This window comes from Lactuca serriola, chromosome 2, assembly GCF_051521515.1.
Source record: "Lactuca serriola cultivar US96UC23 chromosome 2, Lser_US96UC23_V15, whole genome shotgun sequence".
Classification (NCBI taxonomy): Eukaryota; Viridiplantae; Streptophyta; class Magnoliopsida; order Asterales; family Asteraceae; genus Lactuca; species Lactuca serriola.
In genome coordinates, this window is record NC_136409.1 from 15,066,691 (window position 1) to 15,138,779 (window position 72,089).

Sequence of the window (72,089 nt, forward strand, 5' to 3'; positions counted from 1 at the left end):
GGACTTGCAAGTCTACAGGTGCCAAATGTCATTTCTTCCGACGTCTTTCATCGTCATGCTTTAATCGGTTAGTATGGTACCAACATCATCACATTTTACCTAAATTAAACCATTGGTTTTAAGGTAGTTATTACTTCAGTAATTAATACAAATAATACTGCAGTACACATACATTTTTTCCATTATATTAGAATTGTGATCTTCTCACATAAAGGGTAATATAAAACTATATTTTGGTAAAGATAGTCATACTTGGGAAAAGCATCCAGTTTTACAGAGAAACAAACATACAAAACAGTCGAGTCTTGGTAGAAGACTACTTTTTATACTACTAGAAAATATAGGTTTTTCTAGAAGTTTTCAAACATACACAAACATTTACATTAAACATTTACAAACATTATTAGTAAACTTATACAAACATTGACACTAAATACTTATGAACTCACCAGCTTAAATGCTGATTAACTCTTAGAAAATAACTTGTATTCTCAGGTCATCAGTAGACAGGTACAGTCGACCAGGTTTTGAGAAGACGGAGCATGTTCAAGACTCATCTTTTATTTTGATTACTTGTTTTGGTGTCTTATTACTATGAAAGAACACACTTGTATGAAATTATACTATTAATGCAATGAATGATGTTGTTGCTTATTTACTAGTTTGCATTGTTCTGATTTTGGGGTGTGACACTCAATTTCACTGATTTCACTAAAACTATCAGATTTATCATCAATATCATCAAAATTAGATTGAGAGTCAAGTTTCGAATTATCAGTTCTTTTCAAAATTTTGATTTGTTCACTTATAGTCAAGGTATTATTTACAATCTCAACAAGTTCTTCAACCTTCAAATATTCATCTATTTTAATAATACCATAAGAAAATCTATTATCAGACCCATTGTCAAAATCTACTATGGTTTTCTCATAATCATAAGATAAGCTATCAACCTTCTCTCTTTCGAAAGTAAGAAAAGGCAATAACTTCCTATGTTGTTCTTTGCTAATATCAGAAGAATGATGTAAATCAGTTAATTTTGCATACAATATTTTGGCCGAATTCCAGTAAATGTTTCTTTGTGCTAAAAGCATTTTTACATCATTCTCCAAACTTTCCCTATCACTACCACGGTTTTTCAAATGTAATTCCAAATACTCTACCCTGCTCCTTTTTGAATCCAACAAAATTTTCACCTCTAATAACTGCATACTATGTTTCAGAATCATAAGCTTGTAAAGGAATGTTAAAAGATTGAATAATAGAACGTACCTTTGTGGTCATTGGGGATTTGTCTCCAGATTTTGTCATGAAACATTGGCCTGTGACCTTTTCGTCCTCAACCTTTTCGCAATTTTTAAACATAGCACCGTCAGTTGGATTTCGCATGTCTTCATCATCAAATCCAGAAGACCAGATCTGATAGATTCCATCTTCTTCACACTCACCTTTTGCAATCAAAGACATCCCTTTCACTTTTTTTCGAACCTCTTCCAGTTTCTGCACATAGTATGCTTCGTCCTTTATTTTATTCATTTTCTCTTCCTTCTTACGAATCATGCAATCATTAGCCAAAAGATTTGCTCTGTTGCAGTAATGACAGTCAATACCTGAATCTCCTTGAAGTTTCTTTTCAGCTTTAGCTTTAGTTGCCTTCACATCATTCTTCTCAAATTTCTTCTTCTCCTCACCCATAGACTTATTAACGAAAATTCCTTTCACATCACTTTGCTTCATCTTGGGATTGAAAGGTTTCTTGGAATAGTTTTTAACAAGTTGTTCGAGTAAAAAGCAATCACCTCATCATGAGAATTTATTATAAATCCTTCTTCGTCAGAATCACAATTCTTAACTGCTTATTTCTCAGACATTTTCGAAACTAGAGCTAAAGGACCTCCCAAGATAATTTTTGATTCTTCAGCCATCTCATTCATGTCACTTTCGTGAGTCTTCAACTGATTATACAAGTCATTTAGAGACAAAGTATCGAACTTTTGTTGATTCTTCACCATCATGCAAACACCCCTCCATTCCTTACGAAGTCCCATCACAAAAGTGAGATGGAACTCCATAGATGACCTTGTGATTACGTAACGATTGCATCTATAGATCAGTTCGTTAAGACGATCATAGTAAACTTAAATTATTTTATTCTCTTTTTGTCTGAACTCTTTCAGCTCCATAAGACACTACTTAACAGAATTTATCTTCATTTCTTGCTTCCTTGATGTTTTTCCTTAAGAGTGTTCCATATTTCCTTTGCAGTTTTACAACCACAGACGTAGTTGTAAACAACCAGTGGCAATTTGTCACACCCCAAAACCAAGAACGGCGGAAACGTTCTGGGACGGAGGACGTCATGTATAATATCAACAACAATGTAAAGTAGTAAACAAGCAACAACATCATCCATTGCATTAATAAAATAATTATTATACAATTGTATTCTGTCAAATCTTGATATACACTAAAGCATAAATCAAAATGAAAGATAAGTCTTGAATAAGCTCCATCTTCCTTTCTCGTTGCATCGGTACCTGTCTATGATGACCTGAGGATACAAGAAATTTTTAAAGCGAGTATCAGCTATAAAGCTGGTGAGATCATAAGTATTAATGTGTCTTAATTTGTGAAAACTTATAATTTCTAAGACTTGACATTGCTTTGAAAGAAAGCTAGTATAAGTATGAAAATGTTTGTACCTCAACTGTAAATGTTGAAAATCCCTAGAAATCCCTATGATTCCTATTAGTAACAAAAGGAGTCTTCTACCAAGACTTAACTGTTCTGTGTGTGTATGTCTCTTGTAAGAGTAAGTATTTTTCCCAAGTATAACTATCATTATCCAAAAATATAGTTTGTACAACTTTGTTTAAGTGAGATTATCACCTAAAATATGTACTGGAAAAATTAACGTAATACTAAACGTAGTTCTAAAAGGACTACTACCGTACTAACTACCTCAGGCCGGATCTTGGCAAAGGCATTACGTGATAAATTGCGCCATACTATCGACTAATAACAACGACATAATGAATGGTCGTAATAAAGAAATGACGTTTGGCACTCGCAGACCTGCAGGTCCGGCTGTAGCTAGCAGCAAGGTGTAGGATTGTCAATCCAGCATAGATCTATACACAAACTCATACTAAGGACTGGCTTCATCGACATAAGAATGGTCGAAATTAAGGTATGACGTTTGGCACCCGCAGACCTGCAGGTCCCGTTGTAGCTAGCAACAAGGCGTAGGATAGTCAATCCATTATAGAATCTATACGCAAACTCAACGCTCCCCCTTCAAGAGACTCTGGCCGCAACTCAAGTCATGAGGTTTTAAGTCATGCTCCGATTTAAATTACCGTAATCAACGTATTCTCGTATATGTAAGCGTACTCATGTAAGTGTGATCATGTAATTGTACTCATGTAAGTGTGATCATGTAATTGTACTCTAATGTTCTAAGTGTGCTAGCTGTAAAGTGTTCTCTCTCTATCTAGCAAGTATAGTAATGTAAACGTTCTAGTATTCTTGTATACGTTCTCGTCCTAGTATAGATGTATATGTAATGTACAGTAATGTTCTAGAAAGTATTGACTCATGAATGAACTGACTCATTGTATGATATCGCGTTCTAGTAGTGGTTCTAGTATCTTCCTGAACTACCCATATGGTAGCTTACTAGTAAACTAAGTGGTACGTATTGACGTGGATGTATACCCTTGCTACCCAAGGGCATAGGATGAACTGGAAGGACCTTTTATGACTATATATGTACACATGATATATAACAAATCTTTAAACGACTTTCGGACGAATACCCAATGTCCCACCAGACCACATCTCAAGGCGCGAAAAGGAAATAGGGTGGATAGTCTTCCTATGTCTTTTAAACATTTCTTATATAACTATACATATAGAGGCATGCAATTTATAATAAAATAAAAGCATAAGTAAGTTTTGTAAAACAATTGAAACAGAAATATTATTTTTAAGAGAAGATCGACTTGATGTCAATCTATAAAACAATTTGAAGGCATAAGTATAATAAAACAGTTTTGAGTATAAAGGAACATTTGTTTGAAACACAGTTGTAAATAAGTTTGAAGTATGATAAACAGAGTAAGAAGTACAGTGTAAGAAGTAGTTTGAAAACATATAAAATGTTTATAAAAATCATTTGAAGGAAACTGTTTGGTAAAACGGCTAATGAGTAGCCAAATCTTTTGAATGTTGTATATTAATCACATGTGATTGATGTAATAAGTAATAATGTCCTACTTACAAATCACATGTGATTGACATAATAAGTAGCATGATTCTACTTGTATCCCCCCCCCCATAAAACATTTGAAATAGTTTAAAACATTAGTTAAGGGGTATGAACTCACCTGCAGTATGTGACTGGAATTGAACGACTGTTATCGTACGCAAGGATCGGACAAGTGCTTGGTGTCAAGTGGAGACTTAGACACACACAATGATCCTAATTACATATGAAGACATACGTATATAAATAATTAGAGATTAAATCACTAATTATACAAGTATAAACATTTAAGCGCGAGGACAACACTTTTGGTCAAGTGCTAGGAGGCTAATGGGTTGCAACAACGAAGTGCAATGCCCCTAATGGAAGTTTATGGTCAAAAGACCATATTTATTAGAGTTTACGGCCCAGGGGAGTAGGCTCCTGGCCGTAAACTCTCAAACAAGCCATGAAATGGTGCATAGAAGTACTACAACTTTAGAGGGGAAATGCTTCAAGGCTAGACAAGAGTTTAAGGTACCATATTGACTCCTAAGGGGAGTTTACGGCCCAAAGACCCTTTTCCCTTGGAGTTTACGGCCGTAAACTCCCTTGGGAGGGTTCTTATTGTCCTTTCAAGTCTCTAATATTTCTAGGAACAAGTCTAGGATTCAATACTTGGATTAAGGAAGGTTTAAGGCACTAAATGGGACCATTTGATGGAGTTTACGGCCATAGAACTCTTTGGGCCATAAACTCCCTCACACATGAGGTCCTAAGAATTTTAACTAGTCCATATCTCATCTAGGTACAAGCCCTAAAAGTTCCTTGGCCTATGGAAGTGTCTAGGGTGTCCTTTGACCCCATTTAAGGAGTTTACGGCCCAAGAATTACTCTTGGCCGTTAAATCTCCAACACTTATGCTTTTCATGTGTTATCTAGGTCCTAAACACATTAAGGTACATGCCAAAAATGAATACTAAGCCTTAGGAAGAGTTTGAAGGCATTTTGGAGCCTAAAACTTGGAGTTTACGGCCCAAGGAGTTTCTTGGCCGTAAACTCCCTTATAGAAATGATTTCTAATGGTTTTGATGGCATAAATCATGAGTTTAAAGCTTCTAGGTGTTTGTTCTAAGGCTAGGGATCACAAGGCACTCATTTGTGCCCTTTACATTGGAGTTTACGGCCCAAGAGGTTGTTCCTTGGCCGTAAACTCATCAAACTAAGTGATTTTGATTTGTTTCAAGCCTCTAATGATCATACACTAAGTCCTTAGATAGATGCCTAACACGGAAATGGGACTATGTGGCCTTTAGGCTTCATTTTGGAGTTTACTCCCCAAGAACGTTCTTGGGCGGTAAACTCCCGGATCTTGTGTTTTGGACATGTAAACAATGTTATAAAGCATATAACAAGTATTGAAACACATTTAGGGAAGTAGACTCACAATCTGGGACGAAAACCCGAAGATCCGTGAGAGAGAAATTGACTTTTCTCTATTTGGAATTCAACTAATGAACCATTTTGGTTCAGAATTCTATTTATAGTCTTGAGATTTTTGGCAGAAAATATTTCTTTTCTCGGAATGGATTCTAATGACCTAGAGTAATGGAATTACAGTGTTGCACAACATCCTAGTGCAACCACTCTCCTAATAACTCCTTAGGTGTAAAACCCTAAAACTGCCAAACTTATTCCACAAGTTTGAATTTTCACTGTAACTGCTCTACTACTATTGGATTGCAATGGTTTGATTTAGAATAGAAATTTCGGGTTCTCACACAATTCACCTCGCAATTCTCTCAAATAGCGTTTTTCATTGTTCTTCCGCCTGGTGGATTGTTCAGTTACAGTAGGTGTTGATCCAGATGATCAAATAGTCTGAACATTCAATGAAGGTTAAGCTATTCTAGTAATGCAGGTCCAGAGTTCCTCGTCTAATCCATTCAAATAATCATCCATTCTATCACCCCACTGATCATAATATTTTGGAATCAACATAGGAATCTTCATAGAAGATCCTAGCAGATGAGAAAATGAAGTCCCGATGTTCATGTTGAAATTCGCGATTGACGTACAGATGAGATTTTTCAGAAAAACTTGAAGAAATTTGAAATTGGATGAATGAAATGATCAGAAACTCAAAATTGATTACTCGGTTACACAACTCAAACGCAGAATCAAATCAAATCTATAGATCAGTGATGATTTTCAGAATCAAACAGTGTGTAAACTTTTGAGACAAAATATGACACAAAAACTACTGATTCAATTAAAAATCAAATCTTCACAGGATTGATTCCTTGTCTGATACCAATTGTAAATAAGATCTGGATTCAGCTCATATTTCTTTCAAGAACATAGTTACAAAACTGATAGAAATCTTTTCAAGAACCTCTACCAACACTATGTTCAACTCTTATTTATAGGAGACTGAAAGTACCAAAAATACAAAGGCTAAACAATTAATCTTCGAAAATAAAATGCCTTAGTAAATACATAAACATATGAAATAGACACATACACAGACTTCGACATATTACAAGACATTTCTACTCTACAGCCCTGTCGTCTAGCACCAGTTGAGATGCAGGAGCTATCCGATTAACGTAACGAACTGCTCATCAAGGGCTTTATTAGATGAAGCTTCTCACACTGGGGAGCACCGGTCTTGTTTGTGAAGAAGAAAGATGGATCGTTTTGTATGTGCATCGACTACAAAGAACTAAACAAGCTTACCGTCAAGAATCATTACCCTCTACCTCGCATAGACGACTTGTTTGACCAACTGCAAGGGGAAAATTTCTTTTCTAAGATTGATTTGTTCCCAAGACAGCCTTTCGAACTCGTTATGGACACTACGAGTTTGTAGTGATGCCATTCGGATTGACTATTGCGCCCACAGTATTCATGGACTTAATGAATAGGGTGTGCCGTCTTTACTTATATCAGTTCGTCATTGTATTCATCGATGACAAACTTATCTACTCTCGAAGTAAGGAGGAGCATAGTCAACATCTATGTCAAGTCTTAGAAACACTACGATCGAAGAAGCTCTATGCGAAGCTCTCTAAATGCGAATTTTGGATTCAAGGAGTCGAATTCTTGGGTCACGTGGTTAGCGAAGAGGGAATTCAGATGGACCCTTCCAAAATAAAGGCCATTGAGTATTGGTCATCACTGAAGAAGCCTACATAAATTCATCAATTTCTAGGCCTCACTAGCTACTATCGAAGGTTCATTCAGAACATCTCAAGGATCATGAAACCGCTTACTACATTGACCTAGAAAGGCGTGACTTTTGACTGGGTAGAGATACATGAAAAAGCGTTCGAAACGCTAAAGAGAGCCTTATGCAGCGGACAAATACTATCCCTCCCATAAGGGATAGAAGACTTCATGGTTTATTGTGATGCATCCAAGAAAGGGCTTGGCTGTGTTCTTATGTAACGAGGTAAGATCATCGCCTATGCCTTAAGGTCGCTAAAGACACACGAACTCAACTACACCACACACGATCTTGATTTAGGAGCAGTGGTATTTGCTCTAAGGATCTGGAGACACTGCCTGTATGGTACAAAAAGCACTACGTTTACAGACCACAAAATCCTTCAACACATATTCAACCAGAAGGAGCTCAATGTGAGACAACGATAGTGGCTCGAGCTACACAATGACTACGAATGTGGAATTGGTTATCATCCTGGTAAAGCCAACGTAGTAGCTGAAGCCCTAAGTTAGAAAGAATACTATGGCCGTAGAGTAAAATCATTAACTATGACTATCCATTCACATCTATCCACACAAATTAAGGAAGCTCAGCTAGAAGCCTTGAAACCTGAAAATGTGGCGTGTGAATCCCTGATAGGGATGGATAAAAACTTGGAAGTCAAGGGTGGCGTAGGCTTATATTGTGACAACCCGAAATTTCTATCTTGTACATCCATTCGATGCAATCAAAGTTAGACTTCTTTTTGGCTATCTTTTAGCCTTGTTAAAGGTCGGTTTGAGTGTTTTAAGCCTAGTACCTTCACGGATAAAGTGTTAGGAAGCTAATATAGAGTTCGGTATGCAGCTTATGTGACAACCCGAAGTTCGTTTCAACATTTGTAACCCCTTTACGTTAATAAATTCGTCGTTTTCATATTTGTTTCTGTTTACGTTATTAAATTAAGTCATAAATTTTAGATTGCTATTATGACTTAATGGGTGTCCAAACGCATTTAGAACTCATAATAACATTGCATTTTAACGAGAAAAATTTTAGAATCGACCATATCGAGTTACGACAACTTAATTGGGTGCGACCAAAAGCCACGTCTAGCGTCGGTATCAGTTACAATTCCACCGTGTCCCAAACTTAGAACATATTTAAAGCCCAAAAGACTTCATTTTGAAGCTTTTGCACTCTCTCACTACTCTCTCTCTCTAATGTCTCTCCTCAAATCCAAGCTTTAGGTCCAAAATCATCAAATTAAAGCTCCATTTCATCAAGGTAACATTCCTAACTTGTTGGACAACGTTTCTAGCTTCCAAATCCATGTTCAATCTATGATTTAGGTCCATAAACATGTGTTTACAGCCCTGGAATACTCTTGGGCCGTGAACACATATAAGTTGGGTTTTAGAGCCTAAAAGCCCTCACAAATCACCTTTGGAGCTTAGATATGGCCTAAGGACTTAATGGAATGGACTTAGAGCACCTTGAACTTAACTTTTGGGGAGTAAACATAAGTTTACTGCCCAAGAACATGCTTGGGCCATAAACTCATTATCATGGGTAGTAAACTCAATTTGAAGTGTTTAAATGCCACTTAAACACACCAATAGCCTTGGGTTAAAGTCTAGAGCCAACCACAATCGATTTAGGGGCCTTAAACATGATGAAAACCTTCCCTTTGGGAGTTCACGGCCGTAAACCCCCCCAAGAATTGGTTCCTAGGCCGCAAACTCCTAAATCTTAGTCAAATGGTGCCTTAAACTCATTCAATGGCTTGTAGAATTAACTAGAAACTCATGTAAGGACCTAGGACCACCAAAATGTCAAAGGATTGTGTGTGGGAGAGTTTATGGCCGTGAACTCTTAGTTCATTGCCATAAACTCCAATAAATGGTCCATTTGTTGATTTAATCCATTCCTATGGCTTAGATTAAATCATAGCAACTTTCCCCAAGTGTTATTTGACCATTTACCAGCATAAAACCCCTCATCCATGAGTTCACGGCTGTGAACTCATGTGGAGTTGGTCTTAGGGCCGAAAAATCCATAGGGAGTTTACTCTTGAAGAGTAAACACATTATCCAAAGCCCTATACGTCTATAGATGTCACCTGGGTCACTCCAAACACTTGATTTGAAGTGTTTTCTTGTATTGGAGTGTATAATCATGTCTAATTAGTGATTTAAAGTCTAATTAGATACATTTGTATATCATTTCATATTACATAGGAACCTCGCGTGTTATCAAGCCTCGAACCGATACTTAGCATCCAAACTGTCACGTTTTCTCGTCTGGTGAGTTCATACCCCTACCCTTTTTCAAAGTTTTTCACTGTTTTCAGGGGGAATACAAGCAAAGTAGAAGGAATACTTGTGACAACCCAAAAATTTCCATTCGGTATAACCATCCACTACAATTGAAGTCAAATTTGTATCAACTAACTATCAAACTTTTGGGATAAGTTTGAGTGTTTTAAGGGTATTGCTCCAGAGGATATCAGGAGAAAGGATACACTAGGGTTTAATATGTTGCAATAAGTACCCAAGCCTTCAAGAGTTTGGAATATTACAGTCCAAAAATGGTATTCAGACCAAAAACCCTCAAGGCTATATAAAGAAAATTTAGCCATTTTGGATTCATTTGTTACATTTCTAGCTAGAGAAAAGTCGATTTTCTCTCTCAAGGATCTTCACCCGATCACCCCCAACTGTAAGTACTTCAACCTAGAGTGTATATAGGTGTGTTATATTCCTTAATAACACGAAAATCATATCAAAACAACAAGATTTGGGAGTTTACCGCCCAAGAACATCTTGGAGAGTAAACTTCTTTATAAGGGCCAAAGTGTGCCTAATGTCCCTTCAAGCCTTGGGACTAAACCTAGAGACTACCATTACTTGTTTTAGACCCCCAAAACATTAAGAAACAAGGCTAGAAGTGAGTTCACGGCCAAGGAAGTTCTTGGGCCGTGAACTCCATTTTAGGGTGCCAAAATGCCCTAAATACCTCCCATAAGCCAAGAGACAAGCATAGAACTATACCTAGATATGTTTAGGACTCAAAACAATCAAAATATCATCACCCATAGGTGATTACGGCCGCAAGCTCCAGCCAAATTGGTCCAAGGGCCGAAAACTCAAGATAAGAGTGTTTTGATGCCATAAACACTTCCTATGGCTTAGGCATGAATTTAGAATGTCTCCTTGTGACCTTTAGGACCCTCATAAGCATAAATGGCCATGAGTTTATGGTAGTAAACTCATTTGGGCCGTGAACTCCTCAAAAACGCCAAAGAAGGTGGCCTTTCTCATCCTAGGTTAAAGCTAATGTCCCTAAAACATTCCCAAGCTTTCAAACTTGCATTCCCACATGTGTAGCCACGATTTTACGGCCGTAAACTCCCTTGGGCCGTGAAATCATGGTAGTAAACTCATGTGTGTGCCTTAGAACTTCCTATGTTGAATCACATGTGATTCCAACACCTAGCCAAGGTGTTTCCTAGTCCCGGAAGGTGTTATCTTTCATATAGTTGTTTATAAACACTATCTTCATGTCATTATGTGTCCTTTATTATCATTTAGGACTTATTGTGTCTTGGAACTTCATTCGTGGAACTTCTCATCCTTACGCGCATACCCGTTTGAATCACCCACAACAGGTGAGTTCATACCCCGTAATGAATCTTTTAAACTATTTTTAACTGCTTTAAGGGGGAATATAAGTTGAACACAATGAAAATTGTGTAAATGTTGTTACAACCATCTTTCAAAATGTTACTTATGTCATTTATAAGTCGTCTTTACATTTCAAAACTCTTTTAAAGGTTGTGTTACTTTATAGTTGTACAGAACTCCGTTTTTAAAGTATAAGCATAACTTGTTAGACAAATGAGTCTTTTCATCATCAGTACAGTTAGAACATCAGTAAACTATTATAGGTATAGTTTAGGAGAATACTATTTATTACTTCTAGTACAATGAAGCACACAAAGAAACAATACCAGAACAGAACAAACAGTGAAGAGAATCAAACAACACAAGAACAGAACATAACTAACAAGTTAATTTGCTATAGCATGACAACACGCAGAGAAGATCTAACTTTAATGTGAATTACACGGCTTGCATGGATTTGCTCGGGTCGCGTTTGGTTCCATCAATCTCCATACATGAGAGCGGTTAGTAGGGGTTCTAGCTTTCACATTATGACTGTAATAAAACAAATATGTTTTTAGGTTGATAGTACCTCCGTATGTCATTATAAACGACATCAGGGTACTCATTTCTCCCATTACTTTCATATAGTGTCGGTAACACTTGAAGGTTAATCTATTCTCTATTCGAGATGAGTTATAAACTAGGGAGAATGTACTTTACAGTTGACGAAGGAACAGTAGAGTCTTGGTAGAAGACTGCTTTCATAATAGTAGAGTCTTCGTAGAAGACTACTTTCATAACAGTAGTGTCTTGGTAGAAGACTGCTTTCAAAACAGTAGGGTCTTGGTAGAAGGTTGCTTTCAAACAGTCGAGTCTTGGTAAAAGGGTACTGTTAAAAGTTAGGACCATGATACTAACTTTATGATTCCGTAATGTATACACTATAGGATACATCTATGCTACGTAGATTCCGACAGCTAATAGGATGTATGTTCTTCGTTGTACGTCCTGTTCCCGTTGGATGTGGGTTTACACCGAGGTCACCCAATCTATTATCTACCCGAATCTATATATATTTATGCTTAGCATACATTAAGTCATCACAAGGGTACCAGGTATGGATCAGGTCATAGGACACAGGGTCAATGCACAGTTTTTCTAGTACAAAACTTTCGTTTCAAAGTCAGTACTTTTGATATACAAAACTAGCGATTTCCCAGTTAAGGGCTTAATCCATTTTATTAAGCCAGTACAGTCTTAAAGACTTTAAGTGGGTTAACTCTATAATACCTTAGTTTATACACCATGTTTATATATAAGACTAATATCCAATAGATAGTTAAATGTGTGCCTTCCCCCGACGTCCTGTTCCCGTTGGATGTGGGCTTAGGGCAGATTCCCCCAATTAACTATCTACCCAATATAAGATTATATATAGCACTATAAACAAAGCTATTATAAAAGTAATCACCATAGTCAATGTTTGACTATAAGAAATATAGGTTTTCTTAAAAGAACTCTCCATTAGATATAAAAGAATCATTACAAATAACTCCATGAGTAACAAGTGAATACACCAAGGTTATATATGACAACGATCTAACAACCAATGGAATGTGTGCGATCCACCTTACTTACTGTACCCGTTGGGTTGTGAGATGAGGGTGGATGCGCACAATCGATTTTCTATTTACTCCAAGTATATATAACTTGTACCCACTTAGTACGCATAGAAAGGCTTGTAGTGACATTTTACTTAACTTCCATTAAAGTAGGAAATACATGATTTTCTAGAAGAACAGGCGAACTTTTCACAACAAAACTAACAACTTACATCACTTTTACATATACATTTTTCTACATTTTACAGCTTACATCACTTTTACATATACATTTTTCTACATTTTACAGCTTACTCATATCACTAAAATCTTATTAACTCACCAGCTTAATTGCTGATCAACTCTTTCAAATAACTTGTATTCTCAGGAGACTATTAGACAGGTGCTCGTGCTGGGGATTTAGAAGATAGAGCATTATAGCTTCAAGTCTTGTTTTGTTATTTGTTTATGACTTCTATGTTTTGTGAACACACACATTGTAAATGAAATGGTTGTTCATTACTTGCTTACCATATACATATTTCGTGATACTTGACATGACGTCCTCCGCCCCCGAACGTTTCCGCCGTTCCGGTTTTGGGGTGTGACAGATTGGTATGAGAGCATTGTTTATAGTGAACTAAGTATATCAACCAATAAAATATATACGTCTATAAATACAATGGGGCGTAAGTGCTCTGATAATGATATATTTTAGAGTATAACTGCAAGTTATAAAAATATACCTACTTGCTCATACATGTACATAATAGAACTAGGGTCACGAGGAGAACATAACTAAAAGTATTTAAAGGTTGGACACTGTTGTCAACCTGAATAGTTATGTAATCATAGCTAGGATCAATATAGCCTGATCGACTATATTCATTCGAGATGTGACCGATATGTGTTTGCGAATGATGTGGTGTTCCAAGAGAGTTAAAACTTACCAAAACACCAGCCAAGAGAACGCCAGAACAAGTACAGTTAGAGTTAGAGTACTATGGGAGTATTCTATGATATGATAGTGTGATGACAAGTTTAGAACATACCAAGTACATTACATTAGAATACTATAGGAGTATTTTAGTCTAGATAAATAACTTATGTGATAACTTAAAAGACCCTTGCAGATAGACCTATAATCTTACAGGGTATATTCATAAAGTTTTATATATACTCAAGATCTTATAAACATAGAAATTGTGACCGACGCTCCGCTATCCATTCCTTTAAGGAAGTAGTGTTGAGGTGGGATCAATTGTTCAAAGGTCTATTTGATCTTCAATTATATACAATACCAACTGGTATACCTAGTATAATTATAGGAAGATTCCGCAAGGATCACCCCATAAAGTTACCTTAAAAGCTCATCGGTTCTTTAGTCACTTTCATTCTCGCACGACAAGCCCAGATAAACGTAACCACTTCCTCATAGTAGACAACAGAAGAGTTAAGGAGGAACAAGGACAAATTCATGAGAAGTTTTCAAGGAAAGAACAACCGAAGTAACCAAAACGTCTTGCGCGTCACACTAATAAATATTAATTAGGATAATTTTTCGAGCGAGTGGAAACACTGCTCACATTACATGTGTTAGAATTATTTTCTTACATGCAGCTAGTAACAATTATTCAGGAAACAGATATTCATTCGAGGATAGTTATTTCAAATTCATAGAGTTTATTTGGTATAGAATCATTTATGAATTGTTCCTAGAACCCTATGGAAGTCAGGACCCGATACATCTAGAACTAGGATAACATTGTCTTTTCAGCTTTCGGCTTGTGTCCGTTACTATAGACTTATTACGTCTTATCTTTGTTTTCTTTTAGAAAAGATGCCTCCTCGCAGATCACCCAGACACGCTACTCTGATAACTCCCATACCTTCTCCACAAATCCATGCAGCAACTCTAAACGTTGCAGAGGTCGCGGCTGTGGCAACAGCCATGGCACAATATCACCCCATCAGTACAGGTGGAGGTGAAACGCCTACCGATTCTACTCAAGGTGAGGTCCCTGTGCGCCAGGGATAGTTCTCCTACAAGGACTTCACCAGATGACAACCATTGTCCTTTAAAGGGACTGAAGGAGTCATTGCTCTCATGTAATGGTTTGAGAAAACAGAGTCAGTTTCGAAATCTGTTTATGCCCAGAAGGAAGCAAAGTGAAGTTTGCTGCCTGCACCTTCGATGGCAAGGCCCTAACATGGTGGAATAGCCATGTTAAGTCACTGACCCTATCAGTGACAAACTCGATAAGTTGGGAAAACCTAAAAGAGTTAATGCGGGAAGAATATTGTAACAGCCCAAAATCTCAAGTATTGTTAAATTGCATTTTGGGGTGTTTTAAAGGGGAGACTCGGCGAGTTGGAGCCAGACTCGCCGAGTAGGGTCGCAGATTTGGTCGCGGGTTCGCGACTGGACTCGACGAGTCCAGGTATGGACTCGGCGAGTCGACGCTGTTCAGCGGAAACCCTAGCCGTTTCGTATGGGGTCGTATAAAAGGGTTGTTATGTCGTCATTTCACGTCTTTTGGCCGATTGAGGAGGACCCTAAACGGTTGTGGGCATCCAGAACAAGGATTGAAGATCATTGGTGAATTGAGGAAGTTATTGTTCAAGAAGGAGAAGGTTTTGGCTAATGGGACAGCAAGGGAATCACGTTTTGAGTCTTGGGGACACTGATAGTGCATGATTCAGGTAACCTTTCGGATTATTTACTACAATGTGAAAGTGTGCACGGATTTAGGGTTTGTGAAACCCATTTAGAGATTAGATGGATTGCTGTGTTGTTATTCAACGTTTATAACCTTGTATTAGGACCCTTAGAGGTCCAGAAGGATCCATGTGTGTATATTCGGGAAAATATGTATCTCAGGAAGCAGTTCGATCGACTGCATGGCGTGGACTCGCCGAGTCAGATGATCAGACTCGGCGAGTAGCTTGAAGATTCACTGGGACTCGCCGAGTTTGTTCTTCAGACTCGGCGAGTGGAGTCGGGGTGGCCCCGCGATTCTTCCAGGAGTGACTCGTCGAGTCAAAGAGGATACTCGACGAGTAGAAGGGGAATCTGAGAGGATTGAAGGACGACCAGACTCGCCGAGTCGCCAGGGAACTCGCCGAGTCCAGTCGAGTTGACAGCGGACTGTTGACTAGAGTTGACTGGTGTGATTTCTTAGGGTCAACTAATGAGGAAGATAGAAGTATTAACAAGAGATATATGATGTTACAGGGAGCTTGTAGCTCGGAGGATCAAGTGTAAGGGATTTCAGGAGTTGCTATCTTCCAGTGACCGCGAGGTGAGTCTTCTCACTATACTTCACCCGGAAGGGTTTGATTGTGTGACCGGAAGGTCAAGTATGTTATGTGTTATGTTTATATGCTATAAATGGAAAGTTAGCTGCTACGCGTGATATACATGCTTATATATGGGCCGGAAGGCAAAGTATTATGTGACAGAAAGGTCAGGTATGATATATGATATATGTGCTTTATGTGTTAGAGTATATATGGGCCGGAAGGCAAAGTATTATGTGACAGAAAGGTCAGGTATGATATATGATATATGTGCTTTATGTGTTAGAGTATATATGGGCCGGAAGGCAAAGTATTATGTGACAGAAAGGTCAGGTATGATATATGATATATGTGCTTTATGTGTTAGAGTATGTTACGGGCCGGAAGGCAGGTTGATATATGATCTATGTGCTTTATGTGTTAGAGTATGTTACGGGCCGGAAGGCAGGTTGATATATGATCTATGTGCTTTATGTGTTAGAGTATTTGTATTATGTGTTATATATGTGTATGGGCCGGAAGGCAATTATATCATGGGCCGGAAGGCAATTATATTATGGGCCGGAAGGCAATTATATTATGGGCCGGAAGGCAATTATCTTATGGGCCGGAAGGCAAATATCTTATGGGCCGGAAGGCGATTATCTCATGGGCCGGAAGGCATTGTACAGTTGACCGGAAGGTCAGGGCCGGAAGGCGTATGTGCGTAAGGTATATTGGGGAACTCACTAAGCTTCGTGCTTACGTTGTTTATGTTATGTTGTTTCAGGATCTTACAGTAACGCGGGATGACAACGGTTCGATTGTACACACCGAAGAAAGAGTTGTGTTTTGGAGGATCCTGGTCTTCTATTATAATAAAAATGAAACTATGTTTTGTAATTCGAATGTGAATAAGATTTTAATCAAGTGTTTTTAATATTAAATTGATTATTTAAATGAAAATTTTGTTTTTGGAAATCACGGTGTTACAATTGGTATCAGAGCCTTGGTTTGAGGGATTCGGACGCGCCTACGGGTAAATCTGGACTCAAACTGAGGAAGTAAGAAAAAGTTTTCCAAATAAATGGTTTTCTAAAAGTGAATAAGAGTTCAAAGAGAAAGCAAGAAGGAGCAGTGTGTACAATCAGCCAGAGCCAAACGGTGATTTCCCAAAATACCCTTACTTTTGTGTTATGAAATATTATTATGCACTTTATGAGATATTATTGCATGCAAGAGACAGGCTAGGTATTTCATATCTTAGGGCTAGAGTGGCCTGATTTGTGATGCCTTAGTCTAGGGTTTGCTGTTATATGTGCGTTATGCTTTTGTGTGTATGTGATGAGTGAGAGTATCTAGTTAGAACGCACGAGGGGTAGAGCTACAGAGTACAGTGGTACTTCCGAGGATGAGCCGAGAAGGTGGAGCTATCACAGCTAGGGAGTCCTATGTATGCTTCGATGCTCGAATGCTGCTTGCTTCGTGCTTTGTGGAGTTCTCGATGATGGGAGACAGCTACTAAGTGAGTATGACGATACTCAGGAGGTAGATGTTTGGCATCATTAGGAGCTCTTCAGCAGCTGATAGCAAAGAAGTGGGAGGACGGCGGAATGGGCTAGAGATTAAACCTAGCCAAGATGGGTGCGCGGGTAGAGTAGAGGATTTCGCTGGGGAGCGAGCATGCAAGATGGGATTGGTGAAAAAGAGCAGGTTTATCAGCTACTTAGGAACTCTGGGATGGTCCGTGTGGAAGTATGGGTAGATGTGGCAGGTAGTATGGGCCCGTACTACTGAAAGCAGAGGACCCATACTTGATACAGGGGGCATCCTAAAGGTCCTAAGGAACAGATTGAGGGGTGATGTTATGGTTCGGATACCATACATCGGAGCGGATACAGAGTGATGTTATGGTCCGGGCATCATACATCGGAACAGATTGAGATAGATGTTGTGGTCCGAGTGCTATACGTTGGAGCAGATTGGGAGTGGCGCTAGGGTTCAGGTACCCTACACCGAAGCATGTCAAGGAGGGATGTCATGGGATGAGTACCATGGTTCGTAGTGGATGATGCTTGTGGCTATCTTGTTATCCGGCGTTGGATACAGGTTGATGAGCTGAGATGAGAGAAACGATGATGCTGCGGCGCAGTCTGCGAGCCAGATATGTTATCGAGCAGTGCAGGTGCCTAGTATTAGATCAGTATGGGAGTTGGAACGATTAGAGGCATGCCGTGATGAGAAGTTCTTGGAGAATTAGCTAGAGGTTCAGAGTATAGGGGATTGTTTGACTCCATAAGGGGAGGGACTATCGGGTGTTGCACAGCACTTTTCTGGAGCAGATACGACTTCGCTGGTGAAAGATAGTCGTGGGTTGATTGTATATTAATTGGTGTTGGTTTGAACCCTAGTGGGGGAGAACCGGGTGCAGTATGTAGGAAAGCAAGAATTGTCAGGAGTAGTAATAAGTGGGGTATAGGGATGCAGTAGGAAAGCATGAGACCATAGGTGTCGATGATCGAGTATAAAGGGGTTACATCGGAGCTTGCGGGTCCGGTGGTGCATGCCGCAAGTGCGGAAAGGAGGGGCACTGTGCACGGGATTGTTGGCAGTCAGTGCCAATTCGGGATTTGAGGAGGACAGGATGAAGCGGAGCCCCAGAGGGCTCAGGGTCGTGTTTATCTGCGCGCGGCAGAGGGAGACGGAGCAGTGCCGGAGGCAGCGGCAGGTATGATGCTTTCGGGATGTCTTAATTGTCTTACATTGATGTGGCGTATTGTTTGTGCTGGTATCTTGTATGGATTTCGATGCGGTATTCGTTGTTTCGCGGGTCTGGCATGGTGATGGATTGGTGTTTCAGGTTTTCGCTTTGGCATTCGTTGTTCCCTGATGGTTGAGTATGGTTATAATTGGTGTTTTAGTGTCAGTAGTCTTGTGCGGTTTTCGATGTGGTGTTCATCCTTTGGGCAGATTGTGAGTTTGGTTATGGGTTATTGTCGCGGATTCCTTTGGTTATCGTCTGTGGGGGTTGTTAGGGAAGATGCGGCACTGGGTTGATTGTCGGGTAGCGTCTACAGTCGTGGAGTGGATGATTGAAGGATTAGATTCTTGTGAGTGGGTTGATCAGGGAGGAGGTGTGTTTGCTGAGGGTTGCTTGTGCTTGTGGGAAGCAGTCAGTGTGTAGATGTTCTCTTTGTGCAGGATTGTTCTGTAAGGTCGTTAACGACGATCGGTGGCAGTTGGTCAGTGTTTTAGTGGGGGAGAATTAGAAAATTCTCCGGGAGATCGATGAGTATATGAGGGTGTGTAGCTGCCGGGATTCAGCAGTGTTTGTCAGCGCAGAGTATAGGCCGACGAGAGCGAGTGTCGGGTATGCGGGGCGGGATTCAGACCTAGGGCATTCGATTGTGGAGGCCTGAGAGAAGGTCGGGATCAAGCTTGAGTAAGTGACCGGGGATATGTGATCAGAGTATTGGTATGTTTGAGATACGTGATGGGTTGTACTGCATTAATCCCCCGGGATTATGTTGTGCATGTTTCTAGAGCTGGAACTGGAAGGTTCCAGAGTTAGAACCTGAGGGTTCGCAGAGTTGGGTGTACGGACCCACAGAGATATAGCCTCGAGTGGCTAGTATGTGTTATGAGAGTCGGTCCAGTCATGCTGGAGACTCTGTTGGTATTGCTGGATCAGTGTGAGATTACGAATGGTGTATGTGCAGTGTGATTACATTGGAAGGTCGGGCCCCGGGATTGGCGATCTTGTTTAGCTGAGGCAGTGATTTTGATGAGTGGAGGGAGTGCATGAGATTCAGAGCCCTGCAATGAGAACCAGAGCATGTGGATAGCGGTTACGCAAAAAGGGTGGTGTCGCTCGGGGCGAGCACCGTGGCACCGGTTGGAGTGGCATTATGGCCGAAAAGGGCTCCTTGGAAAAAGGGAAAGAGGAAGGTGTGTAACTCCGAAGGGGTGCAAGTTCACGAAGGTGAAAGCTGCAGAGCAGAGTTATGGGTAGAGTATTTCAAGTATGGTTTCGAGCATCGTGTATGCAGCAGTGAAGTAGGAACCATCCGGGTTGGGATGACTGACGAGACTCAGGAAGATGCAAGAGAATAGAGAATCTTGAATTCTCAGCGTGATTCTGATCAGAGTATAGTACGGATATTAGTGGTTCTCCTTGGGAGATGTTCGAGGATATCATCAGTGTATCGGGTTTTTCAACCTGCGGGTGTTGGGACTAGTTCAGTATGTGTATGTGATGGCAAGAGGGAACTTGTGAGAGTTGATCTGAGAGGGAGAATGGATCTCTCAGTCGAACCGGAATGAGCAAAATGGGCTTTGGATAGGGGATCCGGTGGTTCAGGATTTCCTAATCCTTATGGGTTGAGTGATCGTTGAGATTTGGAGCAGAGTGCATCTTGGGTAATTTCCGATTACAGAGAGTGATGAGCAGTTCAGAGTTCGTACGTTAGTTGACAAGCAGACTCAACAGATTAAAGAGAGTTAGTGATCGTCTAGAGTTAACAGGAAGGTTATGCAGTCAGACGCCGTTACGAGCATGTGATTCCGGTCGGCGACCTCGCATTTCGGTCGGGGTGTTTCAATTTAGGAAGAGGGGTAAATGGGGGGCCCCGGTATGTTGGATCTTTTCGTGAAGGTACGAAGGTAGGAAGGGTGACCTATCGTTGGAGCTGTCAACGGAATTGGGACGGATCCATGACACTTGTATGTGTCGCAATTGAAGAGGTGTAAAGCGGATGAGTCAGCAGTGGTTCTTCTAGAGAACGATTAGGTGGATGCGAGTCTGTGTTACGCCGAGAGGCCAGTGGCCATCAGGGATCGGAAGATCAAGTTTTGAGGAACCAGGGAGGTACCTCTGGTATTGGTTCAGTAGCGGCCTCGGGAGAGATCGGTTGTGTCTAGGGAAGCCGAATCGTGAGATACGGGAGCAGCAGCCAGAACTATTTTTAGAGTGAGACTTCGAGGGCGAAGTCTAATTCTAGTGGGGGAGAATTGTAACAGCCCAAAATCTCAAGTATTGTTAAATTGCATTTTGGGGTGTTTTAAAGGGGAGACTCGGCGAGTTGGAGCCAGACTCGCCGAGTAGGGTCGCAGATTTGGTCGCGGGTTCGCGACTGGACTCGACGAGTCCAGGTATGGACTCGGCGAGTCGACGCTGTTCAGCGGAAACCCTAGCCGTTTCGTATGGGGTCGTATAAAAGGGTTGTTATGTCGTCATTTCACGTCTTTTGGCCGATTGAGGAGGACCCTAAACGGTTGTGGGCATCCAGAACAAGGATTGAAGATCATTGGTGAATTGAGGAAGTTATTGTTCAAGAAGGAGAAGGTTTTGGCTAATGGGACAGCAAGGGAATCACGTTTTGAGTCTTGGGGACACTGATAGTGCATGATTCAGGTAACCTTTCGGATTATTTACTACAATGTGAAAGTGTGCACGGATTTAGGGTTTGTGAAACCCATTTAGAGATTAGATGGATTGCTGTGTTGTTATTCAACGTTTATAACCTTGTATTAGGACCCTTAGAGGTCCAGAAGGATCCATGTGTGTATATTTGGGAAAATATGTATCTCAGGAAGCAGTTCGATCGACTGCATGGCGTGGACTCGCCGAGTCAGATGATCAGACTCGGCGAGTAGCTTGAAGATTCACTGGGACTCGCCGAGTTTGTTCTTCAGACTCGGCGAGTGGAGTCGGGGTGGCCCCGCGATTCTTCCAGGAGTGACTCGTCGAGTCAAAGAGGATACTCGACGAGTAGAAGGGGAATCTGAGAGGATTGAAGGACGACCAGACTCGCCGAGTCGCCAGGGAACTCGCCGAGTCCAGTCGAGTTGACAGCGGACTGTTGACTAGAGTTGACTGGTGTGATTTCTTAGGGTCAACTAATGAGGAAGATAGAAGTATTAACAAGAGATATATGATGTTACAGGGAGCTTGTAGCTCGGAGGATCAAGTGTAAGGGATTTCAGGAGTTGCTATCTTCCAGTGACCGCGAGGTGAGTCTTCTCACTATACTTCACCCGGAAGGGTTTGATTGTGTGACCGGAAGGTCAAGTATGTTATGTGTTATGTTTATATGCTATAAATGGAAAGTTAGCTGCTACGCGTGATATACATGCTTATATATGGGCCGGAAGGCAAAGTATTATGTGACAGAAAGGTCAGGTATGATATATGATATATGTGCTTTATGTGTTAGAGTATATATGGGCCGGAAGGCAAAGTATTATGTGACAGAAAGGTCAGGTATGATATATGATATATGTGCTTTATGTGTTAGAGTATATATGGGCCGGAAGGCAAAGTATTATGTGACAGAAAGGTCAGGTATGATATATGATATATGTGCTTTATGTGTTAGAGTATGTTACGGGCCGGAAGGCAGGTTGATATATGATCTATGTGCTTTATGTGTTAGAGTATGTTACGGGCCGGAAGGCAGGTTGATATATGATCTATGTGCTTTATGTGTTAGAGTATTTGTATTATGTGTTATATATGTGTATGGGCCGGAAGGCAATTATATCATGGGCCGGAAGGCAATTATATTATGGGCCGGAAGGCAATTATATTATGGGCCGGAAGGCAATTATCTTATGGGCCGGAAGGCAAATATCTTATGGGCCGGAAGGCGATTATCTCATGGGCCGGAAGGCATTGTACAGTTGACCGGAAGGTCAGGGCCGGAAGGCGTATGTGCGTAAGGTATATTGGGGAACTCACTAAGCTTCGTGCTTACGTTGTTTATGTTATGTTGTTTCAGGATCTTACAGTAACGCGGGATGGCAACGGTTCGATTGTACACACCGAAGAAAGAGTTGTGTTTTGGAGGATCCTGGTCTTCTATTATAATAAAAATGAAACTATGTTTTGTAATTCGAATGTGAATAAGATTTTAATCAAGTGTTTTTAATATTAAATTGATTATTTAAATGAAAATTTTGTTTTTGGAAATCACGGTGTTACAAATATTGCCCGTTAGGCGAGATTCAAAAGCTAGAATAAAATCTGTGGGATCTCACTATGGTCGGCTCAGACATAGTGACCTACACGGACCGGTTCATCGAACTAGCAGCTCTATGTCCCGAGATGATTACCTCGGATAGCAAGAAGATAGAAAGGTACATTTGGAGTCTGACTGCTCCGACCAAAGGAAATGTGTTGTCTTCTAACCCAACCACGTTCGCTAGTGCTGAACGCTGGGCTCAGCGACTCATCGATCATGGAGTCCGCCACAGCGTGAAAGTCCCTATTCCCAAGTCACCAAGGGAAGAGGACTATAATTAGGAGTCGAAGAACAAGAGAAAGAAAAAGCGAACAACACCAGACACCCCACAAGAGCAACAAGAGAGTACTATGTACGCCACAACGATTCCTACTGCTTCAGCACCTGCCAGTCGTTATGCTGGAAACCTTCTGAAGTGTGGAAAATGTAACTTTCACCACACTGGAGTATGCCGAGAAATGCAGTGTCTGAACTGCCACATAAAAGAACACACTGTCCATTACTGCAGGGCACCGACTCAACTGATCTCCCAAGCCACCAGAGCTGAAGAGAACCAAGCCTGCTATGGCTGTGGTGAGACTGGACACAGTTAGAGGGACTGCCCAATAATGAAGAACTCAGGAGAGGATGGACGTATTCTGATGATCACCACAGGAGAACCTACCCCAGAGTCGTCGACAAGTAGTGGTACGTTTTCAAAATAGTATTTACTTTTAAAAATTAATTTATAATCATATAATATTAAAATTTTGGGATGACACTTAAAAGTAACAATAACAACTCACATGTTGAAATAGGTCGTAATATTTAGGAGAACTAAAGGATCCCTTAGACAAGCTATTATGGCTCACCATATACATCAGGGTTGTACGCAACTAAGAGGTTGCAAAATTAGAGTGAGTGACTCCGCTTAGGTCTCCTTCCTTAATTGGTTGAGGATTTGAGGCAGAGATGCTCAGTCGACTGCCTAGCTCATCTTAAGTATTCGAAACTTGTATATGACGGGCGATGGTAGTGGTACCATGGGGGATCATTCCGGGGTGGAGGACGTCATCTACAGTATCACAACAGTGTAAAGTAGTAAATAAGCAACAACATCATCCATTGCATTATAAGTAATGTTTTAATACATGTGTGTTCTTTCATTGTAATAAGACACCAAAAATATACAATCAAAATAAAAGACGAGATTTGTCTATGCTCCATCTTCTCAAACCTAGCCATCGTACCTGTCTACTGGTGACCTGAGAATACAAGTTATTTTGAAAGAGAGTATCAGCTTAATGCCGGTGAATTCATAAGTATTTAAGTGTCCTTGTCTTGTTTTTGAAAAAACTGTTATGAATGTCATGTAAATCTTTAAGTAAGACAGTTGATATAAGTATGAAAAACCCTAGGAAATCCCTTATTTCCTATTAGTATGAGATGTAGTCTTCTACCAAGACCCGAATGTTTTGTTATGACAATGTAGTCTTCTACCAAGACCCGAATGTTTTGATATGACAGTGTAGTCTTCTACCAAGACTCGAATGTTTTGTAAGTAAAATGATAGTTTTTCCTTCTTTTTTTTTTTACTATTACCAACAGTAATTAGTCTAACTCATCGTTTATATGAATATATCTCAAAATAAAGTAAATAGGAAAAATATAACCATGTAAGTGTTATCCATGGATACCAGGACTAACACGCCATCGCCGTAAGCGAAATGTATAACCTAATGAACATCTGAAGATTCTCCAATTGTCCTCTGCAGCAGCAGCAGGTTGGAGGAAGGGTTAGTCCCGTAGCCGACTCCTAATATAAGTAGTAACCTTAAACATCCGTAGATTTTCATCACCCACTGGTGCTAACAGCTGGGTTCCGGAATGGTTAGTCCCGTCTAGACATCCCATCGAACATGGATAGGCAGGAAAATTTACATAGAAGGTACGAATAAATCTTCCTCGTAACTCTAGGTACAAGTATCCAGGTAAGTGAATACGGGATAATGTATCTATGTAACATTACTCATGTATGGTATTCATGTAAGCGTATTCAGATAAATGTATCTATGTAAGCGTACTCATGTATCATGTAATCCTAGGTAAATGTACTCATGTATTATGTAAACATATGTAAGTGTACTCACGTATCATGTAATGTACTGGTATAGACTCATGAATGAACTGAAAGGTAATTGGTTGTTTAAGAAGGTAAAGGTAATGGTTTTTGCATGATATCTAAGAGTTTTGAATAATAATTAAGAGTGACTTGATGTCATTTTAATAAACATTTCAAAATTAATACTTTTGTTATCAAGGTATTTTAAGATAGAAAACCATTTCGTGTAACACATTTTGAAGTATGTGAAATCGACTGGATGAAAACACAGTTATAAAATACATAAGAGTGATTTAATAACATACTGTTTTCTACTTGGATCCCCTCCCCATTAAAGCATTTGAAATCATTTAAAACATTGATTAAGGGGTATGAACTCACCTGTAGATGGTGGTTTTGATTAACTGAATGATGTAGGATAGCTAGGTGACAAGTGATGACTTGTTCACACTCAATGATCCTAATTAACATATAATCACACATATATGTATCCAATTAGACTTTAAACCACCAAGAGACAAATTTAAGACATCCTAAGGCATGTAAAATACCTTATATAAGTGCTACAAGCCATAAGGATTGCATCTAAGTGCTAAAGGACCTTGCTATTGTGTTTGGGGTTCAAGGGTAAACTCCCTTCGAGTTTACAGTTTTGGTGGTCAAGACTTAGGGAGTTTATGGCAGTAAACTCTAGAGTTTACGGTCGTGAACTTTAGTCTTAAGGTCCAAGTGTTGTTTTGTGTTTTCGCAAGCCTTTTGAAGCAATTCTACTAAGTGGTTTGGCCTTTGGAAGGGACTAGGGTGTAACAGCCCGAAATCTCAGGTATTGTTTAAATTATGTTTTTGGGTGATTTAAGAGGGGACTCGGCGAGTTGGGGCCTAGACTCGCCGAGTAGGATCGCAGACTTGGTCGCGGGATCGCGACTGGACTCGACGAGTCCAGGTATGGACTCGGCGAGTCGACGCTGTTTAGCGGAAACCCTAACCGTTCAGGTTTGGGACGTATAAAAGGGACTCATTGGCCGTCATTGTTCGTTTTAGCCTTCTGAGAAGAACCCTAGATCGATTGGGTGCAGCTGGAGCAAGGATCTTAGGCCATTGTTGGTTATAGAAGAGTGGTTGTGCAAGGAAGAGAAAGGATTGGCTAAAGGAGCAGCAAGGGGTCACATTCTGAGGATTGGGAATACAGAGAATACATCATCCAGGTAAGAATTCGTGTGTGCTCTGCTATATTGATGTATTTATGAAATTAGGGTTTATAGAACCCATTTAGTGATTAGATGAAGTAGTGCCCTGTTACCCACGACTATAATCTTGTAGTAGGACCTTTAGAGGTCCAGCAGGTCCCATGCATGTGAAATTCGGGACGAGACCTATCTCAGGAAGCAGTTACTCGTCTGCATGGCATGGACTCGCCGAGTTGTTCTTCAGACTCGGCGAGTAGCTTGAAGATTTACTGGGACTCGCCGAGTTGTTCTTCAGACTCGGCGAGTGGAGTCGGGGTGGCCCCGCGATTCTTCCAGGAGTAACTCGTCGGGTCGAGGAGGGTACTCGACGAGTAGATAAGGAATCTCAGAAAGTTGGAAGACGTCCAGACTCGCCGAGTCGTCATGGTACTCGTCGAGTCCGGTCGAGTTGACAGTTGACCGTTGACCAGAGTTGACCTAAGTCTGACTTCTTAAGGATAGTCACACTTAGAAGATATAAGTATTAATGAGATATGAAATGCTATAGGGAGGTTGTAGCTCGTCGGTTGTGCACGAGTCATTTCGGGAATTGCTAGCGTTCAGCTTCTACGAGGTGAGTCTTCTCACTATACTGTACCCGGAAGGGTTTGACTGTGTGACCGGAAGGTCGGATATGATATGTGATATGTATGCTATATGTGGTAAGTTATTTGTTATGTGTGCTATGTATGTTATGGGCCGGAAGGCAATTATATTATGGGCCGGAAGGCGATATGAAGTGTGATGGACCGGAAGGTCGGCGTGGGTAAGGCCGGAAGGTTTACCCAGCAGGGACGGAAGTCCCCTGAGACACATGGACCGAAAGGTCGGGCCTGGAAAGGCGTATGTGCGTAAGTTGTATATTGGGGAACTCACTAAGCATTTATGCTTACAGTTGTTGTGCATGTATTTCAGGTACTAGCGAGGACCGTGGGAAGGCGCCGGCATGATCGATACACACTGAAGATTGTCTTTATGATCTTGGGATTTTGAATAATTGTATTTGACAGAATAATTAAACTATTTATGCCTTGTTTAAAATAGAAACATTTATGTTTTTAAAAATGAAAAATTTGTTGAAAAATTTGAGTTGTTACAATTGGTATCAGAGCCTTGGTTTGAGGGATTCGGGTGCACCTTAGGGGGGGGTATCTGAACTCAAACCGAGGATTTGAGGAAGCTTTTCAAATTGTAACAGCCCAAAATCTCAAGTATTATTTAATTGCATTTTGGGGTGTTTTAAAGGGGAGACTCGGCGAGTTGGAGCCAGACTCGCCGAGTGGGGTCGCAGCTTGGGTCGCGGGTTCGCGACTGGACTCGACGAGTCCAGGTATGGACTCGGCGAGTCGACGCTGTTCAGCGGAAACCCTAGCCGTTCAGTATTGGGTCATATATAAGGGTTATTATGCCGTCATTTCACGACTTTGGATCGATTGGGAAGAACCCTAGGCGACTGGGGCGGCTAGAGCAAGGATTGAAGATCATTGGTGATTTGAGGAAGTTATTGTCCAAGAAGGAGAAGGTTTTGGCTAATGGGACAGCAAGGGAATCACGTTTTGAGGCTTGGGGACACTGAGAGTGCATGATTCAGGTAACCTTTCGGATTATTTTCTGTTATGGGAATGTGTGCATGGATTTAGGGTTTGTGAAACCCATTTGGAGATTAGATGGATTGTTGTGTTGTTATCCAACGTTTATAACCTTGTATTAGGACCCTTAGAGGTCCAGAAGGTCCCATGTTTGTTTATTCGAGAATATATGTATCCCAGGAAGCAGTTCGATCGACTGCATGGCGTGGACTCGCCGAGTCGGATGATCAGACTCGGCGAGTAGCTTGAAGATTTACTGGGACTCGCCGAGTTGTTCTTCAGACTCGGCGAGTGGAGTCGGGGTGGCCCCGCGATTCTTCCAGGAGTGACTCGTCGAGTCAAAGAGGATACTCGACGAGTAGAAGGGGAATCTTAGAGGATTGAAGGACGACCAGACTCGCCGAGTCGCCAGGGAACTCGCCGAGTCCAGTCGAGCTGACAATGGTCTGTTGACCAGAGTTGACCGATGTGATTTCTTAGGGTCAGTTAACGTGGAAGATAGAAGTATTAAAAAGGGATATATGATGTTACAGGGAGCTTGTAGCTCGGAGGATCAAGTGCAAGGGATTTTAGGAGTTGCTATCTTCCAGTGTCCGCGAGGTGAGTCTTCTCACTATACTTCACCCGGAAGGGTTTGATTGTGTGACCGGAAGGTCAAGTATATTATGTGTTATGTTTATATGCTATAAATGGAAAGTTAGCTGCTACGCGTGATATACATGCTTATATATGGGCCGGAAGGCAAAGTATTATGTGACAGAAAGGTCAGGTATGATATATGGTGAATGTGCTTTATGTGTTAGAATATGTTACGGGCCGGAAGGCAGGTTGATATATGATATATGTGCTTTATGTGTTAGAGTATTTGTATTATGTGTTATATATGTGTATGGGCCGGAAGGCAATTAATTTATGGGCCGGAAGGCAATTATCTTATGGGCCGGAAGGCAATTATCTTATGGGCCGGAAGGCAATTATCTTATGGGCCGGAAGGCAAATATCTTATGGGCCGGAAGGCGAGTATCTCATGGGCCGGAAGGCATTGTACAGTTGACCGGAAGGTCAGGGCCTGGAAAGGCGTATGTGCGTAAGGTATATTGGGGAACTCACTAAGCTTCGTGCTTACGTTGTTTATGTTATGTTGTTTCAGGTTCTTACAGTAACGCGGGATGGCAACGGTTCGATTGTACACACCGAAGAAAGAGTTGTGTTTTGGAGGATCCTGGTCTCCTATTATAACGAAAATGTAACTATGTTTTGTAATTCGAATATGAATAAGATTTTAAAACAAGTGTTTTAATATTAAATTGATTATTTAAATAAAAATTTTTGTCTTGAAAATCACGGTGTTACAAATTGGTATCAGAGCCTTGGTTTGAGGGATTCGGACGCGCCTACGGGTGAGTCTGGACTCAAACTGAGGAATAAGAAAAGGTTTTCAAATAAATACTTTTCTAAAAGTGAATAAGAGTTCAAAGAGAAAGCAAGAAAGAGCAGTGTGTACAATCAGCCAGAGCCAAACGGTGATTTCCCAAAATACCCTTACTTTTGTATTATGAAGTATCTATTATGCACTTTATGAGATATTATTGCATGCTAGAGACAGGCTAGGTATTTCATATCTTAGGACTAGAGTGGCCTGATTTGTGATGCCTTAGCCTAGGGTTTGCTGTTATATGTGCGTTATGCTTTTGTGTGTATGTGATGAGTGAGAGTATCTAGTTAGAACGCACAAGGGGTAAAGCTACGGGGTACAGAGGTACTTCCGAGGATGAGCCGAGAAGGTGGAGCTACCACAGATGGGGAGTCCTATGTATGCTTCAATGCTCGAATGCTGCTTGCTTTGTGCTTTGTGGAGTTATCGATGATGGGAGTCAGCTACTAAGTGAGTATGACGATACTCAGGAGGTAGAGGGCTGGCATCATTAGGAACTCTTCAGCAGCTGATAGCAAAGAAGTGGGAGGACAGCGGAAGGGACTAGGGAGTAAACCTAGCCAGATGAGTGCGCTGGTAGGGTAGAGGATTTCGTTGGAAAGCGAGCACGCGCAATGAGATGGGTGAAAGAGCAGGTTTATCAGCTACTTAGGAACTCTGGGATGGTCCGTGTGGAAAGTATGGGTAGATCTGGCAGGTAGTATGGGCTCGTACTACTGAAAGCAGAGGACCCATACTTAATACAGGGGGCATTCTGAAGGTCCTAAGGAACAGATTGAGGGGTGATGTTATGGTTCGGATACCATACATCGGAGCAGATACAGAGTGATGTTATGGTCCGAGCACCATACATCGGAACAGATTGAGATAGATGATGTGGTCCGAGTGCTATACATTGGAGCAGATTGAGGAGTGGTGCTATGGTTCAGGTACCATACACTGAAGCATGTTGAGGAGGAATGTCATGGGATGAGTACCGTGGTTCGTAGTGGAGGATGCTTCTGGCTATCTTGTTATCCGGTTATGACCGATGAGGTAGAGTTTGGACGCTATGGGTTTCAGGCCTGTAGACCATGATTGAGTACGGAGAGGCGTTCCTCGAGGGGAAAGGCGAGTGCCTATCAGAGTATTTTGGTAAGAGTCAAAGACAGGGGAGAATTTCAGTTGAGTCGAGCAATCAGACGACAGGGGAGAGGTCACCTTTTGGGTGGGTAGTGTCATTTATGCTCGTGTGCAAGACGCGAGGGGTCTGGTGTTTCAGTTCTGGATTTGGGAGTACACCCTGCAGGTAGTTATCGATAATGACTTCCCTTAGAGCATCAGGTAGCGGGTGTACCGCGAGACAGAGATTTACCGTGAACAGACAGTCAGTTGGGGCTGAGGTAGTCGAGAACCACACCACACCTAATTGAGAATAGCAGGTTGGGTTATAGTGGTAGCAGTGAAGAGCTCAGACGAGTTTTGCAGTGCGGAGAGTTATCGTCTATGTTGAGAGTAAGTCCCTGTTCTTGGGACAAATCCGGCGTTGGATACGGACTGATGAGTTGAGATGAGAGGAACGATGATGCTGCGGTGCAGTCTACGAGCCAGATATGTTATCGAGCAGTGCAGGTGCTTAGTATTAGATCAGTATGGGATTTGGAACGATTAGAGGCAGCCGTGATGAGAAGTTCTTGGAGAGTTAGCTAGAGGTTCAGAGTATAGGGGATTGATTGACTCCATAAGGGGAGGGACTATCGGGTGTTGCACAGCACTTTTCTGGAGCAGATACGACTTCGCTGGTGAAAGATAGTCGTGGGTTGATTGTATACTAATTGGTGTTGGGTTGAACCTTAGTGGGGGAGAATCGGGTGCAGTATGTAAGAAAGCAAGAATTGTCAAGAGTAGTAATAAGTGGACTATAGAGATGCAGTAGGAAATCACGAGACCATAGGTGTCGATGATCGAGTAAAAAGGGTTTACATCGGAGCTTGCGGGACCGGTGGTGCATGCCGCAAGTGCGGAAAGGAGGGGCATTGTGCACGGGACTGTTGGCAGTCAGTGCCAATTCGGGATTTGAGGAGGACAGGATGAAGCGGAGCCCCAGAGGGCTCAGGGTCGTGTTTATCTGCATGCGACAGAGGGAGACGGAGCAGTGCCGGAGACAGCTGCGGGTATGATGCTTTCATGATGTCTTAATTGTCTTGCATTGTTTTGGCGTATTGTTTGTGCTGGTATCTTGTATGGATTTCGATGCGGTATTCGTTGTTTCGCGGGTCTGGCATGGTTATGGATTGGTGCTTCAGGTTTTCGCTTTGGCATTCGTTATTCCCTGATGGTTGGGTATGGTTATAATTGGTGTTTTAGTGTCAGTAGTCTTGTACGGTTTTCGTTGTGATGTTCATCCTTTGGGCAGATTGTGAGTTTGGTTATGGGTTATTGTCGAGGATTCCTTTGGTTAGCGTTCGTGGGGGTTGTTAGGGGAGATGCGGCACTGGGTTGATTGTCGGGTAGCATCTACAGTCGTGGAGTGGATGATGGAAGGACTATAATCTTGTGAGTGGGTTGATCAGGGAGGAGGTGTATTTTGCTGGGGGTTGCTTGTGCTTGTGGGAAGCAGTCAGTGTGTGATTGTTCTCTTTGTACAGGATTGTTCTGTAAGGTCGTTAAGGACGATCGGTGGCAGTTAGTCAGTGCTTTAGTGGGGGAGAATTAGGAAATTCTCCGGGAGATCGATGAGTATGTGAGGGTGCTTAGCTGCCGGGATTCAGCAGTGTTTGTCAGCGCAAAGTATAGGCCGACGAGAGCGAGTGTTGGGCATGCGGGGCGAGATACAGACCTAGGGCATTTGATTGTGGAGGCCTGAGAGGAGGCCGGAATCAAGCTTGAGTAAGTAATCAGAATTTTGCGATCAGAGTATTGGTACGTTTGAGGTACGTGATGGGTTGTACTGCATTAATCCCACGGGATTATGTTGTGCATGTTTCTAGAGCTGGAACCGGAAGGTTCCCAGAGTTAGAACCTGAGGGTTCACAGAGTGGGTGTACGGACCCACAGAGATATAGCCTCGAGTGGCTAGTATGTGTTATGAGGGTCGGTCCAGTCATACTGGAGACTCTGTTGGTACTGCTGGATTAGTCGAGATTTGCGGATCGCGTATGTTGCAGTGTGATTGCATTGGAAGGTCTGGCCCCGGGTCATTGATCTTGTTTAGCGGAGGCAGTGATTTTGATGAGTGGAGGGAGTACATGAGATTGAGAGCCCCTGCAATGAGAATCAGAGTATGTGGATAGCGGTTATGCAAAAAGGGTGGTGTCGCTTGGGGCGAGCACCGTGGCACCGGTTGGAGTGGCATTATGGCCAAGAGGGTTCCTTGGAAAAAGGAAAAGAGGAAGGTGTGTAACTCTGAAGGGGTGCAAGTTCACGAAAGTGAGAGCTACAGAGCAGAATTATGGTTAGAGTATTTCAAGTATGGTTTCGAGCATCGTGTTTGCGGCAGAGAAGTAGGAACCCATCCGGTTGGGATGTCTGTTGAGGCTCAGAAGGGATGCATGGAGAGAGAAAATTTTAAATTCTCAGTGTGAATCTGATCAGAGTGTAGGGTGGATGTAGTGGTTCATCTTGGGAAATGTTCGAGGATATCATCAGGGTATCGGGTCTTTCCACCTGCGGGTGTTGGTACTAGTTCAGTATGTGTATGTAGTGGCAAGGGGAGAACTTGTGAGAGTTGCTCTGAGAGTGAGAATGGATCTCTCAGTCGGTCCGGAATGGACAAAGTGGGCTTTGGATCGGGGATCCGGTGGTTCATGGTTTCCTAACCCTTATTGGTCGAGCGATTGTTGGGATTCAGAGCAGATTCAGCAGATGAGACAGAGGTTGTTGACCGCCCAGAGCCAACAGGAAAGCTATGCGGACAGACGCCGGTCCGAGCTTGAGTTTCAGGTCGATGACTTAGTACTCCTGAAGGCCTCTCTTTGGAGAGGAGTGATTCGATTCAAGAAGAGGGGCAGGTTGGGGCCCCGGCACATTGGGCCTTTTCATGTGATTGCGGGGGTAGGCCGGGTGGCCTAACGGTTGGAGTTGCCCATGGATTTGGGACAAATCCATGATATTTCTTTTCATGTGTCGCAATTGAGGAAGTATGTAGCCGATGAGTCGGCAGTGTTTCCATTAGAAGACATTCAGGTGGATGCAAGCCTGAATTATGCTGAGAAGCCAGTAGTCATCAGAGAAAGGAAGATCGAGGTTCTAAGGAGCAAGGGGATACCTCTGGTGTTAGTTCAGTGGCAGCGCCGGAGGGGATCGGAAATGAACTGTGGTCTGGAACGTGATAGGTGGGGGCAGCATCCGGAGCTAATTTCAGAGTGAGACTTCGAGGGCGAAGTCTAATTCTAGTGGGGGAGAATTGTAACAGCCCAAAATCTCAAGTATTATTTAATTGCATTTTGGGGTGTTTTAAAGGGGAGACTCGGCGAGTTGGAGCCAGACTCGCCGAGTGGGGTCGCAGCTTGGGTCGCGGGTTCGCGACTGGACTCGACAAGTCCAGGTATGGACTCGGCGAGTCGACGCTGTTCAGCGGAAACCCTAGCCGTTCAGTATTGGGTCATATATAAGGGTTATTATGCCGTCATTTCACGACTTTGGATCGATTGGGAAGAACCCTAGGCGACTGGGGCGGCTAGAGCAAGGATTGAAGATCATTGGTGATTTGAGGAAGTTATTGTCCAAGAAGGAGAAGGTTTTGGCTAATGGGACAGCAAGGGAATCACGTTTTGAGGCTTGGGGACACTGAGAGTGCATGATTCAGGTAACCTTTCGGATTATTTTCTGTTATGGGAATGTGTGCATGGATTTAGGGTTTGTGAAACCCATTTGGAGATTAGATGGATTGTTGTGTTGTTATCCAACGTTTATAACCTTGTATTAGGACCCTTAGAGGTCCAGAAGGTCCCATGTTTGTTTATTCGAGAATATATGTATCCCAGGAAGCAGTTCGATCGACTGCATGGCGTGGACTCGCCGAGTCGGATGATCAGACTCGGCGAGTAGCTTGAAGATTTACTGGGACTCGCCGAGTTGTTCTTCAGACTCGGCGAGTGGAGTCGGGGTGGCCCCGCGATTCTTCCAGGAGTGACTCGTCGAGTCAAAGAGGATACTCGACGAGTAGAAGGGGAATCTTAGAGGATTGAAGGACGACCAGACTCGCCGAGTCGCCAGGGAACTCGCCGAGTCCAGTCGAGCTGACAATGGTCTGTTGACCAGAGTTGACCGATGTGATTTCTTAGGGTCAGTTAACGTGGAAGATAGAAGTATTAAAAAGGGATATATGATGTTACAGGGAGCTTGTAGCTCGGAGGATCAAGTGCAAGGGATTTTAGGAGTTGCTATCTTCCAGTGTCCGCGAGGTGAGTCTTCTCACTATACTTCACCCGGAAGGGTTTGATTGTGTGACCGGAAGGTCAAGTATATTATGTGTTATGTTTATATGCTATAAATGGAAAGTTAGCTGCTACGCGTGATATACATGCTTATATATGGGCCGGAAGGCAAAGTATTATGTGACAGAAAGGTCAGGTATGATATATGGTGAATGTGCTTTATGTGTTAGAATATGTTACGGGCCGGAAGGCAGGTTGATATATGATATATGTGCTTTATGTGTTAGAGTATTTGTATTATGTGTTATATATGTGTATGGGCCGGAAGGCAATTAATTTATGGGCCGGAAGGCAATTATCTTATGGGCCGGAAGGCAATTATCTTATGGGCCGGAAGGCAATTATCTTATGGGCCGGAAGGCAAATATCTTATGGGCCGGAAGGCGAGTATCTCATGGGCCGGAAGGCATTGTAGAGTTGACCGGAAGGTCAGGGCCTGGAAAGGCGTATGTGCGTAAGGTATATTGGGGAACTCACTAAGCTTCGTGCTTACGTTGTTTATGTTATGTTGTTTCAGGTTCTTACAGTAACGCGGGATGGCAACGGTTCGATTGTACACACCGAAGAAAGAGTTGTGTTTTGGAGGATCCTGGTCTCCTATTATAACGAAAATGTAACTATGTTTTGTAATTCGAATATGAATAAGATTTTAAAACAAGTGTTTTAATATTAAATTGATTATTTAAATAAAAATTTTTGTCTTGAAAATCACGGTGTTACACAAATAAAGGCATAAACTTTTGTAAATGGTTTTGTGGTAAGCAAGAAAGAAGCAGTGTGTACGATCAGTCAGCGCCCGAACGGTAAAGCTCCCCAAAATACCTTACAATATTATATGATATGAATTGTTATGCATGCTAGAAGACTAGGTATTCATGATAGGACTAGAGTGGCCTGATTTGTGATGCCTTAGTCTAGGGAAGTTGCCTATATGAGATGCTTTGCTAGTATGCGGGTAGATAGAGCGTATCAGAAGTAGAGTACTCACTATCCGGAGTTTGGGGAGGAGGACTTGGGATGAACATTGATGCGGTGTGGTCGGTAGTATTGGGCCCGTACTACCGAGGACACCGGGTCAGTGGGAGGCCCAAGTAAGAATCCCTGGATATCTGGGACTGAGTAGGGTTGCGTGTCGAGTACGATTATACTCGGTAGAATCTCTGATAGTTTTATGTTGTATTTCAGAGATATCATGGTTAGACCGCGTCACGGGGCAAGTACGAGCGGTGTGAGTGACGAGGATATTCGTCAGATGATCCACGAGGAGGTGGCGGCGGCGATCCGGGCTGAGATCCCGGAGATGTTTGGGTCTATCAAGACCACCCTGATGGAGACGTTCGACGAGCGGTACGCCGCATTGACTGAGGCTGCAACCGCTGCAGCTACCGCAGCTGTGGCCGCTGCTAGGCCGCAGGGGGGTGATTCATTGCTGTTCCGAGAGTTCAGCAACACGAAGCCACCAGAGTTCGATGGGACGCAGGATCCGATTGCTGCGATGAGGTGGATCGCAGATATAGAGGGGTGCTTCTACACTTGTTCATGCCCGGAGCACCTGAGGGTACGGTTCGCTTTGAACCAGCTCCGTCTGGGAGCAAAGGACTGGTGGAAGTTCGTGACGGCGAACTTCACTTTGGCAGAGACTGCGGCAGTGACATGGGAGGGGTTCACTACCATGTTCAGGGATGAGTACGTTCCCCCGGTGGAGCGGGAACGATTGGTTCAGGAGTTCTTAACCCTCAAGCAGGGTACTGATTCGGTGGCGGCGATCACGCGGAAGTTCCATGAGAGGGCGATGTTTTGCCCCGAGCTGGTGGCCACAGAGCAGGCTCGGATGAGCCGGTACTTGGGTGTTCTGAGGAGGGAGATCCGGGAGTTTGTGTCAAACTCCACTTACCATACTTTTGCTGAGCTTCAGGCGAATGCCAGGAAGCGTGAGATCGAGTTGGAGACCCAGGCTCGGGAGGAGGCTGAGATTCAGCGGGTGGACCGGCGACCGGCTCAGTCCCAGCCGGCAGCCAAGCGGACCAAGTCCGCTGATTCGAGGACGGGAGGTTCGAAGAGTCGCACTTGCGGGAAGTGCGGCAAGAGTCATGATGGAGTATGTCGATCAGGTGCTTGCTACAAGTGTGGCAAGGAGGGGCACATTGCTAGGGAGTGTCCCAAGGGATTTACGGTTTGCTTTCATTGCAACCAGACTGGCCATAGGAAGGCCGAGTGCCCTCAGCTTCTTCAGGGATCTGCACCTGCTGCCGGAGTTACTGCGACTCGACCGGTGAAGGCCGAGGCCCCGAGGGCTCGGGGAAGAGCCTTTCAGCTGACTGCGGAAGAGGTCCGCGCTGCGCCCGATGTTGTGGCAGGTATGTTGTAATTCATGTAATTATTTTAATATCGATATGTTATGCTTATGTTATTATGCGCGTAGGTACTTTCCTTGTGAACTCTGTGCCTGCCTTAGTGATATTTGACTCGGGCGCGAGTAGGTCCTTTGTGTCCTTAGCCTTTAGTCAGCATATCGGCGTTAGTCGTGAGTCGTTGAGTCGACCTTTGAGAGTTTCTATAGCTGACAAGAAGGTGATTTGTGCTACGGAGGTCCTTCGGGGATGTGTACTAGAGATTTTCGGGGTTGGATTCCCAATTGATCTGATTCCTATCGTGATGGGGGATGTCTATGTCATCGTGGGCATGGACTGGTTGAGCCGATTCGGCGCGGTCATCGACTGTGAGCGTCAGTTGATGACTATACGAGACCCTAGGGGGGGAGTCCTTTCGGTGTACGGCGAGGGTACCCGTTCGGGATCAGCTTTTTGTTCGGCCGCTAGGGCGAGGCAGTGTCTACAGCAGGGCTGTAAGGGTTTTGTGGCGTATGTGTTGGATACGCGGAAGATCGCCGAGAGACCGAAAACAGTTGAGGAAGTTCCTGTGGTGTGCGAGTTTTCAGATGTTTTTCCCGAGGAGTTGCCGGGAGTACCTCCTGTGAGGCAAGTAGAGTTTAGTATCGATCTGGTTCCGGGGGCCGCGCCTATCGCTAAAGTGCCCTATCGTCTTGCACCTCCAGAGATGCAAGAGTTGTCCTCGCAACTCCAGGAGTTGCTGGGGAAGGGATTCATTCGGCCGAGCAGCTCGCCATGGGGAGCACCTATTCTGTTCGTCAAAAAGAAGGATGGTTCACACCGGATGTGCATTGATTACCGGGAGTTGAACAAGTTAACGGTCAAGAACCGTTACCCGTTGCCGAGGATCGAGGATTTATTCGATCAGTTGCAGGGAGCATCTTGGTTTTCCAAGATCGATCTGAGGTCAGGATACCATCAGGTGAGAGTACGGGATGAAGACGTCCAGAAGACAGCGTTTAGGACGCGATATGGGCATTATGAGTTTGTGGTGATGCCTTTTGGACTCACCAATGCCCCGGCTGTGTTCATGGATCTCATGAACAGGGTTTGCAGGCCGATGTTGGATCGGTCAGTGATCGTATTTATCGACGACATTCTGGTGTATTCGAGAACTAGAGAGCAGCATGAGGAGCATTTGAGGGAGGTCCTGAAGGTATTGAGGACGGAGAAGCTTTATGCAAAGTTCTCCAAATGTGACTTCTGGTTGCGGGAGGTCCAATTTCTAGGACATGTGGTTAATCAGAAAGGGATATTGGTCGATCCAACCAAGGTTGAGGCGGTGATGAGTTGGGAGGTGCCGAAGTCACCCTCTGAGATCAGAAGTTTCCTTGGGTTGGCAGGGTATTATCGGAGATTTATCAAGGATTTCTCCAAGATCGCAGTGCCACTCACCAGATTGACCCGGAAGGGTGTGGCATTCTCGTGGGGGCCCGAGCAGCAGACCTCCTTTGAGACACTTCGCCAGAGATTGTGCGAAGCCCCGGTATTAGATCTCCCAGAAGGGATGGAAGATTTCGTGGTATATTGCGACGCATCGATTTCGGGATTGGGTGCAGTGTTGATGCAGAGGGGTCATGTGATAGCTTATGCGTCGAGGCAGCTGAAGCCTCATGAGGCGAGATATCCCACGCATGATTTAGAGTTGGGGGCAGTAGTGTTCGCTCTCAAGATTTGGCGTCACTACTTGTATGGAGTTCGATGTACGATTTACACGGACCATAAGAGTTTGAAGTATTTGATGGATCAGCCCAACCTAAATATGCGTCAGAGGAGGTGGTTGGATGTGGTCAAGGATTATGATTGTGAGATCCTGTACCACTCAGGCAAGGCTAATGTGGTAGCCGATGCATTGAGCCGCAGGGCGGAGAGCACTCCATTGCGAGATGTATGCTTGAGACTGACTGTGATGACTCCAGTGTTGGACGCTATTCGTGGAGCCCAGGCAGAGGCTGTGCGACCAGAAATGCGGAAGAAAGAGCGGGTTGTGGGGTTAATCTCAGAGTTTGTCAAGGATAGTCGAGGCCTTATGACGTTTCAGGGTCGGATTTGGGTGCCGTTCGTGGGCGGTACGCGTATTACGTTGATGGAAGAGGCTCATAAATCGAAATTCTCGATCCATCCCGGTGCTACAAAGATGTATTTGGATTTAAGGAAGGAATATTGGTGGCCCTGTATGAAGAGGGACGTAGCATGGTTCGTTGAGAGGTGCTTGACCTGCCGTAGGGTTAAGGCCGAACACCAGAGACCGCATGGCAAGTTGCAGCCATTGGAGATCCCCGAGTGGAAGTGGGAACAGATCACTATGGATTTTATCACCAAATTGCCAAGGACTGCTAGGGGAGTTGACGCAATTTGGGTGATTGTGGATAGGTTAACGAAGAGTGCACACTTCCTTGCCATCAGTGAGAGTTCTTCAGCGGAAAAGTTAGCGGAGATATACGTGAGAGAGGTGGTATCTCGGCACGGGGTGCCGATTTCGATTGTGTCAGACCGCGATGTGCGCTTCACTTCCAGGTTCTGGAAGAAATTCCATGAGGAGCTGGGTACTAAATTGCATTTTAGTACCGCATACCATCCCCAGACAGACGGTCAGAGCGAGCGGACAATTCAGACGCTGGAGGACATGCTCCGGGCGTGTGTGTTAGACTTCGGGGGTAGTTGGGATGCGTATTTGCCATTGGCAGAGTTTTCCTACAACAACAGCCACCATTCGACCATTGGTATGCCACCTTTCGAGCTGTTGTATGGTAGGAGGTGTCGGACTCCCATTTGTTGGGGAGAGGTGGGACAAAGAGTGATGGGCAGCACGGAGATCGTGCTACAGACGACAGAGCAGATCCAGCAAGTGAGACAAAGGTTATTGACCGCCCAGAGCCGGCAAAAGAGTTATGCAGACAGGCGCCGATCCGAGCTTGAGTTTCAGGTCGGCGACTTCGTTCTCCTGAAGGTCTCTCCTTGGAAAGGAGTGATTCGGTTCAGGAAGAGAGGCAAGTTGGGGCCCCGGTATATTCGGCCATTTCGTGTGATTGCAAGGATAGGCCGGGTAGCCTATCGGTTGGAATTGCCAGCAGAGTTGGGTCAGATCCATGACACTTTTCATGTGTCGCAGCTGAGGAAGTGCATAGCCGATGAGTCGGCAGTGGTTCCATGGGAGGATATTCAGGTGGATGCGAGCCTGAATTACGCGGAGAGACCAGTGGCGATCAGAGATCGGAAGATCAAGGTTCTGAGGAACAAGGAGGTACCCTTGGTGTTGGTTCAATGGCAACACCGTAAGGGATCGGAAATGACTTGGGAACCGGAACGCGAGATGCGGGAGCAGCATCCGGAACTATTTGCGGAGTGAGACTTCGAGGGCGAAGTCTAATCCAAGTGGGGGAGAGTTGTAACAGCCCGAAATCTCAGGTATTGTTTAAATTATGTTTTTGGGTGATTTAAGAGGGGACTCGGCGAGTTGGGGCCTAGACTCGCCGAGTAGGATCGCAGACTTGGTCGCGGGATCGCGACTGGACTCGACGAGTCCAGGTATGGACTCGGCGATTCGACGCTGTTTAGCGGAAACCCTAACCGTTCAGGTTTGGGACGTATAAAAGGGACTCATTGGCCGTCATTGTTCGTTTTAGCCTTCTGAGAAGAACCCTAGATCGATTGGGTGCAGCTGGAGCAAGGATCTTAGGCCATTGTTGGTTATAGAAGAGTGGTTGTGCAAGGAAGAGAAAGGATTGGCTAAAGGAGCAGCAAGGGGTCACATTCTGAGGATTGGGAATACAGAGAATACATCATCCAGGTAAGAATTCGTGTGTGCTCTGCTATATTGATGTATTTATGAAATTAGGGTTTATAGAACCCATTTAGTGATTAGATGAAGTAGTGCCCTGTTACCCACGACTATAATCTTGTAGTAGGACCTTTAGAGGTCCAGCAGGTCCCATGCATGTGAAATTCGGGACGAGACCTATCTCAGGAAGCAGTTACTCGTCTGCATGGCATGGACTCGCCGAGTTGTTCTTCAGACTCGGCGAGTAGCTTGAAGATTTACTGGGACTCGCCGAGTTGTTCTTCAGACTCGGCGAGTGGAGTCGGGGTGGCCCCGCGATTCTTCCAGGAGTAACTCGTCGGGTCGAGGAGGGTACTCGACGAGTAGATAAGGAATCTCAGAAAGTTGGAAGACGTCCAGACTCGCCGAGTCGTCATGGTACTCGTCGAGTCCGGTCGAGTTGACAGTTGACCGTTGACCAGAGTTGACCTAAGTCTGACTTCTTAGGGATAGTCACACTTAGAAGATATAAGTATTAATGAGATATGAAATGCTATAGGGAGGTTGTAGCTCGTCGGTTGTGCACGAGTCATTTCGGGAATTGCTAGCGTTCAGCTTCTACGAGGTGAGTCTTCTCACTATACTGTACCCGGAAGGGTTTGACTGTGTGACCGGAAGGTCGGATATGATATGTGATATGTATGCTATATGTGGTAAGTTATTTGTTATGTGTGCTATGTATGTTATGGGCCGGAAGGCGATTATATTATGGGCCGGAAGGCGATATGAAGTGTGATGGACCGGAAGGTCGGCGTGGGTAAGGCCGGAAGGTTTACCCAGCAGGGACGGAAGTCCCCTGAGACACATGGACCGAAAGGTCGGGCCTGGAAAGGCGTATGTGCGTAAGTTGTATATTGGGGAACTCACTAAGCATTTATGCTTACAATTGTTGTGCATGTATTTCAGGTACTATCGATACACACTGAAGATTGTCTTTATGATCTTGGGATTTTGAATAATTGTATTTGACAGAATAATTAAACTATTTATGCCTTGTTTAAAATAGAAACATTTATGTTTTTAAAAAATGAAAAATTTGTTGAAAAATTTGAGTTGTTACATAGGGTAACAAAACACCTCCTTTGAGGAGTTTACGGCCTAATGACATTTTCCTTTGGGTTTACTACCGTAAACCCTTATGGAGAAGTGTATCGCCATGTTTTCAAGTCCTTAACATAAGTAGGTAAATGTATGTGCTAGTTTCTAAGCCTAAGGAAGAAAAATGACCAACTTAAACCCACTTTAGGGTGTTTATTGTTTTGGGAGATCCCCAAACTGTAAACACCTATATTTGATGGTCTTTGATGTTTTTGTAGGATTAAACACAATAAGGAAGGGCTTAAACATGTCAAGGAAGGTTTAAACATCAAGTAGGGCTTAGTTTTGAGGCTTAGACACACTTTGGTGTCATTTATGGTGTTTACGGCCCAAGAACCTTCTTGGACCGTGAACACCTTGTTCCATGGGTTCTTGGCATATTTTCTTGATGTTAACTTGTAATACTATCACAATAAGACTCAAGGAGTGATGTACTTACAATAAGGAAGCTTGAAGTATACTAAAAGTCCAAGAAAACTTTGTGTGTGTTCTTGGTGTTTATGGAAATCTAATCAAAAACACAAATGTAATGGATGAATAGATGCACAAACACTAGATTAAGTGTTTAATCAACTTGAAATGGATAGAACACTTACAACTTGGAAGATCTTGAATTGTTTCTAGTTTGCTACTTGAGAGTGTTTCTTGAGTTTACTCTTTTGGGAGTTTACTCTTTTGGGTAAATGGGGAGTAAACTCATATGGACTACACTTAAGGAATAAACTCATTGATAGCATGAGTTTATGGATTTTGGTATGATTTTTCGACCCAAACGAAATAGTTTGGATGAGAACTTCTATGACGCGGGATGTTTGCGGTTTTTAATTTTCAAAACCCGAGACGACACTTTCTTACACCCGTTTGTTTAAAGAATAATATTAAAATAATCAAACGAACTCCAAATTTGTTAAAATAAGAAATGATGACATTAACTGATAATAAGAAGTGATTTACTTCTAGGGTTTGACCGAATGAAAATTTCGGGTTGTCACATCATCCCCCCGTTAAAGGGAATTTCATTCCGAAATTAAAGTCTAAACAAATAAAGTGTTTACAGGTAACTAAGGAAAAAGATGAGGATATTTATGTTTCATCTGATCCTCTCGCTCCCAAGTGAATTCAGGTCCCCGTTTTGCGTTCCAGCGAACCTTCACTATCGGGATACGGCTTTGTTTCGTTTGCTTGACTTCTCGGTCCATGATCTCCACTGGTTCCTCCATGAAGTTCAGGCTCTCGTTGATCTCAATCTCATCGAGTGGAATACCAAGAGTCTCTTCGGACAGACACTTTTTCAAGTTCGACACGTGGAAGGTAGAATGTACGTTACTGAGTTCATGCGGTAGATTGAGTTTGTAAGCTACAGGGCCGATTCTCGAGGGAACCTCGAAAGGCCCTATGTATCTTGGATTTAGCTTTCCACGCTTTCCGAAGTGTATCAAGACCTTCCAGGGTGAGACCTTCAGTAGAACTCGGTCGCCCACCTGGAATTCCAACGGCTTCCTTCGCTTGTCAGCGTAGCTTTTCTGTCGGTCTCTAGAGGCTTTCAATCATTCACGAATTTGAATGATCTTCTCTGTCGTTTCCCGAATGATCTCCGGACCCATGAGAGTGCTTTCAGGAACTCGTCCCTTAGCTAACTGGGTGTCACCCACCTCAGCCCAACACAAAGGGGATCTGCACTTTCGGCCATAGAGGGCCTCGAATGGAGCTACCTTTATGCTCGCGTGATAACTGTCGTTGTAGGAAAATTCGACGAGGGGTAAATGGGTATCCCAAGCGTTTCCAAAGTCAATCACACAAGCTCGCAACATATCTTCTAAGGTTTGGATATTTCTCTCACTTTGTCTGTCGGTCTGTGGATGGTAGGCCGTACTCATGTCCAGCCTAGTTCCTAGGGAACTTTATAACGACTGCCAGAACCTCGAAGTGAATCTACTATCTCTATCTGATAATGGATGTAGGAACACCATGCAGTCTTACAATCTCCCTACTGTATGTTGGTGTAAGTTTCTCCATCTTGTCTGTCTCTTTGATTGGCAAGAAGTGTGCAGACAAGGTCAGTCTATCGACGATGACCCGTATGGAATCAAGTCCACCCGTTGTCTTGGGCAACTTGGTTATGAAGTTCATAGTAATCCACTCCCACTTCCATTATGGTATCTCCGGCTGTTGTAAAAGACCGAAGGGTTTCTGGTATTCGACCTTGACCTTTGCGCAAGTAAGGCATTTACTCATGAAGGTAGCAATATCTGCTTTCATGTTAGGCACCAGTACAACTTTTGAAGATCCAGATACATCTTATATGAACCCAGGTGGACGGAATAATGAGTGTTGTGAGCTTCCGTAATGACCAAGTCTCTGAAGCCACCGTGTTTCGGTGTCCATATCCGATCCATGAGGTATAAGGTTCCGCCACCCTTGACTTCTAAGTTCTTATCCATCCCTCTAAGGGATTCACCAGCCACGTTTTCAGGTTTCAAAGCGTCGAGCTGAGCCTCCTTAATTTGCGTGGACAAATGTGAATGGATAGTTAGAGTCAAAGATTTGTCTCTACGACCAGTATATTCTTTCCGACTCAGGGCATCGGCTACTACATTGGCTTTACCCGGATGATAATGAATTTCGCACTCGTAATCACTGAGTAGCTCTACCCACCGTCTTTGTCTCATGGTGAGCTCTTTCTGGTCGAAGATGTGTTGTAGACTCTTGTGGTCTGTAAAGATCGTGCTTTTTGTACCATACAGGTAGTTTCTCCAGATCTTCAGAGCAAATACGACTGCTCCTAGTTCAAGATCATGGGTGGTGTAGTTAATCTCATGTGTCTTCAGTTGTCTCGAGGCATAGGCTATGACTTTACCTTGCTGCATCAGAACGCATCCGAGTCCTTGATTGGATGCATCGCAATAGACAATGAAGTCTTCTATTTGGGGAGGGATAGTATCGGTGCGGTGCACAAGGCTCGTTTGAGCGTTTGGAACGCTCCTTCCTGTTTCTCTTCACAGTCAAAGGCCACGCCTTTCTGGGTCAGGGTTGTAAGAGGTTTCGCTATGCTGGAGAAGCTCTGAATGAACCTGCGATGGTAGCCAGTGAGACCTAGAAATTGACGAATTTTTGTAGGCGTCTTCGGTGCTGACCAGCTCTCAATGGCCTTGATTTTGGAGGGGTCCGCGTGTATTCCCTCTTCGCTAACAACATGGCCCAAAAATTCGACTTGTCGAATCCAAAATTCGCACTTGGAGAACTTCGCATAGAGCTTCTCCGCTCGCAATGTTTCTAAGACTCTACGAAGATGTTGACTATGTTCCTCCTTACTTCGAGAATAGATAAGTATGTCATCTATGAAGACAATGACGAACTGATCCAAGTAAGGACGACACACCCTATTCATCAAATCCATGAATACTGCGGGTGCGTTGGTTAATCTAAATGGCATCACCACAAAATCATAGTGCCCATAACAAGTTCGGAAGGCTGTCTTGGGAACATCCTCCTCTAACACTCCTAGTTGGTGATATCCGGATCGTAGATCTATCTTCGAGAAGTAGAGTGCTCCTTGAAGTTGATCAAATAAAACGTCAATGCGGGGCAAAGGATAAAGATTTTTAACGGTAAGTTTGGTGAGTTCTCTATAGTCGATGCACATGTGAAATGATCCATCCTTCTTCTTGACGAACAAGACCGGTGCTCCCCATGGTGAGAAACTTGGTCTAATGAATCCCTTATTGAGAAGTTCGTTAAGTTGACTGGAAAGTTCCTGCATCTCGGCCAGTGCCAGCCGATAAGGTGATTTGGCTACGGGGGTAGCCCCTGGCACTAAGTCGATTCTAAACTCGACTTAGCGTTGCGGTGGTAAACTGGGTAGTTCTTCTGGGAAGATGTCGGGAAAGTCGCGTACTTCCGGGATGTTCTGGATATCTATCATTTCTTGACTTGTATCGACGACGTGTCCGAGGAATGCATGATATTCCTTTCGCAAGCACTTTTGGGCTTGAATGCACGAAATGATGCGAAGGCTCGTACTAGGTTTGTCGCCATAGATAACTAAGGTTTCGTTGTTAGGAAGGTTAAGACGAACTGCTTTTTCAAAGCACATGATGTCGTCGTGCAGAAGACTCAACCAATGCATGCCGATGATAATGTCAAAACATTTAATTGGGACTGGCGTGAGATCTATCTTGAAAGTATGGCCATCTAAAGTTAAAGTACAACCTACGTATATGAAGTTAGTACTCTCCGTTTTCTTGACTTGTATCGACAACGTGTGCGAGGAATGCATGATATTCCTTTCGCAAGCACTTTTGGGCTTGAATGCACGAAATGATGCGAAGGCTCGTACTAGGTTTGTCGCCATAGATAACTAAGTTTTTCTTGTTAGGAAGGTTAAGACGAACTGCTTTTTCAAAGCACATGATGTCGTCGTGAAGAAGACTCAACCAATGCATGCCGATGATAATGTCAAAACATTTAATTGGGACTGGCGTGAGATCTATCTTGAAAGTATGGCCATCTAAAGTTAAAGTACAACCTACGTATATGAAGTTAGTACTCTCCGTTTTCCGTTAGCCATTTCTACCGTGAATGAACTATCTAATGCACATGGTTTTTGTTTAAGCAGGTGTGCAAATTTGTGACATACGAAACTTTTCTCAGCTCCATTGTCGAAAAGTATGCAAGCATATGAGTTATCGAGGAGAAACGTACCAGTAACTATCGTAGGATCAGCTACTGCTTCCTCGTGGCCTAGGGCCATCACTCTTCCTACTCCTCCATCCATCCCCGCTTTAGGGCAATTCCTCTTGTAGTGGCCCACTTCGCCACAACTGTAGCAAGTTTGGCCCATACCGGCGTTAGGAAACTGGGCGGCCTGAGCTATTGGAGTCTTGCAGAAACGGACTGTGTGCCCCTTCCTGTTGCAGTTAGAGCACTGCATCTCCTTGTAAGGTCCGTGGTGGTGGAAATTATACTTGGTGCACTTCGGGAGAGTTCCAGATGTTTTTGCTGGTAAGGGGTTCGCAGGGACAACGGGAGTTACCATGGCAGCATTAATTGCGACAAGTTGTTGACTTTTGGAGGATTCTTACGAAGCCCCTCTTTTCCTCTTGTTCCACCCTTCCTGTTGTTGTCGGGGTTGGAATTTTTTGGCATGGGTGTAAGGATTGTTGGTTTCTGAGGTTTCCTGCGATCTATGAGAGATTGTGCCAGTTCCTTGGGACTATCAAAAGTGATAGGCCTGGAGGCTAACACACTTGACTGGATCTGGGGCGATACTCCCCAGATATATCTCTCTATCTTCTTGCTCTCGAGAGCAACCGTATCATGGCATAGGTTTGCCAGATCAAAGAACCTATTTGTGTAGGTTGTGATGTCGGATCCAACCATTTGTTGACCCCAAAATTCCTGCTCGAGTTTTTGTACTGCACCTCGAGGACGATACTCTTTCATCAGCATGTCCTTTAATTTTTCCCAGCTGATGGAATACGCCACCACCAAAGTCAGATACTTAACATGGCCGTTCCACCATGTTAGTCCTCTGTCAGAGAAGGTACAACCTGCAAACTTGACCTTGTTGCCTTCCTGGCAAACAGAGATTTCAAAGACGAATTCCATCTTTTCTATCCATTGTCTCAACACCATAACACCCCCAGTTCCATTGAAGTTGCGGGGTTTGGCCTTCGTGAAGTCCTTGTAGGTGCATTCCTGAGGGTGTCCATGGCTTTCACCATGGTTCGAGGGAGGTGCACCTCTTCCCGATCCACTAGGGACAGGAGCGTTGATGGATGACACAGCAGCTGCAACTGCTGTTGTGAAAGCTGCCTAGAACATAGTGGCATCGAAGGGAGGAGGTGGTTGAAGAGGTTGAGGTGGTGGTATCGGTGCTTCGTTGTTTGGGTTACGCCTGCGATTTCTGCGAGGCGGCATCTTTAACTATACATTTAAAAGATGACGACATGGATAAGAATAAATGAATAATGAATGTGTCTCATGGACTAACTCCCCATAGCCCAACAACAAAATGAATAGAATGACTAAATGCAGATGATAACATTTAGATAATAATTTCCATATGATTAGATATCTGTCAATAATATTGGGATTACAGATGTAACAAGTTCAGGAAAAATGGCCTAGAAGTAGGCCTTACATCCACCAAGATAGGAAAAAAAAATTATAGAACTAAGACTAGATGAAGACCTAACGGTGTAAGATTTACAAATGTAGGAAATTAGACCAAAGTTTTTACATAAACTAGGTTATATCCAAAAGATGAGTCGACGAGATTCTATCGGCGACGAGAACTGCTAGAGTGAGTCCTTGATCCCGATAGTAGACGTTCCATGTCCCTCATATGCCTGTCAACTCTCACTTGCTGAGCTCGAAGTTCCCTAACTTCAGCTTGAGTTTCAGCAAGTTCTCTTTGCAGAGCTGCATTGCGGACCAGAGTCCTTTCATGAGCAAACTCTAGTTGGCAAATGCGGACTGTGTTGACGCCAGAGTTAGCATCAATCTCCAATACTCGATTAATAGTTGATTTACCCAGTATTATGTTCCGAGAAATCCTACGAACCATGATGGGTAGGACTCTGTCAGCAGAACCTCCTTCAGTGAGGTTGTAGAAACTTCGGTCTCCGTTGTAAGGAGTGGGTTGACCATGTTCATGACTCCATGTATAGAAGTTAGTGGCCCACAGAGGTGTGGGTCCTTGAAATGCGAGACGGGGGTTCAGGTTTGGGTGTTGGGCTGCTTAGGGTAGGTTGTTGACTTCAGGCTCCGAGTCAGAACTATCGGAAAAACCCTCAGCATGGTGATCATCCAAAGGGATTGGGTGATCATCTTCTGGTTCTTCCTTTAGCCATCCAGCGTTGCCTTGGTTTGGGAAGTACGGATCGCCATGGTGAAATCCAGCCATTTTAATCTACGCGAGAAAATGGATATAAGAAATAGCTAAATAGTCAAACTAATCTAAGATAATTACAGTAAGACCAAATACCCCTATGGTATTTGTTTATGGTTGTGTTGGTAAGTTTTTAGACTTGTTGTCACATCACAACCATTCTTGGGCGTATGCTAATCACTCCTTGGACCAGCATAGTTGATCAGGTTATGCCATTCCTAAGACTGACCATATATCCCCAGGCTTACTTGTGATATTCAACAATCGTAATACTTTTGTTCTTGTCATTGTGACACTAGTTTTAATATGAATGCAGGCATGTATACTTACTTAAATATTTTATTATTTAAAAGTATAACTCTTAGAAAGAGAGCTTTAATCCCTATATATTTATAGTTAGTATATCTTTTATGGGTTGATATACTATATTCACTATAAACAATGCTTTGATACCAATCTGTCACACCCCAAAACCAAGAACCGCGGAAACGTTCCGGGGTAGAGGACGTCATGTACAGTATCACAACAGTGTAAAGTAGTAAATAAGCAACAACATCATCCATTGCATTATAAGTAAAGTTTTAATACATGCGTGTTCTTTCATTGTAATAAGACACCAAAAATATACAATAAAAATAAAAGACGAGACTTGTCTGTGCTCCGTCTTCTCAAAACCTGGCCATCATACCTGTCTACTGGTGACCTGAGAATACAAGTTATTTTGAAAGAGAGTATCAGCTTAAAGCTGGTGAATTCATAAGTATTTAAGTGTCCTTGTCTTGTTTTTGAAAAAACTGTTATGAATGCCATGTAAATCTTTAAGTAAGATAGTTGATATAAGTATGAAAAACCCTAGGAAATCCCTTATTTCCTATTAGTATGAGATGTAGTCTTCTACGAAGACCTGAATGTTTTGTTATGACAATGTAGTCTTCTACCAAGACCCGAATGTTTTGTTATGACAATGTAGTCTTCTACCAAGACCCGAATGTTTTGTAAGTAAAATGATAGTTTTTCCTTCTTTTTTTTACTATTACAAACAGTAATTAGTCTAACTCATCGCTTATGTGTATATATCACAAAATAAAGTAAATAGGAAAAATATAACCATGTAAGTGTTATCCCTGGATACCAGGACTAACACGCCATCACGGTAAGAGAAATGTATAACCTAATGAACATCCAAAGATTGTCCAATTGTCCTCTATAGCAGCAGCAGGTTGGAGGAAGGGTTAGTCCCGTAGCCGACTCCTAATATAAGTAGTAACCTTAGACATCCGTAGATGTTCATCACCCACTGGTGCTAACAGCTGGTTCCAGAATGGTTAGTCCCGTCTAGACATCCCATCGAACAGGGATAGGCAGGAGAATTTACACAGAAGGTACGAATAAATCTTCCTCGTAACTCTAGGTACAAGTATTCAGGTAAGTGAATACAGGATAATGTATCTATGTAATAGTACTCATGTATGGTATTCACGTAAGCGTATTCAGATAAATGTATCTATGTAAACATACTCATGTATCATGTAATCCTAGGTAAATGTACTCATGTATTATCTAAGCATATGTAAGTGTACTCATGTATCATGTAATGTACTGGTATAGACTCATGAATGAACTGACTCTTGTGTTATTCCTTGTAATAGGAATAATGTTTCGTATCTTCTAACTATCCCTATGATAATTAACTGAAAGGTAATTGGTTGTTCAAGAAGGTAAAGGTAATGGTTTTTGCAAGATATCTAAGAGTTTTGAATAATAATTAAGAGTGACTTGATGTCATTTTAATAAATATTTCAAAACTAATACTTTTGTTAACAAGGTATTTTAAGATAGAAAACCATTTCATATATCACATTTTGAATTATGTGAAATCTACTGGATGAAAACACAGTTTTAAAATACAAAAGAGTGATTTAGTAACATACTGTTTTCTACTTTTATTCCCCCCCCCCATTAAAGCATTTCAAATCATTTAAAACATTGATTAAAGGGTATGAACTCACCTGTAGATGGTGGTTTGGATGAACTGAATGATGTAGGATGGCTAGGTGACAAGTGAAGACTTGTTCACACTCAATGATCCTAGTTAACATATAATCACACTTATATGTATCCAATTAGACTTTAAACCACTAATTGACAATGTTAAGAGATCCTAAGGCATGTAAAACACCTTATACAAGTGCCACAAGCCATAAGGATTGCATCTAAGTGCTAAAGGACCTTGCTATTGTGTTTGGGGTTCAAGGGTAAACTCCCTTGGAGTTTACGGTTTTGGTGGTCAAGACCTAGGGAGTTTACGGTAGTAAACTCTAGATTTATGGTCGTGAACTTTAGTCTTAAGGTCCAAGTGTTGTTTTGTGGTTTAGCAAGCCTTTTGATGCAATTCTACTAAGTGGTTAGGCCTTTGGAAGGGACTAGGGTAACAAAACACCTCCTTTGAGGAGTTTACGGCCTAATGGCATTTTTCTTTGGGTTTACTACCGTAAACCCTTATGGAGAAGTGTATTGTCATGTTTTCAAGTCCCTAACACAAGTAGGTAAATGTATGTGCTAGTTTCTAAGCCTAAGGAAGAAAAATGACCAACTTAAACCCACTTTAGGGTGTTTACGGTTTTGGGAGATCCCCAAACCGTAAACACCTATATTTGATGGTCTTTGATGTTTTTCTAGGCTTAAACACAATAAGGAAGGGTTTAAACATGTCAAGGAAGGTTTAAACATCAACTAGGGCTTAGTTTTGAGGCTTAGACACATTTGGTGTCATTTATGGTGTTTACGGCCCAAGAACCTTCTTGGACCGTGAACACCCTGTTCCATGAGTTCTTGGCATATTTTCTTGATGTTAACTTGTAATACTATCTCAATAAGACTGAAGGAGTGATGTACTTACAATAAGGAAGCTTGAAGTATGTTAAAAGTCCAAGAACACTTAGTGTGTGTTCTTGGTGTTCTTAGTGTTTTTGGAAATCTAATCAAAAACACAAATGTAAATGGATGAATAGATGCACAAACACTAGATTAAGTGTTTAATCAACTTGAAATGGATAGAACACTTACAACTTGGAAGATCTTGAATTGTTTCTAGTTTGCTACTTGAGAGTGTTTCTTGAGTTTACTCTTTTGGGAGTTTACTCTTTTGGGTAAATGGGGAGTAAACTCATATTGACTAGACTTAAGGAGTAAAATCATGGATAAGCATGAGTTTACTGATTTTCGTATGATTTTTCGACTCAAATGAAATAGTTTGGCCGGGAACTTCTAAGACGCGGGATGTTTGCGGTTTCTAAATTTCAAAACCCGAGACGACACTTTCTTACACCCGTTCGTTTAAAGAATAATATTAAAATAATAAAACGAACTCCAAATTTGTTAAAATAAGAAATGATGACATTAACTTATAATAAGAAGTGATCTACTTCTAGGGTTTGACCGTATGAAAATTTCGGTTTGTCATACATAGCGGTACGATACATAGGAGTGCTAATTTCAAAATACAAAATAGTAAACTCGAGAACAGTTACAAGGAGTACATTGTTGAACATACTAGGAGTACAGTACCAGTCATACCAGGGATACATCGTCCTTTATCAGACGTTTCTTTCATTTCACCAAAACTTTGTTCAGTATAGAGTCCGTGTCACACCCCAAAACCTGAACGGCAGAAATGTTCGGGGGTGGATGACTTCATGTGGTAACGTAACAAATGAATACATAGTAAAGAAAGCAATACAACCATCATATATATAATTGAAAGTTTACATTTGTCAAAAGTTACATGTTCAAAACCAATTACAATATGATGTCAAAATATGAGATTAAACTGGCGCCGCAACATCCCTTCATCAAAAGCATAATGATACTTGTAGGTACTGAATCCCTGGGACATACAAGTAATTTTGAAAGAGTAGATCAGCATTTAAGCTGGTGAGTTTCATAAGTATTTAAATGACAATGTTTGTATGAAATCAAATGTTTTGTCTTTGTTTGTTTGTGTTTAGAAAATCCTATATTTTCTACTAGTATAAAAGTAGTCTTCCTTCAAGACCAAAGTTTGTTTCCAGAAATGTATGTAAGAGTAAAATAACCAATATGTTTGAAAACCTCGAAAATCAATGTATTTTTAATACCTCATGTGAGTTTTATAACCATACTATTGACTCGGAATGCCAATACACAACGTTCTTCAGGCGTTGGAATGTTATGACGTTTGTCTCCCCAAATGGTGGACTGTAGCTAACAGTCAAGGCGCGGGTTGTCAAGCCCGTATAGATCTATACACAAACACCATGCTCCCCCTCCAAGGGATTCTGGTATATAATACAGGACTTGAAATGTGTACTCGAACGTACGTGAAGTTAATGTCTCACAAAACCATAGTATAAAAACAAATTTACGTGATAAAATGTTCGTTTGCTCTTGTATAAGAAAGTGATTTCTTAAAAATTGTTTTTCTAGTATGTAAAAATTTGCAATATCCTCATAAAACTATACCTCTTATAGTTTTCTAAAAGTGTGCTTCGTTTGTTTTAGAATACCTAGAAAAGGAATCACTTGTTATGGAAGCATAGATTTTTGTAGAGTCTAAGATAGACAAATATACATATAATCTAAGAAAATGTTTAGTTTATACATGCATTACAACAATTTATATTTTTAAAGATAGAATGCTATTGTAATATATATTTTGTATACGGGAGTTCCCTATAAAGTTTATAAATCACATATGATTCTACTTAATAAAAGTGTATAATAATCTTTATATATAACGCCCGATAGTAGTCGTCTGTTTTACTTGTATTTCCCCCCCTTAGAAAGCATATAAAAGCATTTAGAATATTTAAAAAGGGTTAATTAAGGGGTATGAGCTCACTTGAATGTTTGAAGATAGCGAGATGGAAAACCGGGCAGAGTTTCGTCTCGGGAAACGGATTTTTCTCGGGATCCTTGGGAATCTCGGGAGTAAAATCGACCTTCGGGACTTGAGCAAAATGACCAGGGCTTCTGGGTAGTGCGGGCACGGAAAACGAGGCAATATCGTGAGAGAAATGAGAGAAATGCGGCGAATTTCCCGAAACCCTCGCATCTCTATTTATAGGGGTCTGAGAAGCCTCTGTATGCGGGCCGTGCGCTCATACACGGGGCGTACTCGTGCGTCACCCGTGACCGAGTACTCGACTGCCTCGCTTCGGATGGGACGGATCGGGTAGGCTCGCATAGGGGCAACGTGGACGGACCGAGACCAAGGCCTTCGCGTACGCGGGGCGTACGGGGTTACGCGGTGCGTAACTCGGATGAGGACGCTGACTCCTCCTTCGGATATTACCGGATTTTTGATTTAAATTTATATAGAATTTATTTAATAAACTTCAAAAAATCATATCTTCTTCATACGAACTCCGTTTTCGATGGTCATTATATCCACGCGTAGGTGAGACTACGCTCTACAACTTTCGTTTAGACTCCGTTGGCAAATTCCGAAATTATTTTTATTATTTATTTATTAAAATGACGTGATTAAGGAATTTATTTAAAAATTCATAACTTCTTTATCCGACGTCGGTTTTTGCCAGACTTTTTACCGCTGAAATATCATTGTCGAGACCTTCGATTCTCGTTTAGGTCATTCCGGCCAAAAGTCGTTCGATCTTCGATTCGAGTTTTTAGTTGTCTATTGCTAAGCTGATCCCGGAAAAATCTTAACTTCAGTATACGAAGCCGGATTTGGGCATTCTTTTTACGTACGATCTCGGTTTAATGATATTAAACATAGTAGGTAGTTAAATAGAAACTTTTTGGACATTTTTTTATCAAAGTTAGTTTCTTTAACTCAAAAGTGGTTACAATACTTGACCTATTAGGCCATTACAAAGAGTTGAAATATCGGGTTGTCACATCATCCCCCCGTTAGAGGGAATTTCTTCCCGAAATTTAAAGTAGTAAAGATACTAGTGAACAAGAAAGAGATGAGGGTACTTTTGTTTCATCTGATCTTCGCGTTCCCATGTGAATTCAGGTCCCCGCTTGGCGTTCCAGCGAACCTTCACGATGGGTATGCGACTTTGTTTTGTTTGTTTGACCTCTCGGTCCATGATTTCTACTAGTTCTTCCACAAAGTTGAGGCTCTCGTTGATCTTGATCTCGTCGAATGGAATAACAAGAGTCTCATCGGACAGACACTTTTTCAAGTTTGAGACGTGGAAGGTTGGATGTATGTTACTAAGCTCACGCGGTAGGTTATGCTTGTAAGCCACAGGGCCGATTCTGGCAAGAATCTCGAAAGGCCCTATGTATCTTGGATTTAGTTTCCTACGCTTTCCAAAGCGTATTAAACCCTTCCACAGTGAGACCTTTAATAAAATGTGGTCTCCTACCTGGAATTCCAAAGGTTTCCTCCTTTGGTCAGCGTAGCTTTTCTGTCGGTCTCTAGAGGCTTTCAATCGTTCACGAATCTGAACGATCTTCTCTGTCGTTTCTCGTATGATTTCCAGACCGGTGAGAGTGCTTTCAAGAACTCTTCCTTTAGCTAACTGGGTATCGCCAACTTCTGTCCAGCACAGAGGGGATCTGCACTTTCGACCATAGAGGGCTTCAAACGGAGCAGCCTTTATGCTTGTATGATAACTATTGTTGTATGAAAATTCGATAAGGGGTAAATGGATATCCCATGCCTTTCCAAAGTCAATCACACAGGCTCTCAACATATCTTCTAAAGTTTGTATCGTTCTCTCACTTTGCCCGTCTGTTTGTGGGTGGTAGGTTGTACTCATGTCTAGCCTAGTCCCCAGGGAACTTTGTAGTGACTGCCAGAATCTTGAAGTGAATCTACTATCTCGATTGGAGATAATGGATATCGGAACACCATGCAGTCGCACTACTTCCCTTAAGTAAGTTCTTGTAAGCTTTTCCATTTTGTCAGTCTCCTTGATGGGTAGGAAATGCGCGGATTTGGTCAATCTGTCGACGATGACCCATATGGTATCGAGTCCACCCGTCGTCTTGGGTAACTTGGTTATGAAGTCCATAGTAATCCGTTCCCATTTCCATTCCGGTATCTCTGGTACTTGTAGTAATCCTGACGGTTTTTGATACTCGACCTTAACCTTAGCGCAAGTAAGGCATTTACTTACGAAGGTAGCAATTTCTACTTTCATGTTAGGCCACCAGTACAATTTCTTAAGATCCAGATACATCTTATCTGAACCCGGGTGAACGGAATACCTCGTGTTGTGTGCTTCAGTCATGACTACGTCTCTGAACCCGCCATGTTTCAGCGTCGAGATTCGGTCCATGAGATAATATGGTCCGCCACCCTTGACTCCAAGATTCTTTTCCATTCCTCGCAGGGATTAACCCGCCACATTTTCAGGTCGCAAAGCTTCCATTTGTGCCTCTTTAATTTGTGTGGATAAGTGGGAATGGATAGTCATAGTCAGATATCTAACCCTCCGACCAGTGTATTCCTTTCGACTGAGGGCGTCAGCTACCACGTTGGCCTTGCCAGGATGATAACGAATTTCGCATTCGTAGTCATTTAATAACTCAACCCATCGTCGCTGTCGCATGTTGAGCTCCTTCTGATCGAAAATGTGTTGTAGGCTCTTGTGATCGGTGAAAATAGTACTCTTTGTTTTATATAAGTAGTGTCTCCAGACCATCAGAGCAAATACCACTGCTCCTAACTCAAGATCATGTGTCGTGTAGTTCACTTCATGTGTCTTAAGCTGTCGGGAGGCATAAGCAACAACCTTCCCTCTCTACATAAGAACGCAACCAAGTCCTTGATTTGACACATCACAATACACTACGAAGTCTTCTATCCTTTCGGGGAGGGATAGTATCGGTGCGGTGCACAAGGCCTGTTTTAGGGTTTGGGACGCCTTCTCTTGTTTCACTTCCCATTCAAAGGCCACGCCTTTATGGGTTAATGTAGTAAGAGGTTCCGCAATGCTAGAGAAGTTCTTGATGAATCTGCGATAGTAGCCAGCGAGACCTAGAAATTGACGAATTTCTGTAGGTGTCTTTGGTGTCGACCAGTTCTCGATGGCCTTCATTTTGGAGGGGTCCACGTGTATCCCTTTCTCGCTAACAACGTGGCCCAAAAATTCGACTCTTCGAATCCAAAATTCGCATTTAGACAACTTCACATAGAGTTTCTCCGATCGCAGTGTTTCTAATACTTTTCGTAGGTGCTGACTATGTTCATCCTTACTTCGGGAGTAGATAAGTATATCATCGATAAAGACGATGACGAACTGATCCAAGTAGGGACGACATACCCTATTCATTAGGTCCATAAATATTGCTGGTGCGTTGGTTAATCCAAATGGCATTACTACAAATTCGTAGTGTCCATAACGAGTTCGGAAAGCTGACTTGGGAATATCCCCCTCAAGTACCCGTAATTGGTGATATCCGGATCGTAGATCTATCCTTGAGAAGTAGTTTGCTCCTTGTAGTTGATCGAATAGGTCGTCAATACGGGGTAGAGGATAACGGTTCTTGACAGTAAGTTTGTTCAGCTCTCTATAGTCGATGCACATACGGAACGATCCGTCTTTCTTCTTTACGAACAAGACCGGTGCTCCCCAAGGTGAGAAACTTGGTCTTATGAATCCTTTTTGAAGGAGTTCATTAAGTTGACTAGAAAGTTCTTGCATCTCTGCTGGTGCTAGATGATAAGGCGACTTCGCTACTGGGGTAGCCCCTGGAACAAAGTCGATTCTGAATTTGACTTGGCGTTGTGGTGGTAATCCTGGTAGTTCTTCTGGAAAGATATTGGGAAAGTCGCGTACTTCTGGAATGTTCTTGATGTCCTTCAGTTCTTGACTTGTATCGACGATGTGCGCTAGGAATGCTCGACAATCCTTCCATAAACACTTTCGAGCTTTGATGCACGAAATGATACGAAGGTTTGTACTTGATTTGTCACCGTAAATCACTAATGTTTCGTTGTTAGGGAGATTAAGACGAACTGCTTTTTCAAAGCACATGATATCGGCGCGAAGAAGACTTAACCAATCCATGCCGACTATGACGTCGAAAATTTTTATAGGGACCGACATGAGATTGATTGGGATAGAATGACCGTCTAAAGTTAACGTACAGTCCTTGTATATGTAGTTAGTGTTTTCGGTTTTTCCGTTGGCCATCTCTACAGTGAATGATTTTTCTAGCTTGCTATGTTTAGGTTTAAGTAAGTGAATAAAGTTTTGACTCACGAAGCTTCTCTCCGCTCCACTATCGAATAATATGCATGCATATGAATTATCGAGAAGGAACGTACCAGCAACTACAATTGGGTCAGCTACAGCTTCGTCGTGGCCTATAGCCAAAACTCATCCCACACCGCCAGTGCCTGCTGCCTTAGGGCAGTTCCTCTTGTAGTGGCCCACCTCGCCATAACCGTAGCAAGTCTGGCCTACACCCGCACTGGGAACTTGAGTGATCGGCTTTGCGGGATCCATACAGAAATGGGTTGTAGGCCCTTTCTGTTGCAGTTGGCGCACTGCATTTCCCGAAAAGGTTCATGGTGGTGGTAAGTGCATTTGGTGCACTTTGGAAGGTTACCTACATAAGGATTTGCTGGGTAGGTATTTGTAGGAGCTGTAGTAGGTACAGTGGCAACATTCACTGAAACCAGTTGTTTCTTTGCGGATTCTTAGGAAGACCCACCCTTCCCTTTATTCCATACTCTCTTCCTGTTGTTGTTGTTGTTGTTGTTGTTTCCTCTCTGTGGTTCTGGTGTAGAAACGGTTGAGTTCTGATGACCTCCATAGTCAATCAGAGATTGTGCCAGTTCCTTAGCACTTGCAAAGGTGTCAAGTTTGGAGGCTAACATGCTTGACCGTATTTGAGGCGTCAGTCCCCATATGTACCTCTCTATTTTCTTGCTCTCAGGAGCAATCATATATGGGTAAAGGATTGCCAGATCGTAGAGTCTGTTGGTATAAGTTGCGATGTTGGTACCAACCATTCCGAGAGTCCAGAGTTCGTGTTCGAGCTTTTGAATCTCTCCTGCGTGGGCAGTATTCTCTCATCATCATGGCTTTGAGGCCCTCCCAGCTTATGGAGTTTGTCACTATTAGGGTAAGTACTTTAACGTGGCCGTTCCACCAAGCTAAAGCTCTATCAATGAGTGTGAAGGTTGCAAACTTGACTTTGCTGTGCTCGGGGCAGGAGCAGATTTCAAAGACTAATTATGTCCTTTCAATCCACTGCCTCAGAGCCATCACGCCACCAGTTCCATAAAACATCCGGGGTTTGGCATTAGTAAAGTCCTTATAGGTGCATTTTCTGGGTTGCCCATGACTCTCGCCATGGTTGGATAGGTGTGTGCCAGTTCCCGAGCCATTAGTACTCGAGTTATTGAGTTGTGACATGGCAGCTGCTACTGCTACGGTGACTGCTGCTTGGAACATGACAACATCAAATTGAGGAGGTGGAGGTGGTGGTGGTATAGGTGCTTCCCCACCGTTGTTTTGTCTCGGATTCCTACGCGGAGGCATCCTTCAACTATAGGTTGAAAAGGTAAAGATAAGAATTCCATAGAATAGAAAATGTATGTGTCTCATGAACTAAATTGCTATAGTTCAAGAACAGAAGATAGTATGAGTCTTAAAATAGAAGAATGAAAGTTATTTGTAAGACTGAAAGTATGAAGCAAGTATTAGGTTTCTCGATGACTTTTCAAGGTTTGAACGAAATACTCAATGTAGTAATAATAGTGTCACTTATATTAATATAAAAGTTGATACAACGATCATGAAAATTTGACCCCTATAAGCGTCTCCGATTACAAAGTTCGGGAAATTTAAAGACTTTTAGCCGAGGTCCTAAGTTATAACAAAATTTGAGTCTTTGACAAGCACTACTTGCGACATAGGTTGCGCTTGGAGCTTGACTCCGCATCTGATTGCTTTGACTCCATTACACGCCTATCAAAAGCGGCTTATTGTTCCCTCAATTCAGCAAGGGCTGCAATCATTTGCGCTTGGAATGCCTCAGTTAGGAGTTATGCATTGTCTTTTATTTTGTCCAACCTACGGATGTTGGAAGTGTGAACCTGTACTTCCACGTTGACATCTTGGAGCCGGCTAGCTTGAACTCCGGATTGGTAAGACTGATTAGCTAGCTTACCCACCATTACTGGGAGTGCCCGATCAGCCGAACCTCCACCGCGGACATCATAGAAGTCCCAGCACATGCCGTAGGGAGGGCGTAGGTTTTGTTGTTGGCTCCAATGGTGGAGGTGACTTCCCCAGACGAGAGTCGGTCCTTGAAAGTTCCTTACGAAGACGGGAGGTTGTACGGGGGGTTGATTGATCACTTCCGGCTTTGAGTTGGTACCGGAGTCATCATCCACTTCTATGGGTTCCTCGTCCTCTTCGGGATCATCTTCAACCCATCCTCCATTGCCTTGGTTGGGAAAGTAGGGGTCGCCGGGGTGGTGAAATCCAGCCATTCGACTGTATGAGAAATGGAGTTATAAGAATTGAATAAGGTTGACACATGTAAGTATTAAATATGTAAGTTAAGCTAGTTTATGTAGCAAACACTCCTATAGTATTTAAATTCTTGTGTTTGATTCTCGCGATGCTTTTGGTGAGTTTGACTTGTTGCTTACTACGAGCATTCCTCGATATACATTGGTCCGATTTCGGGCAAATATAGTTGATCACGCTATATTTGTCCCAAATCCGATTACATATATCGAGTCTTAATCGTAGTGTCAATTTGCCTAAATACTTGTTGTATAGTTAGATATCATGAAAATAATTTGTTGTATGCATGTATTTGTACTTAAATGAACTATGATTTAAGTTAAATGTAACGCTGCTCAAGCGTAAAAAGAAAATTCTTTTGTCAGAGAGTATTAGTCCCTTCAGCATTTATAGTTTGTATATCTTATGTGGTTCTATATACCTAGTTCACTATAAACATTGCTCTGATACCAATCTGTCACACCCCCAAACCTGAACGGCGGAAACGTTCGGGGGCGGATGACCGCATATGGTAACGTAACAAATGAATACATAGTAAAGAAAGCAATACAACCATCATATATATAATTGAAAGTTTACATTTGTCAAAAGTTACATGTTCAAAACCAATTACAATATGATCTCAAAATATGAGATTAAACTGGCGCCGCAGCATCCCTTCATCAAAAGCATAATGATACTTGTAGCTACTGAATCCCTGGGACATACAAGTAATTTTGAAAGAGTATATCAGCATGTAAGCTGGTGAGTTTCATAAGTATTTAAATGACAATGTTTGTATGAAATGAAATGTTTTGTCTTTGTTTGTTTGTGTTTAGAAAATCCTATATTTTCTACTAGTATAAAAGTAGTCTTCCTTCAAGACCAAAGTTTGTTTCCAAAAATGTATGTAAGAGTAAAATAACCAATATGTTTGAAAACCTCGAAAATCAATGTATTTTTAATACCTCATGTGAGTTTTATAACCATACTATTGACTCGGAATGCCTATACACAACGTTCTTCAGGCGTTGGAATGTTATAACGTTTGTCACCCCAAATGGTGGACTATAGCTAACAGTCAAAGCGCGGGTTGTCAAGCCCGTATAGATCTATACACAAACACCATGCTCCCCCTCCAAGGGATTCTGGTATATAATACAGGACTTGAAATGTGTACTGGAACCTACGTGAAGTTAATGTCTCACGAAACCGTAGTATAAAAACAAATTTACGTGATAAAATGTTCGTTTGCTCTTGTATAAGAAAGTGATTTCTTAAAAATCGTTTTTCTAGTATGTAAAAGTTTGCAATATCCTCGTAAAACTATACCTATTATAGTTTTCTAAAAGTGTGCATCGTTTGTTTTAGAATACCTAGAAAAGGAATCACTTGTTATGGAAGCATAGATTTTTGTAGAGTCTAAGATAGACAAGTATAGATATAATCTAAGAAAATGTTTAGTTTATACATGCATTACAACAATTTATATTTTTAAAGATAGAATGCTATTGTAATATATATTTTGTATACGGGAGTTCTCTATAAAGTTTATAAATCACATATGATTCTACTTAATAAAAGTGTATAATAATCTTTATATATAACACCCGATAGTAGTCGTGTGTTTTACTTGTATTTCCCCACCTTAGAAAGCATATAAAAGCATTTAGAATATTTAAAAAGGGTTAATTAAGGGGTATGAACTCACTTGAAAGTTTGAAGATAGCGAGATAGAAAATCGGGCAGAGTTTCGTCTCGGGAAACGGATTTTTCTCGGGATCCTCGGGAATCTCGGGAGTAAAATCGACCTTCGGGACTTGAGCAAAATGACCAGGGCTTCAGGGTACTGCGGGCACGGAAAACGAGGCAATATCATGAGAGAAATGAGAGAAATGGGGTGAATTTCCCGGAACCCTCGCATCTCTATTTATAGGGGTCTGAGAAGCCTCTGTACGCGGGGCGTACGCTCGTACATAGGGCGTACTTGTGCGTCACCCGTGACCGAGTACTCGACTGCCTTGCTTCGGATGGGACGGATCGGGTAGGCTTGCATAGGGGCAATGTGGACGGACCGAGGCAAAGGCCTTCGCGTACGCGGGGCGTACGGGGTTACACGGTGCGTAACTCGGATGAGGACGCTGACTCCTCCTTCGGATATTACCGGATTTTTGATTTAAATTTACATATAATTTATTTAATAAACATCAAAAAATCATATCTTCTTCATACGAACTCCATTTTCGATGGTCTTTATATCCACGTGTAGGTGAGACTACGCTCTACAACTTTCGTTTAGACTCCGTCGGCAAATTCCGAAATTATTTTTATTATTTATATATTAAAATGACGTGATTAAGGAATTTCTTTAAAAATTCATAACTTCTTTATCTGATGTCGGTTTTTGCCAGACTTTTTACTGCTGAAATATCATTGTCGAGACCTTCGATTCTCGTTTAGGTCATTCCGGCCAAAAGTCATTCGATCTTCGATTCGAGTTTTTAGCTGTCTGTTGCTAAGCTGATCTTGGAAAAATCTTAACTTCAGTATACGAAGCCGGATTTGGGCATTCTTTTTACGTACGATCTCGGTTTAATGATATTAAACATAGAAGGTAGTTAAATAGAAACTTTTTGGACATTTTATTATCAAAGTTAATTTCTTTAACCCAAAAGTGGTTACAGTACTTGACATATTAGGCCATTACAAAGAGTTGAAATATCGGGTTGTCACAGTCCGTTGTTTCTTCCGTCATGAGTTGGCATGGTCCTCACCATACTGAATTCATATGTTTCTATCGCCTCGATCGGCAAGTTCTCGAAACTTTCGTCATTCGTATCGAAGGTCCGACCTAAACCTAAACTTTATCTTTCGCATTCTAAACCTTCGACGTACTCGTGCGAAGAGTACTTTGTCCTCCAAAGCCTTATCGTCAGACGTCCGCAGACCGACATGAAATACCATTCGTCCAGCAGACCAATGTTCGAGCATAGAGGCTCTGGATGAATACAGCCCGCCTATTATTTCCGAATGTAGACGCAAGGGTGGTATATGAGTGTGATTGCGCAGACCTAGTATGTGTGTTTCCTCCCTATCTCCTGTTTTCCCCATGGGTTGTGGACCTGGGGCAGAGTCGCACATCCGACAGTCCTACTAATCTGAATCATATACGACTTGTATACGCGAGGTAATGATAGATGGACCAAGTATGAATCCTATCAAGAACACCAGGGCAAAGTTGCCAGGTCTACGAGTGAGTATTCTACAAAGCAGAAGAGCTCAACCCCCAATAGTAACGTTAAGAGAGCGAATTTAGGGACAAAATTCATTTTAACAGGGGGGTGATGTGACAACCCAAAAATTTCCATTGGGTAAAACCATCCACTACAATTGAAGTCAAAACTGTATCAACTAACTATCAAACTTTTGGGATAAGTTTGAGTGTTATAAGGTTAGTGCTCCAGAGAATATCAGGATAGTGGATACACTAGGGTTTAATATGTTGCAATAAGTGCCCAAGCCTTCAAGAGTTTGGAATATTACATTCCAAAAATGGTATTCGGACCAAAAACCCTCAAGGCTATATAAAGAAAATTTAGCCATTTTGGACTCATTTGTTACATTTCTAGCTAGAGAAAAGTCGATTTTCTCTCTCAAGGATCTTCACCCGATCACCCCCAACTGTAAGTACTTCAACCTCGTGTGTATATAGGTGTGTTATATGCCTTAATAACATGAAAATCATATCAAAACAACAAGATTTGGGAGTTTACCGCCCAAGAACATCTTGGAGAGTAAACTCCTTTATAAGGGCCAAAGTGTGCCCAATGTCCCTTCAAGCCTTGGGACTAAACCTAGACACTACCATTACTTGTTTTAGACCCCCAAAATGTTAAGAAACAAGGCTAGAAGTGAGTTCATGGCCAAGGAAGTTCTTGGGCCGTGAACTCCATTTTAGGGTGCCAAAATGCCCTAAATGCCTTCCATAAGCCAAGAGACAAGCATAGAACTTTACCTAGATATGTTTAGGACTCAAAACAATCAAAATATCATCACCCATAGGTGATTACGGCCGCAAGCTCCAGCCAAAATGGTCCAAGGGCCGAAAACTCAAGATAAGAGTGTTTTGATGCCACAAACACTTCCTAAGGCTTAGGCATGAATTTAGAATGTTTCCTTATGACCTTTAGGACCCTCATAAGCATAAATGGCCACGAGTTTACGGTAGTAAACTCATTTGGGCCGCGAACTCCTCAAAAACTCCAATGAAGGTGGCCTTTCTCATCCTAGGTTAAAGCTAATGTCCCTAAAACATTCCCTAGCTTTCAAACATGCATTCCCACATGTGTAGCCATGAGTTTTTGGCCGTAAACTCCCTTGGGCCATGACCTTATGGTAGTAAACTCATGTGTGTGCCGTATACCTTCCTATGTTGAATCACATGTGATTCCAACACCTAGCCAAGGTGTTTCCTAGTCCCGGAAGGTGTTATCTTTCATATAGTTATTTATAAACACTATATTCATGTCATTATGTGTCCTTAAATATCATTTAGGACTTATTGTGTCTCGGAACTTCATTCGTGGAACTTCTCATCCGTACGCGCATACCCGTTTGAATCACCCACATCAGGTGACTTCATACCCCGTAATGAATCTTTTAAACTATTTTAACTGCTTTAAGGGGGGGAATACAAGTTGAACACAATGAAAATTGTGTAAATGTTGTTACAAACATCTTTCAAAATGTTACTTATGTCATTTATAAGTCGTCTTTACATTTCAAAACTCTTTTAAAGGTTGTGTTACTTTATAGTTGTACATAACTCCGTTTTTAAAGTGTAAGCATAACTTGTTAGACAAATGAGTCTTTTCATCATCAGTACAGTTAGAACGTTAGTAAAATATTATAGGTATAGTTTAGGAGAATACTATTCATTACTTTTAGTACAATGAAGCACACAAAGAAACAATACCATAACAGAACAAACAGTGAAGAGAATCAAACAACACCAGAAGAGAACATAACTAACAAGTTAATTTGGTATAGCATGACAACACGCAGACAAGATCTAACTTTAATGTGAATTACATGGCTTGCATGGATTTGCTCGGGTCGCATTTGGTTCCCTCAATCTCCATACATGAGAGCAATTAGTAGGGGTTCCAGCTTTCACATTATGACCGTAATAAAACAAATATGTTTTTAGGTTGATAGTACTTCCGTATGTCATTATAAACGACATCAGGGTACTCATTTTTCACATTACTTTCATAAAGTGTCGGTAACATTTGAAGGTTAATCTATTCTCTATTCGAGATAGGTTATAAATGTCACACCCCGCTAAAGCGGAAGCGCAAGATATGACAACGATAATGGTTTCATTGCAAAAGATAAAGATACATCACCATAGCAGTATTTAAAAGTTTACAACCCATAGCTTCAAAAGAAACAAAATACAAGTTTTTCCAAAATAACACTGTTCAAAGATAACTTCATAAATAACTTCAACACGATGCAGCATGCTCTATGATGATGAATCTTTATATCCACTTACTAATTATTTCCTCAAAAAGCATGTAAAACGAGCGTCAACTATGAAAATATTTGTTGAGCTCACAAGTTTATAAATCGAGCTTGAAATAAGGCTTTTTGTAAATACAAGTACATTTCTTTAATGAGAAACAAAGTTGATTGCTATTAATGAATACAAGTTTATTGCTATAACGAGAAACGAGTTTTTATGTGTATGAGCAAACAATGAGTCTCAACCAAACCTATGACTGAAGCCCTATCGAGATCTATGCTTATCGTTCCATAGATGAATATGGTATCATGCACTCCAACAATAGGGCGAGTGAGGAGTTGTCAATTCCTAATAGCGCTATCCATAATGACCATTGGCTCAAAGAGTTAATGGTTAGAGATAAGGGAAGGACCTTAGTACGATAAGTTCTCATGTTCTGTGTTGCATAGACGTACATAGACAGACATAGCAATACAATAGCAATCATGTTTGATACAAATCAATTTAAATACAACATGCAAATAATAGATTTTCTAGACATGATTTTCCATTTCACCTCAGGAGTAACCATGTGAGGTACTAGTTTTGCTAGTTCATGAAATCAGACTGTGTACTTCTCTATCTATGTTCCAATTATAGAATGGTTCCAGAATTCAGATTCAAGCTTCTGAAGTTCATCCTTAGGACAATACTCCTCTATCAGCAGCTTCTTTAGGTCTTCCCAAGTTAGCTGATATGTTACTGCATGGCCTCGGGTTTGCACTAGAGTATTCCACCAGGTCAATGCCCTATCTTGGAGTAGGCAAGTTGCATACTCAACTTTGTTGCACTCGAGGCATTTGCTAATGTGAAGGACCGACTCCATGCTGTCAATCCATTTCAGCAACCCGACCGCACCTTCCTTTCTGTGGAACTCCTTAGGTTTACAAGCCATAAAGGACTTGTAGTTGCATTCTCTTTCATTGTTTCCCCGGTTTCCTCCACTACTTCCTTGGTTAGCATTAAGTCCTGCAGTTACTTGAGTAACAATGTTTGGGATTGCTTCCATGAGCTGTTGTGCTACATATTGAGCAACATCGGGTGTTTCGTTCTGTGGGCGCCCGCGACTAGGCCTTCCTGACATGGTTTTATGACACAGGAGAAGAAATACGTATAAATACATAATATAATGTATAATATGTAGTTCACTACTATTTTGAAAACCGTAAGTGTTGTCAAATCATTGGTTTGCATTAATACTAGGCATATAGATTTCAGAAAGAAAAGAAAAGAAAAATCTTTTTTTATTCAACTATTTACCAAATACATTCTAGGGTTTGACCTCATAGTAAAAGTTTTCAAACATAAAATAAAATTTTTCATTACCATTTGAAATAATCTTAAAACCAAACCAATACATCAATCCCATAATAAAGTTTTAAATGTTTTTCCCAAAAGACACCCAACAAGGGTTTTCATTTCATGACAAAATAAAATAAAATACTGAAATTAGAACCAAAAGCCAATCGCTATCCCAACAAGAAACATCAACACCACAATCAGTACTAGCCCACCAAGCACATAATATGCTGTCATCGCATGACCTGCCTCTCGTCTAGCAGCACTAGCAGTGTCAGTAGCCTCCATCGAATGCTGAAACATGATTTCCATCCCTGTCATCACTTCGTTCAATACCTCCTGATGCCCGGCTATCACAGCGAGACTGTGACATAGATCCGCTGCCATCGAATGCATCCTCCGGGACTCCTCCGGGGTCTGGCACCAGAGATTCGGGGAATGGTTACCTCAGCAAAGCCAACCACTATTCAGAGTGCAGTAAGTCTAGCAAATCGGCTAACCAATGATGTGATAAGGATGGGAGCATCGACAAAGGAAAACTCTAGTTGCAAGAAAAAGCCAGCAGATCAGGGAGAGAAGAAGTATGGAGGAAGGTCAGGGAGGAAGCAGAAAGTCTCAAGAAACTTTATGGTAAGATCCCAGGAGAAACAACTAGTGAAAACTCAGGAACAGGAAGTCATGGAAGTGCAGGAGCGAAAGCAGTACTCAGGACCGCTTCCGAAGTGCAATAAGTGTAACTTCCATCACAAGGGAGCTTGCCCAGCGTGCCAAAACTGTAAACTAACAGGCCATTACTCGAAGTATTTTAAACTGAATAAGGAGGGAAAAATGGCATGTTACGAGTGCGGGAGTACTGATCATCTCCATAGAGCATGTCCCAAAATGAACAAAGGGCCTGTTAGCAATGGACAAGGCCAAGCCAGGCAAAACTTCCAAGGAAATCAAGTTGGACGGCCAAGAGGTGTAGCCATTGTGATTGGTGCAGAAGAAGCTCGTCAGAACCCTGTAGTGATAACAAGTACGTTTCTCCTGAACAACCATTTTGCATCAGTAATATTCGATGCGGGAGCAGATAGGAGTTTTGTTTCTTTAGCATTTAGACTGTTATTTGGCTTGAAATCGAAAAAGATGAGGAATGCTTATGCTATTGAACTTGCTGATGGGTATGAAATTAGGGCTAATGATATAATTCCTGGTTGTACTCTGAATTTAGCTGATAAACTCTTTAGCATTGACCTAATTCCTATAGAGCTAGGAAGTTTTGATGTGATAGTAGGAATGGATTGGTTATCCAAAAATAAAGCGGACATTGGTTGTTACGAGAGAGTCATTAGAGTGTCTCTCCCTAATGGAGAAACCCTTATCATACACGGTGAGAAGCCAGGAAGAAGTTAAAACATAGTATCAAGTATGAAGATTCACAAGTACCTGAAGAAGAATTGTATTGCATTCATGGCCCACGTGCTAGAAAGGGAACCTGAAGCTAAGCAACTTAAGGAAATTCCAGTGGTTCAAAACTATCCCGAGGTGCTTCCGGAGGAATTGCCCGGTCTACCCCCTCACAAACAGGTCAAATTTCGGATAGACTTAATTCCCGGAGCGGCACGGTAGCAAAAGCACCACATCGCCTTGCACCATCCGAGATGCAAGAACTATCCGGACAACTTCAAGAACATCTAGACAAAGGGTTTATTCGACCAAGTTCTTCACCTTGGGGAGCCCCAGTGTTATTCATCAAAAAGAAAGATGGGTCGTTCCGAATGTGCATTGATTACAGAGAACTGAACTAGTTGACAATCAAGAATCGATATCCCCTTCCTCGAATAGATGACTTGTTCGATCAGTTGCAGGGCGCTTCCTACTTCTCAAAGATTGACCTTCGGTTAAGGTATCATCAACTAAGAATCCACGAAGGGGACATTCACAAAACAGCATTTAGAACCCGTTATGGACATTATGAGTTCTTAGTCATGCCTTTTGGACTAACGAACGCACCCGCTGTTTTCATGGATTTGATGAATAGGGTCTATAGACCATACCTAGACAAGTTTGTAATTGTATTTATCGATGATATACTTGTTTACTCGCAAACGAAAGAAGATCACAATAGACATCTGAAGCTAGTGTTGGAGCTGTTGAAGGAGCAGAAGTTGTATGCCAAGTTCACTAAGTGTGAATTTTGGATTCGGGAAGTACATTTCCTTGGTCATGTGATCGGCGAAAGAGGTATTCATGTAGATCCAGCTAAGATTGAGGCAATCAAGAAATGGGAAGCCCCCAAAACCCCGACAGAAATACGACAATTCCTAGGATTAGCAGGGTACTACGGAAGCTTCATTGAGAATTTCTCTAGGATTGCTCAACCATTAACATCTTTGACCCAAAAAGATAGAAAATTTCTCTGGGAAGAGAAACACGAAGAGGTGTTTCAAATCCTGAAAAACAAGTTGTGCAATGCACCAATTCTGGCTTTACCAGAAGGATCGGAGAACTTTGTGGTGTATTGTGATGCGTCTTATCAAGGATTAGGATGTGTGTTAATGCAAAAAGATAAGGTCATTGCGTATGCTTCCAGACAACTCAAACCGCATGAGAAGAATTATACCACCCATGATCTAGAACTAGGAGCAATAGTTTTCGCTCTTAAGATATGGAGGAATTATTTGCACGAGTATCCAATGTGGTCCATATGAAGCATTGTACGGGCGCAAGTGCCGTCCGCCCTTATGCTGGACATAAATCTGAGACAGACAGTTGACTAGACTCGAACTTATCCAGGAAACATCTGACAAGATTGCTATCATCAAGGATAGGCTTAAAGCTGCCAGAGATCGACAGAAAAGTTATGCGGATAATCGTCGAAAACCATTAGAATTCCAAGTACGAGACAAGGTACTTTTAAAAGTGTCGCCTTGGAAAGGGCTTGTACGTTTTGGTAAGAAAGGAAAACTAAGCCCGAGATATGTTGGAACCTTTGAAATCATTGAAAGGATTGGTTCGGTAGCGTATAAACTCCAATTACCCCAAGAGTTAAGCGCCATTCATGACACATTCCAAATTTCCAATCTTAAGAAATGTCTAGCCGACGAAGCATTGATAGTACCCCTGAAGGAAATTAAGATCAATGATAAGCTAAAACTTTGTTGAGGAACTGATAGAAATCCTTGACAGGGAGGTAAAACAACTTAAGCGGAGTAAGATTCCGATTGTGAAAGTTCGATGGAACTCAAAACGTGGGCCGGGGTACACCTGGGTGCGTGAGGACTTCATGAAGGAAAAGTATCCACAACTTTTCCCATACGATGACAAGCGATGACATAGAATGAATTTCGGGATGAAATTCTTTTTAAGTGGGGGATACTGTGACAACTGTCAATTCAGGTCATTCTCGGACTCATGCATCTTTATAAGAAGAACCATTCTTGCACAACATGCCATGGCCTAGTAGTAAAGATTAGGTCAAAATCTTGCATAAACTAGGATCCAACTAAGATCTAGGACTAATATACTTGACACTTACGATTCTAGTAAGTTGCTTAACTACAATAGGAAATGCCAATGCTATAATTAGAATGAAACTTCAAACTTTGTTACAATTGAAAAAGGGTGTAAAACCCTTAAAATAAACTAAAATATTCTAGTTATATTTCAATATGATGGTGAATATCAAACAATATTCCAAAAACCCTAAAGAGCCAAAAATCCAAATTTATAAACCTTAAAGCTTAAAAACCTTATAAAATTTGGCTATAAACTTCCTAATATCAAATTTTTATTAATCAAATTATGGATTATATCAATGAAATAGAAATTTAAATTATTATACATTCATCATAATTTATTAGATAAAAACAAGATCTTTAAATAAATAGAGAATTACATAAAGAATCATTTTTATAAAAATTATGGTTTTATAAAAATTGAAGAGGGAAATTATTTAATTTGAATTAGGAGAGAGAGGGAACTTTAATACCCTCAAAAATCTGGCACCCCCCTCCCCCATTCTTTCATCTTCCCAAAAATTCAATCATTAAACTCAAACCCTCACTCTTCCACTTCTCTCTTCACTTTCTCTCACACTCCACCCATCTAACACTCAAGCTCTCTTCCTCTCTCTCTAACTCACGAAGATCCTCCATTCTCTGCCATAATTTCGAAATTGAGAAGGCCTTGAAGTGTTCCTGCTTCTCTCAAGATCAAAACCAAGGTAAACAACACAATCCTCCCTCATGGTTTCATGATTTTACTTCCTCTTCTTCATGGTTCTTCTCTACTCTTCGGATTCTATGCCCTTCTATGGCTAGTAATCCTTACTTTTTCCCTTGTGGTTTATAGATTCTCACCATAACACGATGCATGTGTTTGAGATGGTGAAAATCCAGGATCAAACTGATGGGTTTTAGCCATAAGAACTTTCCTATGTGCGCATGCAAAACCCTAATGCTTGGATCTAGGCTTTCTAATTAAACATACTTTGAATCCAAGACTTCTAATGACTATTTAGGTTATATAACAACATTGAAACAGATCTAGAATCATACCTTTGAATTCCTTGTTGATCTTGTTGTGTTGGAGCTTCTAGAGTCACAATTGTCACTCCTCTAATGGCTTACAAACACCAAATAGCAAGGAGGATGATTTGGGAGAGAGGAGAGGGAAGGAATTCAGCCAGAGCTTCTCAACTTTAGGTCAAGTGTTGAATTCCTTATGTCATAGGGTCTATTTATACTTGTAGACTCGTTA